This window comes from Hydra vulgaris, chromosome 06 (genome assembly GCF_038396675.1).
Source record: "Hydra vulgaris chromosome 06, alternate assembly HydraT2T_AEP".
In the NCBI taxonomy this organism is placed as follows: Eukaryota; Metazoa; Cnidaria; class Hydrozoa; order Anthoathecata; family Hydridae; genus Hydra; species Hydra vulgaris.
Window position 1 is genome coordinate 51,858,658 of NC_088925.1, and position 72,089 is coordinate 51,930,746.

The 72,089-nt window shown below is 27.3% G+C and overlaps 1 protein-coding gene and 2 long non-coding RNA genes across 6 annotated transcripts; 1 reads left to right on the forward strand and 2 right to left on the reverse strand.

Moving 5' to 3' along the window:
* Positions 1–12,146: 12,146 nt before the first annotated feature.
* LOC136081489 (uncharacterized) lies at positions 12,147–12,917 on the reverse strand. The gene has a single exon (XM_065798808.1). It carries the CDS (start codon positions 12,915–12,917, stop codon positions 12,147–12,149), a length of 771 nt encoding a protein of 256 aa, XP_065654880.1.
* Positions 12,918–36,992: 24,075 nt separating this feature from the next.
* On the reverse strand, positions 36,993–39,059 carry LOC136081071 (uncharacterized). 4 transcript variants are annotated; one of them, XR_010638865.1, is made up of 5 exons: positions 38,676–39,059; positions 38,245–38,336; positions 37,373–37,651; positions 37,188–37,248; positions 36,993–37,033 (listed from the first exon to the last, which is right to left on the reverse strand). It is a non-coding gene; the product is annotated as an uncharacterized LOC136081071 (long non-coding RNA). The 4 variants fall into 4 exon arrangements; XR_010638866.1 differs by lacking the exon at positions 37,188–37,248 and having other exon boundaries at positions 36,995–37,033; XR_010638864.1 differs by having other exon boundaries at positions 37,003–37,248.
* Positions 39,060–39,188: 129 nt separating this feature from the next.
* Positions 39,189–47,541, forward strand: LOC136081072 (uncharacterized). The gene is made up of 2 exons (XR_010638867.1): positions 39,189–39,310; positions 44,788–47,541. It is a non-coding gene; the product is annotated as an uncharacterized LOC136081072 (long non-coding RNA).
* Positions 47,542–72,089: the final 24,548 nt, after the last annotated feature.

Below are 72,089 nucleotides of genomic sequence, written 5' to 3' on the forward strand. Positions count from 1 at the left end.
ATTAATGTGTGGTATACCACTCATAAGCCGCGGTTTTCTAAAAGCAGAAACAACACATTTGGGCTGACATGTTTTATCATTATATAACGCTCATGATTTAGAGATCTTGAGGGCAAGAAATAATTTCTGTGTGTTTTTTATTATTTTTTTTTAAATTTAGTAATTTGCAGCAGTGATAAAAATATCTTTAAACATCGTAAAGTAGGCAAGGTTCTGCAATCAATTTCGTGGGTTTTTCCTAATAAAAATATTTCAGTATTTGAATGTGTTGATATGGCCATTTTAAATTTAAAAAGTTATAAACGCAGCGCAAGTTCAAAAATTTATTGCGCGCTGTGGTTAGAACTCCGCATAGGTCCGGTGATGCAAACTAAAAAAAAATATTTCCTTAAAAATGTACTAAATATGAAATATTCAAACCCTTAGGGAGATCAGGAAATTTAATATTTTTCAAAATTTTATTTAGGAAAATTCTAGTATAGCAACATAGAATGGGAGAATAAGGTGGCAAAGTTGTAGTTTTTCCAACCCCTAAAAATGGACCTGCCTAATGAACAGGCCTCTAAAAGCGGCTAATTCAAAAATAAAGCCAATAATCGACCTATTCAATGTTTCAAAAACAAGTTCAAAGCACTCTCTTAGAAGCAGAAGAATTGTTGAATCGTTCATCAGTACTAATTTATAGATTAGAAAATTGAGATATTTTGATTCATGTTTATAAATTTAAAACATTGGATACAAATATTTTTTTTAAATGTTAGATAACAGTATAAAATAATCTTAGTTTTTTCTAACATTTGCATTTTGTAACATGAATAGTTAATCAAGTATATGAGTTAGGATAATAAGTATTAAAACGTCTTTTTAAAAAATTTGACATTTTTTGTCCCCTTAAAAAAAATTCTACTCTATTTCAAGGCCGAAGATAACATTTTTAGTGTCTGAGATAATTAACTTCCAGACATGGTGGACACTCCAATCATTGATATGTTCATTTTTATGTCAAATAAGGATACTTTGCAAAATTTGTGACGATTGGAGCTTGGAAACAAAAAAAATACTAAACGTTAACCCCCTGCCCATAACGCAAACACAACAGATTTTTTTTTTTAATTTCACTATTATTAACTCAGTTTAAATCCATCTACAAATTTCAAGTTTCATGGAATTATCTCTTAATGTTCCGTTGTTATGACCCACCAAAGTTTATTGTCCCCTCAAATTGAGGGGGATTCAAACTTTGTATGGTCATATTTTTTGAACACTTAGAGATTATTGCATGGAATTTGAAATTTATTGATGAATTAAAACTGAGTTAATAATGGTGAAATTAAAAAAAAAAAAAACTTGTTGTGCTCGCAGGGGGGCTAACAGATAGGGTTTTTTTGTTCTCAAGCTCCAATCATCACATGTTTTTGCAAAGTATCCTTATTTGACATAAAAATGAACGTATCAATGTTTAGAGTATCTCAAACACTTAAAAAGTTTGTCTACAAATGGCCTTGCATTAAGAAATTTTTTTGAATTTCTTTTTTTAAAACTTTTAATATATCCACTTTGTTATGCTATGTGCACATTTAACACTCAAGAAACGCTTGAGAAAATGGTAAATAAAGATTTTTAATAAGGTTAAAATCTTTATTTTCTTCAATATTCTGTAACTTATTGAAAACAAATCAAGGTTATGTGGGAATTGTGCACCAGACCTTTTATGACTCTTATTACGGGTCTGGACTTCCTAGTCTAAATATTAATACTCCAGTTAATGTTTAATGCGCTCAGTAACTTTTTAATAAGCTTAGTTACAATTTTTATAATGAATGTAATTGGCTACAAAAGAATCTCCTAACGTGTAATTGGCTATATATAAAAAGTCTAATTTAATGCGTTTAGTTATAACGATTACGGTTTTTTCTCTTGACGGTTTATTGACATCAAATTTAAATGATCGTTCATAACTCACGTTACACAAAACTTCACTATAAAAAAAACAAGTTTTCCCTCTCGCAGAATCTTAATCTAAATAAAAAATCAAAATAGTCCATTAAGTTTAATAAAAATCGCCGCGCAAAAGAGCTTAATATCTCCTACTTACGTTTTCAAAATATATTTTGCATTGCGTAATTTATGGAGGATCCCAAACACTACGTGGCACGTAGCAACCGGGTGGGCAGCAGGGGCATTTGCTCCCCTCCCCCCCCCCCCAATAATTTTTCAAACTAAATAATTTTGAAAAAATTGACAGGAAAAATGTCTAAAATAGCGATTGTAATTCCGGGATCCCTACCTTTTTTATAATCCCAGAATTGTCTAACATCAATCCCGAGATTCCCTAGAAGATCAAACAAAACAAAGCGTAATGCAAAAATATATAAAAATAATAATAATTTTTGCGTATCAATAAAATAATTTTATTTAGTATAAAATTGTAAAAACTATTGTATTTTCCGTTGTACAATAAATACGATATCGAAAAGAATTGATTTAGAGAAACAAGAGCTTGGCAAACTTGCGATAATATCTTACTATAAACTAATCGTTCGTGAGTGGGTTCGAAAGGAAAAGTAATTATTTTTTGTTATTTATATTTGCTATCTTTAATTTATATTTTTAAAATGGAAATTTATCGATTATTTAGGAATAATTTTGATAATAGTGCTTTTAATAATATTGTAATCTTGTAACGATAAGTAATCTTGAACCTTTCCAAATAAACAAATATATAGCATTAAAAAATCAATCAGATATAGATATTAAATTTTATAATGATGAGAAGGGAATATTAAATATAAATCATTATTCCTATAGTTCGGATATTTCAAGTATTATTGCTGACATAAATTTGACTGCATTCTCTATCCTACACCCAGAGGTGATTTTACTGAGGAGAGTGTGTGTGTGTGTAGGGTGGGTGGGTGTGGGGTGGGGTGTGGGAGGGGAGTAGTTTTACGGGTGTTTGTGGGGTTCTTTGGGGATGGGGGGTGTAACCCCCTCCCCCTAAGTAGGTAATTTTCAAGTTGTAGTCGGTTTGTTTACGAATTTAGTCGGCTAGTCGGCTATTTGATATAATTCAGTCGGTTAAATTTTCGTTTTGAGGAAATTTTTTTTTTTTAAGAAGCTGGTTGATAAATTTTGAGAAAATCGCCTCTGCCTACACCTTAATGTTAGGAGCATCCAAATAAATTTTGACAAATTTAAACAACTTTTGTTTGTGTCAAAATTAACTTTCAAACTATGTCTGACCGAAACATGGTGCCGTGATAAGGAAATTGAAAAAAATTCTAATTTTCAACCTAATAATTATAAAGTTTTTCATCAAATTAGAGACTCTGAAAAAACGGGCGAAAGATTGTTCATTTTTATTCACAACGCTTTGGATTTCAAATTACGCAAATAATATTTTGTTGCTTCGAATGATTTTGAATTGTTATCAATTAAAATTATAAACAAAACTTGAAAAAACGCAGTTGTAATCATCATATATAGACCGCCTTCTGGTAATAAAAAAGCATTTAACAAACAAATTAAAAGCTTAATTAAACTAAAAAGCGAAGAATTATGTGGCAAATGCGTTTACTTTATAGGCGATCTGAATTTAGCTGGGCTTGACAAAAACAAACTTTTTTTAATATCATGTTTGAAAATGGATTCATTCCAACCAATAATATCAGGGGCGGATCCAGGAATAATATTGACTGTAGCAAAAGTAAAACCAGATGACCCCAGCAATAGAGGACCTTTTTTTTTTTTTTACAATGAAAATTTTTTTTTGATAGCTTTCAACATTAATCTAGTGGGTATTGTAATCAAAGTTTAATGGTATGAAAAATAATACAGAGCTATTCTAAAAAAGGAGAGCTGATGAAAAGTATGTGATTTAATACACGCTTATTGCAAGATCATTATTACTATTAATGATATAAACAATATAGCAGTGCTTTTTTTCTAAAAAAAAGGTGTCGGAACTCATCATTAGTATATCACAAAAAATTACGCAAAAAATTAACACTTTTAAGTTTTTTTAAAAGGTGAAGGAATGGCATTTGATGCGTTTGAGGAGAAAAAACGCACTGCAATATTTTAACCGCTAAAACCTGTTTTGTAAGGTTACTAGTAAACAAATTTATCCTTACCTTAATTGTATTCAACATCCTAAACTGTTGGCTAATGATCAATAAAGTAAAGTTCAAATCATGAAAATTTACTAAATTCAAACTATATTTCAACAGTAGGCAACAAAATAATGGTAAAGATAGAACTCAATAAATATAAAGAAAAATACATTTCATAAAAAATGAAAAAAACCTATAAACTTTTTTAACAAAACCTTATAAGATAAATATCAAAATAATTTCCCGTAAATATTCTACCAGTAATAAATAAAAATATCCTGTAAATATTCTATCAGTAATAAATAAAAATATCCTACATATATTCTCTCTCTCTCTTTATATATATATAACTTATATATGTTATAACGTTATATATATTGTTATATAATGTTATAACGTTATATATATATATATATATATATATATATATATATATATATATATATATATATATATATATATATATATATATATATATAAATAATCCATATAACTTATTAGCAAATGTATCTATTCTTCGAAGTTCAATATATTTTTAAACTCCATTTTTCGTGGAAATGCAGTCGCAAATTTAACTACAACAATATTCAAATCAATTTCAATATCTCGATGAATGTGCAACATGGCAATGCCATTTAAACGACCACCCCCCATAGTATTGTGCAAGGAAGTTTTAATTCTTTTTAGAGCTGATAATGATCTTTCGCATGTACATGTTTTGACTGGTAATGTGCAAAGGATTCGAAGTATAGTGGAAATATTGGGAAACGTATGGTCATCACATTTTCGTAGTGAATCTGAAATGGTTTTAGGAGCACTATCAGAGTGATTTTTCCAGTAAACTTCCACATATCCCATTCAGCATAAAAATATCTTGGTTCTGGTAAACCGTTTTGGTATGTACAAAAAAATTCTTTAACTTTTTTTCTCCAATCCTTGTCAGAAATTAATTTTGATGGTATAATGGAAAGATCTAGCAATACTAAATTTTCTAAAGAAAATAAAGAATCTAGCTGTATTAGAATGTGATCAAGAAAAGGAATTGAACAAATTATTTGATAATATTCACTTATATCATCTACTTCATGGTTATCAGGTTGTGTTTGTTGACCACTTGTTCTTGGTTTAGATGGCATTGTATTAGTAGTTGCAGCTATGCTAACAGCTTCTTTATACCATTCTGTGTGTGGAATATCAATAGAGCTCCGAAGAGATTTAAGAGTATTCTTTAAATTTTCCACATCTTTACAAGCTTTTGAGAAATCTGGATCAACTTTTTGCAAAGTTTTTGTCAGTGGTCTTGTATAGCCTAATAACTTCCTAACTATGATTAAGGTGATGATAAACTTAAAAGAACAACATATTGCCACTTATGCAGAAGCATCACCTCTGGATTTGTAGTTCCACGTCACATCTTCTTTGATACAAATATGAGATGCAACAATCGCTAAATATAATTCCATAAAGGCTTCAAGACCAACAATTCTTTCAATCCACCTGGTTCTTCAAACATTGATTGTCTTTTGAAAAGATGATGTCGGGCATAGCTCACTAATTTTTGTAGATAGATCTTCTAACATTTTTGAAGAATTATTTAAAAAATCTCAATCAAAAAGAGACAATTTGAACACGATCCATCATATCTCGAATAGAAGGAATTGCACATGCCTTGGCAACACATAGATTAAGTTGATGGGATAAGCAGTGGACATATGGAACTTTAGGAAAATCTTTTAAAATTAATGCTGCTACACCACAAAGAAGCCCTGCCATGTTACCAGCCCTATCGTAACCTTGCCCACGACAATAAGACATTTCCAGACCAAGCTTATGTATACTTTTCTTGATCTTGGTTGATAAAGAATCTCCATTTAAGCCAGTATTGCAAGAAACAAATTTTAGAAAATCTTTCTATACATTACAGAATTCATCCGCATATCGAACAATTACAGCCATTTGTTCTGTTTGGCTCACAACTTTGCTTTATTCTGTCTGTCAATAGCGATCAAACAACACCTGCGCAAATATCAACCAACTCATTCTGCACTGTTTTTGATCAATAAATATCATTTTTAGGACCATTTTTAAAATTTTCACTTTAGATCTTGTCACCGCATAATGCCATCAGATCTAATAAGCATTGAAAATTACCAGCATTATTACATTGCTCAACCAGATGTTTGGCGTCATCTCTGTGTCCTCTAAGCGGCATATTTTGCCTACAACAAAAAAGAATTCCAAGTGATATTGAAAACAAAATTTGTCGGTTTCTAGAAATATTATCAGATAGAAACTTATTGAGTTGCAAATTAATTAAAATGGCTTTAATACTTTAGACTTCTTAGCCTCAAATGCAGTAGATGTCACATTGGAGATACCTAACAAAAAAGGATCTTTCTGATCGAAAAACACCACTTGAATGCCCAAGACGAAAAACAGAATGCAAAGCAAAAAAATTTGCGTTCTTGTATAATTCAATTGCACAAAGTTTCCTAAGAGTTAGTGCTAGTGTATTTTTTCCAATTAAAGCAATGGAGACAGCAGAGAATAAACAATTGCCATTTTGAGGAGTTCTGGACATAAGATTAAATTTATAAATTTATATGCATACACACAAATATAAATAATATATATATATATATATATATATATATATATATATATATATATTTATATATATATATATATATATATATATATATATATATATATATATATATATATATAATACACACATTTATTGATTACCATATATATAGCATTGCAGTGGCTAAATATAGGGTATTCAGGTTGTGGTACTTTGACTATAAAACAAGAAGTTTTACGAACTTTAGGACTTTTTTACTTTATTGTTTTTATTATAAATCAAGAACTTCTTAAAGAAATTTTTTTAATAAAGCGAATCTAACTAAAAAATATCTGTTCATCCACTGCGCTGCTCATCTAGAAATCAACAAAAACTATAAAAAAAAATATTACCTGACAGGCACCATGGAATACGTTTTTTCGTCTATAAGTTTATCAGCATCACGGCTGTTTCACTCAATATATAAGCGAGCTTGACGTCACAAGAATTTTTGTGTTTTAAAAAAAGAAAAGTATTTCCGCCTAAAAAGTATAAGAATTCACTAACTTTAAAATAATAGTGTTTTTTTTCTATAAATTCTTTCATCTTCAAATTAAAAAAATATATAGGAGAGTTATCGTTCCTTGTTAAATAAATACTTCCATTAAACGGACTAAAATAAGATATTGTTAAAGTATTGCTAATGATTTGGGATCACTTTTCTGTTTTTTTCGATTTTTACGGAAAACCTGTCTTGGGCTAACTAAGATATTCTGACATAGCTACATGTTTGATAGTTGAAATTTGGAGCACTTATTAATAAATGTCTATTCTATCTGATTTTTGGTGCATATTGCTCATTTTTGTAAGAAAAGTTAGTTTTTAATGCATTTCTATTTTTAATTTTATCACTTTGCAATGTAAATCAAATTGTTTTTGTAATATCCACCAAGTTATTGAAAATTCAATTCTTTATAAAAATGAAAATCAAAAAATTATTTTATGTACCTCCAGCTATGTTAAAAAATATGGTATTAAACCTGGCTGGTTTAGCAACAAATTTTTATTGTTTTATGCGTAAATTTTTGTTTACATTTTTTAAACAATCACGTGACCTTAATACCTTTCGACCCAAACAAGAATATGAATTTTATAAAAACAACTTTTTTAGCGAGATAAATTTTGAACTATTAAATTAACAAAGTTAGGCGGTGTTACGTTAAATAAGTAGCCCGTTAAAAAAGTAGACAGATAGCTCTGCGCATGCGATAAGCATGCGCAGATATGATGTTAAGTTTCCATTAGGTAGGGTAAATACGCTAATTAATGGCCATTAACCATTTACTGGCCACTTTTAAAAGCTTTTCTCATAAAAAACTATGATACAACTTGTCCTATATTATTATTTAAAGTCAATGACTTCATTAAAGCTTTGTAAATATCGCAATTCCAGGAAAGTTCTAAGAAGGTTTTAGTCGCTAAAACTAAATGTTAAAAACCTTATAAAAAATGTAACAGTTTTACGTTTTGTTTTCTTAAATTCATACTTTAGAGTCTTTTTTTTGTGCGTTGCAAGTATTTATGCCAGTCCATTCAGGAAGGAAAAGAAAGATAAATATCTTATGTACACTTTGAAACAAAAGTATTTAGTTGATATTTCACATATAATATTTTAACTGAATTAGATTAATCCTTTTCTAATAAACCATTTACTGGCCGGTTAATTAATCCATTTACTGGCCACGGCCAATAAATGGTATCAGGAATAAAATTTTATAGTTTCATATTTTTATATAGGATTTTCTCACACTTAGTTATTATTCATGTGTGAGAAAAGTTAAGTTAAGATATTAACAAAATCCACATTTAAAATAATTTCTGATTTTCTGAGTTCATTCTACTTTTAAAGTTACTTTCTGAGTTAATTCTACTTTTAAAGTTACTTTAAAAGTAAAATGCTCAATCATTTGAAAGTTAGTTTTAAAATTTTTTTTTTTTTTTTTTTTTTTTTTTTTTTTTTTTTTTTTTCTTTCTCTGTTTTAATATAATATAAGATTTTACAACTTCGTAATATAAAATTTCAATAAATAAAATAAGTAAAACAGATAGGGGCTCAAAGAAGATGAGGATGACAGTACGTTATCGCAATCTTTTCATAGAGCCCCTATAACAAGATTTCAAAAAAATATCGTAATATGTTAATGCGTAATAAAATTTCAATAAAATATCGTAATAAAACGCGTAATTCGCTAATAAAATTGATAAGCAACCAACAAAAGTAGAAATAAAACAAAAACAGATTTATGAGAAATTATTCAAAGTATGATTAACCAAAAACATTTCTTATATTTTAAAAATTTCTTTTTTTGTTAAAAACTTGAAGGAACTTAACGAATTTACCGTGCCTTTGAATCCTTTTTGAAAAGTATTCCATACTTTTGGACCTCGATATAGAATGCTGTACTCTGAATATTTGTTTATTATCCGAGGCAGTTTATATGTGTTGGACATATTCGCTCTAAGATTATAGCTATCATTTTTATTTATTTTAAACTTGTTATTAAAGCTTATAGGAGAGATATTGTGATTATAACGATACATGAAAATTAAATGCTGGTAGATATTAATTTCAAACACATTCATCATTTTCATATCTTTCATTAAGGGCTTAGCGTGTTCACGCCTATTTTTTGAGTAAATGATTCTGCAGGCATGTTTTTGTAGACTATAAATTTTTTTAATCTTTGCCGCTTGAGTACTTGCCCATGAAATGTTTGCATAGCTGATGAAGCTATGAATTAGCCCAAAGTAGATTAATTTAAGACTATTTTTATTGACGTAGGAGCGAACTCGATACATCAAACCTATTATTTTGGTGATTTTTGACTGGATATATATTATATGTGGAAGCCAGGATAATTTTTCATCAACAATGATTCCTAAGAATTTTATATTGGATTGCTTATTTACTAGTTTATCATTTAGAGATAGGTTAGGCAACTTGAGAGGAAGATTTTCTTCTTGTGTTTTTTTGTGAAATAGTATATACTTTGTTTTCTCAGCGTTAAGTGAGAGTTTGTTTGCCTTAAACCAGTTGTTTACTTTACACAGTTCAATATTCATGTCTGCATATAATTTCTTGATATCATTGTTGGTGAGAAATAAGTTTGTGTCATCTGCAAACATGACCGAGTTCATTTTTAAAGATGCATTACAAAAGTCATTTATATATATTAGAAAAAGAAGTGGACCAAGAATCGATCCTTGCGGGACTCCACATATGACATTTAATACTCCAGATTGGACATTATTTACATATTGTTTTCTGTTTGTAAGATAGCTTTTAATCCAATAATAACTTTTATTTATTATTCCGTAGTGCCTTAATTTATCTAATAGAATGCAATGGTCCACTGTATCGAATGCTTTTGATAAATCAAGAAACACTCCTAAAGTAAATTTATTATTTTCAAAACCATTAGTTATTTGATTTACTATTTCAATGATTGCATGCTCTGTAGAGAGATTTTTTTGAAAGCCAAACTGATTTGGGTAAAAAAAATTGTTTTTAATGAAGTAATCATAGATTCTATTATAAACTACACGTTCGAAGAGTTTTGAAAATACAGAAAGTATTGATATAGGCCTGTAGTTTGTAATGTCAGAATGATCATTACATTTGTATAATGGAATTACTTTTGCCAATTTAAGTACATCCGGAAATATCCCAGAATTTAATGAGAGCTTAAGTATATGAAACAGGGGTCTATTAAGACTGTGTTTGTTTGCAATAACTATATCACTAGATATCTCATCAAATCCTGGAGCCTTTTTTTTTTTTAAGGAGGCAAAGGCTGCCTCTAATTCTTCATAGCCTAATTCATAATCAAGCATGGTAACGTTATTCGTGTTTTTAAGATAGGTTTTAAAGGATACAGATGTTGGTACAATTTTATTTACAAGATTTGGACCAATATTTGTAAAATATTTATTGAATTCTTCTGAAATTAGTTTTTGACAAAATATATCGTTATTTTCAATAACAATTCGTTTAGGAAGAGAAGGTGAATTTAGTTTTTCTCTTCCCATTAAGAGATTAATGATGGACCATGTTTTTTTGCTATCAAATTTGCATTTGTTAATTTGATTACTGTAATATTTTTTTTTTGCATTTTTAATGAGATCTTGGTAAAAAAATTTATAATTTTTGTAATTTTTTTCATTATCATTGTTTCTATTTTTCAAAAATTTATTGTAAAGTTTTTGCTTTTTTTTTGAGCACTTTAATAACGATTTATCCATCCACGGATTAGCAATTGCTTTTGACTTAATTGTTATTATCTCTTTTGGACAGGTTTCATTAAAGTACTCCAAAAATGTACTTAAAAAGGCATTGTAAGCTTCATTAGTATCTTTACATTTATATACGTTGTTCCATGTTTCTTGTTTTAGTCTACTTGTTAATTTATTAGTGTTACTCAATTTTAAATTTCGTTTTTTTAAATGTATAATTTTTGAATGACAATCAGACATAGATTTAAAGTTTTTTATTTTTATGAATATCGGGAAATGATCGCTAATATCTGTCAAAAATATACCGGTTTCAAATGTCGTTTCTAAATAATTATTGATAAAAATATTGTCTATTGCTGTTGCAGAGGTTTTTGTTACTCGCGTTGGTTTATTAATAGTTGACAAGACATTAAATTTAAAAAGCATATCAAAAAAAGATTTTATTTTTGGAAATTTTGTGTTAGAAAGAGCATCAAGATTTATGTCACCAGTTATATATAATGTCTTATTTTCTTTATTTATTTTCATAATCGTATTTTTGATAAAAGTTTCGAAATTTTTTATTTTTCCACTCGGTGGACGATAAACACATCCAACTAAAATGTTTCGGTATTTTTTATTAATAATTTCAATGAAAAGGCTTTCATAATTATCATTTGAAAAGCATAGTATATTTTTTATCTTGAAAGCATATTTTTCTAAGACATAAATTCCTAATCCTCCTCCTTTTTTCCCATTTCCTCTTGATTGACTTATTAGTTTATAAAATGGTAATATATAATTAGAATTTAATTCAAGAGAACTTTCTGTATCATGCCAAGTCTCTGAAATAGATATGATGTCGAACGTGTAGTTTAAAATATTTAAAAATTCTTTAAGTTTATCAAAATTTTGCTGCATGCTTCTAATGTTTATGTGTAATACAGAAAATGAGCCATCATCTGCTATTACTTTAAATTCAAAAGGATCAATATACGGTGTGTTAATTAAGTTCATTTGAGTTTCTTGAAAAATATTTATATTTTCTTCTGATAGGTTATTTATAAAGTTGTCCTCAAAAAAGTCTAAATTTAAATTGTGAAAATCTAATTTCTGTGGAAAAAGCGCTGCCATTTTTTAAAAATGTATAATTTAAAAATATTTAATATAATTAAAAACGAAAATACTCAAAACGCTTACTCGTTTACGCATGTCGGAATAACATCTGTGTTGCGGGTGTTTTCTCGAAATTCGTGAACAATCAGCTTGTTGTAAACAACTTTTGCAAAATAGCCATTTTGACGATGTATCTTCGCCTGATCAAAAAGTTCCTTTCGAATTTTTCGCGTGGTAAAACTAAAATCTTCGTTTAGAAAGATATTAGTTCCTTTTAATTTTCTTGCTCTTTCCAAAATTGTTTTTTTGTCCTCGTAATCCCGGAGCTTCAAGACAATTGTTCGCTCTCGTTTATCATTAGCTACTCCCACTCGATGAGCCCGATCAATTATAATTTCTTTTTCAATACCAAGATTATCTTTAAATAGTTGCTTTACCTTTTTTTTTGTGATTTCCCAATTCTTTTCTTCATTATTTTCAACGACCCCGTCAATTCTTAAATTGTTTCTTCTGTTACGGTCTTCAATATCAACGCTTTTTAATTTTAACTCAATATTGTCAGAAGATATTTTACCCTGCATTTTTCGTACATTTGATAAATCGTCGTGAACTTTATTAATTTTTTCCTCAACTGCTCTAGCTTTATCGTTAAATACATCGCCAACAAAATTTAATCCAGATTTCATTTCGTCGAGTTCTCGCCGAACTTCTTTAAAACTAGATTGAAAGTTATCAAACCTCTCATTTATGTTCGATAATGCTTCATGAAAAAAAGACAAAATTGTTTCTTTTTGAATATTTAGTAGCTCTCTCATCATAGCAATCGAAACTAACTCCTCTGATTTAGACATATCAACTTTTATTTAACGAATTAAAAAAAATTTCAAAAAATATTTAACTGTAAGAAAACGCGTCTGTTCACCACGATGTTCGCCACGCAAAAAAGATCATTTTAAACTTTAACTTACTTTAAAAGTAGAATGAACTCAGCAAGTTTTAGTTAATTATAATTATAGTTAATTATGTTCTGATAATATTGATTCAATAAAAATACACCATTAAAGTAAATGTATGATTCTCCTTAATGTATTTTATGAATGTATGTTTTTATTTTTTATTTTTAATAGATAACAATATTATATGAAACCATGAAACCAGTTATTTCAACAAGGATAGTGAAAAAACGCATGCTATGGGCTGAGAATAACATGAAACTAGCAGTACATGCAGTTGCATCAGGTATGTCTCAACAGAAAGCAAGTGTGTCATATAAAGTTCCGCAATCGACAAACCATAATCTCTGGAAAGTCCAAAATAGGAGCGAAACCAGGGAAAAAGCCTATGCTAGGTGCCTTGAAGAAAAAGTAATTGATTATACTGGCAATCGTGCCCAAATGGGAATCGGTTTTGGGAAAAAAAGATTTAAGCTAAGCTTGCTAAAAAACATAACATAAGTTTTAAACTGGTCAACCTAGTGAAAAGTGTGGGCAACTACTTAAAAAGAGACACAGTTGTGTTAGTCTTCATTGTCCAGAAGCTACAGCTTCAATACGACACATGTGTATGGATAGGATAAAGGTTTCCAAATATTTTGTATCAGAACTTCTATAGAAGTTCTGATACAAAGTAAGAATTTACAGGACAAACCAGAATGTATGTGGAACATGGATGAAACAGGGATGCAACTAGAGCATAAACCTAGACGTGTTGTTGCCAGGAAAGGCTCAAAATATATTCAGAGTCGAACGAGTGGCAACAAGAAAACAGTTACTGTTATATGTTGTGTAAATGCAGCTGGTCAAGTCATACCACCTCATATAATAGGGAAAGGAAAAACTGTCTGAACTCTTTATGGTTTTGATACCGAAAATGCTCCAAGAGTAGCAACATGGAGTGTGTCTGAAAAGGGCTGGACAAAACGAGGTATTGCAGAGTTATGGTTTGGAAAAACATTTCTTCCAAATATTGGCTCAGTAAGACCACACATTTTAATCCTAGATGGACATGACTCACACAATTTTGTTGAAATGATTGAGCTGGCTATCGTAAACCAAATCGAAATTGTTGAGCTTCCAGCTCACACCAGCAACTGGTTGCAGCCTTGTGACAGAACAGTTTTTAAGTCACTGAAAGCTGCCTATTCTGAGGAATGTCAAACAATGATGAATGACTACCCAGGTGTAGTAGTTTCACATTCTAATTTTTGCGGTTTATTTTCAAAAGCGTGGTAATATACTATGATTGACACAAATATATGCTCAGGATTTAGAGCTTGTGGAATTTATCCCTTTAATCCAGATGCTATTCCTAAAGAGGCATATATCCCAAACATTTTATATAGTAAAATTTTAGATGCTGTCCCAGGTCAAAATGTATGCAACATTTCAACATTAAACAACCTTCCATTATTGTCTGATCTATCAGAAAACAGCTTTGCCATTAACTCGCTGTCTTCTACCAAACCAGAAGAAGAAAATGAGTTTATTGATTTTTTAATTCAAGACAATGCTGTGCAATATTCAAATATTGTTACAGAACACAGCTATGAAAGAATCAAACCGGTACAAAACGATGAATTTATTGATTTTTCTGTTCAAGACAATACTCTGGGTTTGAATATTAATACTGATATATGTCTTGAAGTAGTAAAAGTAATTGAATCAACATTAGATTCAAATGATAAAAAATTTTTTTTTGCAATACATTAGCAGATCTTCCATTTCCATTTGCTAACTCATCTTGTCCATCAGACAAAGATTCAGATGTTCTTATATATCCTTCTTCACAAATTAAACAAACAAACAAAAAACTCAAAAAACTCTAATTTAAAGTTTTTTTGTTGCGACCTCAGAGGAGGCTTATAATGCAAAGCTTGAAGATAGGGCTTCAAAGGTAGCTATTGAAAATAGAAAAGTTGAAAAACAAAAGATTTTGCAAAAAAAAAGCTAGATCTTATATCAAACTTGAAGAAATTGACCAAGGTGAAAAAAGATGATATTTTATAAGAAGGTGAAACAAGATATTTTATAAGAAAATTTTTTTAGGTATTTTTGTTCATGTTAATTTATCTTAATGAGTGTATAAATAATTTAATTGAACAAGTTATCTTGATTTTATAATGTGCTTTTTATTTTTTTTTAATTTTATGATAATAAATCAACAACAATGCCCTATTCAATCAAATACAGCCAACGGCCAATAAATGGTTAAGATGGCCAGTATTTGGTAAAATTGTTTACCTTTAATATCTGGGTTATATATAATTTTATGTTATTTAGAATCACAATAATTTTTACTTAAACTGTCAGAGCTTTTAATTTTCTAAAATTTTACATATGGTATGTAACATATACTTAAGTATTTTTCTGTAACGGGTGTTACTTGTAAAAATGTGGCCAGTAATTGGCGTAAGTACCCTAGGTGAAATCCATCGTTAAATAAGTAGCCTTGTTCCGTTAGGTAAATCTTCCAAGTTACTTCTCTAATTTAAATCTAAAAATCTAAAAAGTCAAAAATTTAATTTGATCGTAACTATTCTGTTGAAGATGTTAGACAATATTTCTCTGAGGAAGGATGAACTACTACAAATCAGAACGTAAATCCTTTTTAAAGTATGCTAAAAAATTCAAACTATGTGGTATGTAAACATTATATTATTGTTTGTTGAATAAATAATTATTACCATTGAATTAAATCTAACTTTTTTTATACTTCAGATGGTAAATTGTATTATGTAACTGCTTTTAAAAAATTACAAGTTCTTATAAACGACTGTGAAAAAATGATAGCGTTTAAAGATGTCCATGATTCTAATCATGGAGCTCATGTTGGTCTCAACAACACTAGAGCAAAGCTAAAAACTTCATTCTATTGGCTAGGTATTATCACAATATTACGTATTTTATTCATGTTTGAGTTTAGTTTTATGTTAAATTTAATTGTTAGGGATGGTTAATGATATTAACAAATGGGTTAAAGAATGTGACAAGTGCCAACGTATGGAGAAAATAAGAACTGTTGCTCCGGAATTAAAACCTATTATGGTTAATGGACTGTGGGATATTTTGGGTATAGATCTAATTGGACCTCTTACACATATAAAACTTGGAAACAAATACATTTTAACTATAACTGATCTTTGGAGTAAATATATTGAAGCTTCTGAAAAGTCAGCCTTTTATGTTTCAAAGTGCCTTACTACTTTATTTTATCGATTTGGTCCTCCAAAGAAAATTCTTTCAGATCAAGGCAGAGAATTTGTAAATAGTTTGAATTAACTTTTGTTCTCTTCATTTCAAATCAAACACTTGATAACCTCTGCTTACCACCCTCAAACTAATGGGCAAGATGAAAAAACAAATCAGACAATTAAGAAATCCCTTTCTAAATTATCCAATGAAACCCAAGACAATTGGGACGAATTGTTAGAAGCTGTTTTATTTGGTCTACGTACATGTGTGCAAAATTCAACAAAATTCACACCCTTTTTTTTAATGTTCGGCAGAGAAGCAAACTTATTTTCAACTTTGTCTCTAAATAATACTGATTTAGATACTAATGAAAATAAAAATTTTGAATATAAGACATCCAATAAGCAAGTTCAATAAAAAATGGATTCTTATAATAAAGTTGTTACAGAAGTAAATAACAATATTATGCAGACCCAGACTATAATGAAAAAATATTATGCTTCAAAACAATTAAAAGAATGCAAATCATTTTCATTTAAAATAGGGGACCAAGTTTTAGTAAGAAATTACAGAAAAATTGGTTGCAAAGGAAGTCGGATGGAGCATGATTGGCTGGGACCTGGAATCATTTCAGAAATAAAACAAACTGGTGCTATTTTAACTGTTAATGGTAAAGTTTGGAGAAAATCTGTTGCTTTATCCAACATCAAGCCTTATTTATCAGAAAAACAAGCATTGTCCACCCTATTGATTTTAAAAGAGCATGATTATTGTCTTAAAATGACTAAACAATTAATTGAAAAAGATGATTTAAAAATAATTTTAAAGAAATCCAGCATGAGAAAGCATTCAACTTCTCTAACTGACGCAAGTATATCAAAAGTTTCAAAGTTCTTGCATTTTTAATTCGAAAAACTTTGGTAGTTATACTATTTCTGGAAAATTTGTTCAGATACTTAATGTTTGAAATTCGCATTGGGTTCTAATAAGTAATGTAACATCTGAAAATGGTTCTAATTTTGTTAAGTATTATGATTCATTGTTTACTGGGTTTAACAAAGCCACTGTTCCATTACAGGTACACAAAGTTGCACGATCTTTGTTAATAAATGAATGTATTTCTTCTTTGAATGTGGAGGTCATAAGATGTCAAAAGCAAGACAATGGAAGTGGTTGTGGGTTTTATGCTATTGCAAATGCTACTGTTTTATGCAATGGTTTTGATCCAAGTTTAATTATCTGGGATAAAAATTGTATGAGGTCTCATTTCCTGCAGTGTATTGAGAGAAAAAAAATGGAGATGTTTCCTTACATTTTATTATCATATGGTAAAAAAGTATGCTCATTATCATTTCAATGTGATGATTTCTGTCACTGTAAAATAAAATAATATTGATGTAGTGTCTCTTTAGATTATATTAGGTGTATATTTTTAGGTGTAAATATACACCTAAAAATATTTAGGTGTATATTTACAATATGCTGACCTAATCATGTGATAATAGCAGTTTTCAGTTATTTATTTTGTTTTAATTAGTAATTTAGAAACTTTGTGTAAAAATAATTTTTTGAAAACCTTAATAAAAGTTAGATATTTAATTTATTAATTTTTGTTTTGTAAGCATGACTTGAAATCTTTTTGTTGCAGATTTTTCGTCATTTTACATATTTTACAATGTTATCTATAAATTTAAACAAATATATATAATTACAAGCTGACTGGGGCAAGTAGAAGTCAAAATGACTTATCATCAAGCCCCTTTGTGAAATACAAAAAAAAAAAAAAATACAATTAAATTTTACATTTTCCAATATTACATAAAAGAGTGAAATTATTAAGTTTAAAAAAAAAAAAAATTGGTTAGAAATTTTAGAAGGTTAAAGAAGAACTTAAAGTTAAAAAAAGAACTTAAAGTTAAAAAAAGAAGAAATTTAAGATAAAGTTAAAATATGAAATAACAAATAAAAAATTACAAATCGGTACATATTCGTATACATATTAAAGACAATAAACAAAAAAACAAAAAAAAAAAATTTAATTCGCTTCATATGCATATACATATTCAATACAATATTAAAATTAAATAAAGTACATAAAAAATTAAAAATACAAAACTATTTCGATTTTTTTTTCAAAAAAATGAGAGAATGTACGTAATGTTTAAATTTAGTAAGTCTTTTTTTACAGTTCTTTTAAATGTAGCAATAGATTTTATTTTTTTCATATTTTCGTCAAGAACCGAATTCCACAAGCGTGGTCCCCGGCATATAGTCGAGAAGTCAGATTTTTTGAGTGATGTTAGTGGGATGTAGTAATTACTCATTGAATGTCTTGTTTCATATTTATGATTAATTCGAGTGAAACTTTTAAAAAAATATTTTGGAATCATTTCATTTTGAAGTTTAAACATAAATAACAAGTTATGGTATATATTTAGTTTGTATACATTTAGAGCATTTATTTCCTTGAGTAACGGCTCGGCACTTTCGTATCTACTTGCGCCCAAAACTAATCTACTTGCTTGCTTTTGTTTTGTATAAATAATTTTTAGGAAAGATAAATGATTGTTTGCCCAGGCAATATTACAATAGTTAATATGACTATGTATAAATGAAAAGTATAAATTTTTTAAACATAAATTATTTAAAAGATGTTTTGCTTGTACATAATCCCCAGGGTCTTTGAAACTTTGTTCTCGACTAGCTTTATTTGGCTTTTCCAATTTAAATTCTCATCGAAAATTATTCCTAGTATTTTCATTGAAAAAACTCTTTTTATTTTAATATTGTTAATTGTTAGTTCAGGTAATTTGAGTGGAAGGTTCTCGGATTTAGATGACTTAGCAAACAAAATATATTTCGTTTTTTCAATATTTAATGAAAGTTTATTTGCTTCAAACCACTCATTAAGATATATTAATTCTGTGTTTACAATATAAAAAATATTTTTTAAATTTGAGTCAGAAAAGAAAACATTTGTGTCATCAGCAAAATCAATATAATTAAGTATTTTTGAAGACAAATAAATATCATTAATATAAATTAAAAACAGCAGGGGTCCAAGTATTGATCCTTGGGGAACTCCGCAATTTATTGATTCAAATGGGGAACATGTTAAGTCATATGGTACTCCTTGTTTACGATTTTTTAAATAACATTGCAGCCACTTTAAATTAGAGTGAACTACTCCATAATTGTGTAGTTTATAAATTAGAATCTTGTGGTTGACAGTATCAAATGCTTTTGATAGATCTAGAAAAATTCCGAGTGTGTAACTGTCGTTATCAAAACCATTTAAAATTTGGTTGGCAAGATCAATTACTGCATGTTCCGTGGAATGGTTGTTGCGAAATCCAAACTGTTTATGATAAAGAATGTTGTTTTTTTCAAGATAAATGTACAGTCTGTTGTGCATAATACGCTCTAGTATTTTGGAAAAACAAGAAAGTATGGAAATTGGTCTGTAGTTAGATTTTATTGAGTCATCACCGCCTTTGTATATCGGAATTATTTTTGCTAATTTGGTCAGGAAAAAATGCCGTTTTTTAGGGAAAGATTAAAAACTTTAAAAAGAGGTTTCTCTATAATATCTGAGACCGCTTTTACAACATCAGGGTTAACTTCATCTAGACCCGCACTTTTATTTGTTTTCAGCATACTAATTGCTAGTCGAAGTTCATCAATTAAAAGCTCCGACTCCTCCATGAAGGAATCAGATTTTTTCAAAAAAAATTTAAATGATTTTTTTCCCTCAGGAATTGCACCGGCAAGCTCTTTTTCTATATTTATAAAAAAGCTATTAAATGTTTCAGCAATTTCTTTATTAACAAAAGCATCTCCTCTATTATCATCTCTTTGCAATCTTTTTGGAAGATTATCACTTTTCACAATTCCCACTCCTGTTATTTCTTTAATTACATTCCATGTTTTCCTTGCATTTCCAAATGTTTTATTAAGTAACGAAGAGTAGTAAATTTTTTTGGATTGCTTTTTTAATTTTTCAAAAGAATTTTTATATTTTTTGTATTTGATTTCATTTTTGTAGTTCTTTTTTTTTAAAAATTTTTGGTAAAGTTTTTGTTTCCTTTTTGACGACTTAATGAGTCCTCTCGTCATCCACGGACTTAACAAATTTTTAGAATTAACAATTTTTTTTATTTTTGGAAAGGCCTTTTCGTATTGTCTTGTAAACATGCGAATAAAAAAATTGTAGCCATCATTAACGTCATTGGAATCAGTTAAAAGTTCCCAGTTTACTTCATGTAAGAGATCACGAAACGTGGCGATTGATTCATTATTTATTTTCCTTACGTATACCGTTTTTGTTTTTATTTTATTCTCAAGGGTTGCAGATTTTATTATCAGAAAAACTGGAAAGTGATCAGTTAAATCTGTTTTAATAATTTTGTTTTAATAATAATGTTGCTAAATACATAAAAATATTTTCTTCACAAAAACTTATTTTAAACAAAAACTAATTTTAAGTGTCTTTGATTGATTCAGTTTTAGATTAGATTTATAAGTAGTGAAGATACAACAAGTAGAGTTACAAGTAGTAGTTATAAGTTAGAGTTAGAACTAGAGTTACAAGTAGTAAAGATGGAACTAGACTAGAGTTAACTCAGTTTTATATGAGAGTTTAATCTAGAGTTTTCTAAATTAGATTTATTATGATAATTTTTTTTTTCTAATTGTTACTTTAGTTTAAATTCTAGATGTATCATCACTCTTAAGTAAAAGTTATAATTAATAAATATAAATTATAAATATAAAAAAGTTAAAAATAATTTTCTAATATTATTTTTCTTATATTTCACTTTAGATTGCCTGATTACATTTCAGGTTTCAAATACTTTTTTAAATTCAAACATTTTTGTCTTTTTTGTTTGTTTCATCTGTCAATTAATTATCTAGTAAATAATTCTACTTATAATAAGAATGAAAACTTTCTTTCTTTTTTTCTTTTTTTTGAGTTTTAGGTACGACAACTTAAGCTCTTAACATAAGTGGTGGAATCTTCTTAAGATTCCATCACTTATGTTAAAAGTATATTTGATAGGTAAACCTCGATCCCTGGTGTTTTATTTGAGGAGGCAAACAACCGACTATCTAGGAGAGGTATATTTAAATGGACACAAGTTTAATAACAATACAAAGTTGAATGTAAATTTATTTTGGAAAATAAATTTTTTAACAATTTAATATGTTATGCGTTTTTTTTTTACATTTCTTATTTTGTTTCCAAGTAATTGTAATCTACATGTTTTAATCGCTTACACATTATCCCACGTAAGCGTGTTTGGACGGTTTAGTTTGGATACTGCTGGTTTATAATTGTAACGTTATGGAAGGTTTAAGATCATATTTAGATCAAAACCTAGAACTTGTTAAATTTCAAACTATTAACTCGTTTTCCAGATCAGAAATGAATTCCTATGTTTATTAAGTGTAATAGATTTTACACTTCTTACACTTATATGAAAATTTTCATCAGCTGAAAATTTATAGATAAGGCTTCTTTTTAAAAAAAATTTTAAATTAAAATAACTCTTGTAGAAGTACTATTACATTAGGAGATAATATTACTTATCCAGGAGGCACCGTGTGGGGTGATATCAGATATCAAAGCCAGATATCAAAATTTAAACATATTATAACATTTATATCACTATCTATAAACATAAGACAATACAAAATAAGATCGCTAATCAAGAGCAGTGCGGCGCTCCTAATCGTATTGTTACGTTAAATATGTTTGCAAATATTAAGTTCTTATAAGATTATTTTTAAAGCCATACTTTTTAATAAGGATTTTATAAAACTGTAATTTAAATCTTAACTTAAAATTTAGAATTACGTTTTGCCTTAAAAATTATGTCTTGATCATTTTATCTATTTTTTTAACGGGATACTTATTTAACGCCAATAGGCGTTAAATAAGTATCCGTAAGTTAACGCATGCGCAAATACAACATTTTGTCTACTTTTTTAACGGGCTACTTATTTAACGTAACAGCGGTTTTTTTTCTCTTGAGGGTAATCAACTAACATCAGATAAGTTTAATCCTATTATATCTTGTTCATCTATATGTCAATAAATATTATTTTATTTGCATTGTATTATATTTTTATTACGAGATTTATTTAGCATTATGTATTCTGTTGAAAGGAAATTATTAGAACAATACATCGAATGGGAAGATTGTTGAGAAGAAGAACTTTGTATTAGTTAGGAGATTAGTTAGCATTGATAAAATGACGTAACCACGTAATTTTAATTTTAATTTCAGTCTTTGATTTAAAAGTATTATTTAGTTTTATAGGCTTTATTATGCCAATTGATTTTGATTTGCCCAGTTTTGAGGATTTTAATAAAATGTGCCAAAATTTAAAACGCTTAAAAAACATATTATAAAAAATTTTAACGCTTCAAAAAACGAAGCATTTTTTAAAATGCAACTGTCACAAGCTCCACAAACACAAAAAAGAAAATTTGCAGATGCAGATTGTTTTTCAATTTTAAATAGGAATAAGGAACTAAACTGTCTAGTTTACCAATTAACTTATAAAGAAGAAACTAATGTGGATCAAATAAATGAATTAAAAATCCAGGTAACTAAGTTGGAAACTGAAATTACGGACTTGAATTCTAAAAACAAGACTTTTAAACACACATTGTAACTCAATAAGTTCTCAATTAAAGGCTATGAGTATTAGGCTAAAACAGGAGGAGCAGTTCCAACTTATTGCAAATAGAAAATCAAAACAGCGCAACGTAAATTTGCATCTGCTCGTGCAAAAAATGTAAGATTGCTGAAAAAAATTAAATTTGAAAAAAATAATGCAAAAATTAGTAATATAAACCAGAATGGTTGCCAAATTTGCAAACATTTTTTAAGCAGTGATAAAGATTTAGCTGTTGTTGATTCTTATTTAGACTATGACAAGATTGGTTCTTCTGAACTGCTCTGTGGATTTACATTAAGTAATCCACAGAATATATCAGTACAAAGGCCAATAGTTAGGAAAAAATATACTTACGTTAAGTTAGGACATGGTAAACCTTATTCTAAGTTAGGTAGGTATGCTGTAGCTAGACGATCTAAACTTGCTTTTATATTTCTTCGATTATTAGCTTGTTCAGATTCAGAATGTGATTTGTGTATGTTGTTTTGTGATTTTATGTCTTGTGAAAAGTCAGTATTTTGTTGTTTTGCAAATAAGTTAGGTTTAGTTACTCAGCTTAGTGTTTCTGAAGCTTCAAGCCTTTAAGGTGAGAAAGTGTGTTGTTTGTTTAGAGCGTGGCGAAAATTCTTTTTATAGAGAAGGTGTCTGTCTTGTTTGTGGTCATCAAATTTAGTTTAAATATTTTAAAACGATATTTTAAAATAATAATAATAAAAAAATAGATCCTTGATTTATAAATTAAAGAATTTTATTCAGTTAAAGTATGTCTGTAATGTTTGTTTAAATTAATTTTTATTATATGTAATATTGCTTTTATATATTGTAGGGCAGTTCTATTTTTATCTTCAGAAGTTCATTCTACCTCAGCAAAACCTCCGCTCAGGTTAAAGAATGGAATATAATTCTAGCATCAAATGGGTGTAAAAATATAGCATATTATTTTAAGAACCTACGCAAAGCAACTGGTATGTTTGTTGTGTTTGATCTGGTATGTTCGTGCAGTTTGTTTGGAATATTTATTGTCAGTTATTATATGTAACATGTATTTTATATATTAGATGCCCATTCGATTATTATCATTAGAAGTTAATTCTACCTCTGTGGTACCACTGCTCTACCTACCTCCACTCTTGTTAACGAATGGAATGTAATTCTCATATAAATTGGTGTAAAAATATAATTTAAGAATTAGTACAAGTTATTGTCACAAGTTATTGAGTCAAGCAACCGTTCTTCTGGTTTAAAATGAAGTATGAGTCTAGTATCAACTGGGTGTACAAAGAAATTTCGTAATTTTGCGAAAATTCAATTTTCTTTACAGGCTTAAAATAAATCTGTTTTTGTTAAATTTAAACGTTTAGGTAAGATTTTTTTTGTTTTTAAAATAGTCCAACAATGTTTACATTTAATAATAAATACCGAAAATATATTCTTTCTGATTTTTTTTGATAAAAAGTAATATCAAATTACTAAAATTTAGCAAAGTTCGTCGTTTGACGCGTTTTATTGGTGTTTTTATTCTTTTTACAGAACAAAATATCTCTAATGTTATATAATTTATAAAGGTTTTAGTAACACCCCTTACGTAAATATTTTCTAAAAATAACAAAAAGCCGTAAAGCTCGCCTGAAACAGCCGTGGCATACAACCTTGCCAAACTATTACTTGCTGCAGCATCTATAAAACCATCGGCTGGCAGAAATTGTTTAGTCTCGCTGGCAGAAACTGTTTAGTTCTTCGGTGTTACATAATTTAATCTGATTTATTAAGGAATGATTGTTTGCTTTTAACGCTTAATCCAGCTCCATTTCTTTCATTATTGAAGTTTTTTAACCGTATATATAGTAATATTAATTCACCCAAGTATAATTTTAGTTTTTTGCTACACTTGCTACAGGTTCTCGGTTGATGAATTTTAGTCTTTATGTAAGACTTCCTTGTTAATAAAATGATGATACTGAATAGGTATTCATTACAATAAATGCACGGGGGTAAGCTTAGAGTTGTTTGAAAGCATGACAAACAGGATTTTGCTCCAGTTGCAACACATATTTTGCCATTTTATTTCACTCCCAGTCAAAATTAAGTAGCTACGCTGCGAAATGTTTGAAATTCTTACAAAAATTTATGAATATGAGAGACAAAACCCTGTAAAATCTCGGGTTTCTTTAGCGAAAGTTTTTTTTTGATTTAGTAAAATTAGTAAAGCAACAACAGCGGCCAAAATTTGATCTAAAATTTTTCTATTATTTTGCATAAAAATATATACATATTTATATACGTGTGTAGAAAATAATAATAAATGTAGTTTGAGTTGACTGTAGCTTCACTTGCTACACCTTGGATCCGCTCCTGGATATATATTACGTATTTTTATATCATTGATTCCAACATAGTCATAATGGCAGATAGTCCGACCAGTTGGGCCGTTTTCACTAGATTCTATCGTTTTTAGACAATTAAAGTCAAAATCTTGAATTTAAGTTGAAAACTGTTTATTTATCGTGCCCAGACTACCAATAAAATTTATTGGTAGTCTGGGCACGATAAATAAACAGTTTTCAACTTAAATTCAAGATTTTGACTTTATTTTAGATTTTGACTTTATTTTAGATTTTTTTGCATTTATTATAAATGCACAGAAATCTAAAATAACAGATGAACAAACAATTGATTATTTCATATTAGACTTAGAATCAAATTTTTTTTTGATAACAATAAGTTTATCAGAAATGTCAGTTTTTTTTTTTTTTGAAATTGGGAGTAGAAAAGCTTTAACCAAGTTTAATTCGGCCAATTTAAGTCGGAGCATAAATTGAAACGCCACTTACCAATGCAGTATTCAAATAGTTTCTCTTTAACACAAATAAATGCATAAATTGACGTTAAGCAAACGTCTTCTTCAGATAAGTTCATTAGTTTTGTTTAAAAAAAATATTCTTTTTGTTATAAACGATTTTTGGTGCCCTCCATATATCAGAGCTTTCAAAGTATTCTTAGAAGTTGATACGAAGCTATCATTCTAGTTATTACAATGACCTTGCTAATCATATTTAGAAAATAGAAAAAGGAAAAAGTTTTATATTTTGTTGGATACATGTTTAGTACTTTTTATTAAATAATATGCTATTCTAAAAATTGGGAAAGTTGAATTAACCAAAAAATACTCTTAATTTTGTTAACTGCAAAAATTGTAGAATAAATAAAAATTTTTTGAATAGTAATTGTTGGACTAAAAAAAATATAATAATTTAAAAAATCAAGGTGACTTTTGTCTGTATTATCTTACTATTTAAAATAGAAGAACTAGCATTAAGAAAGTCAATTAAAAAGTTCATGTAAATATAAGCTGCTAATCAATGGCATAACTGCTTTAAGATATTGAGGTTTATCTTACTTTTCAAAAAGTTGTTTTATAAATTTTATCAAGTTATTTAAAGAAGTGTCTCTCAATCTTCAAGATATTTTAAAACTTTATTTTTGTGTTTGCTCATTGTCCTATACAAAAGAGCTTGTAAACTAAAATCAAGTCTATAATAAAAAGAGAGGAATTTTTCAGAAAAGAAATCAAGAAAGAGTCTTTGAACTCCATAATAATATCATGTAATGTAATGATATAGTAATTGGTTTAGCTACTTGAGGAATTTAATAATTCTACAGATTTTATTTATAAAGTTTTGAAATATTAGGACATTCTTTTGCAATGCTTTTTCCTTTACACAACTTCAACCTAATAAGTCACTTTTTAGCCTCCCTGGAAATTTTTAAAGATTGATAATGCACCTTAAAATAAAAATCGTTACAAAGAAAATCGTTTTTATAAAAACAAACCGCTAAAAAGATAACATTAAAAAAAGTACAAAATAGGATTAAATGAGAAAATACAAAATAGGATTAAATGTTGATGTTAGATAATCTAATAAAAAAGGGCCCCTAAGCTTTTGTTGTGACGTTATCACTATCATCCCTTTTAAGAACATTTTCGCCACTTCCTAAATAGTAATATCAATATTTTTCGATGATAGATCTTACAATCGAGGTTATTTACAAATAGTTAAAAACTAATCTTAAGTAAATACCATGAAAGAGCATTAATAATACAAATAACAATGATAATAATAATGATGATAAATTATAAGAATAATAAGAAAATTATATGATAATAAATCAATATTAATTTTAAAACAAAAATTGAATATAATGCACAGGCAGAAAAGTTACAAATAGTTATGTACTGACAAAACGTAACAACCTACCATGTTACTAAAACAATAACTGCAAAAAAAAATAACAATAGTTTAATAAATATAATAATCTTAATATCAATATTCATATAAATAAAAGTAATATAAATATTTCATTAAAAAATAACAATAAATAAACAAACAAAAACTTTTCAATAAAACTCACAAATAAAAACGTGTCACCCACTTACACATAACATTTAGTCACAAAGAGTACAGAGTTTTCATAATAAATGACAATATTTAAACAAAAAAGTGAATCTTATCAAGCAAACACATATAATCAAAAATATTAAAATTTAAAAAATATTCTTTTTCTTTTCTTCAAAAACGGAGCAATTTTTATATATTTTTCTAATTCTTTTTAATTACTTTCCATTTTCGAATGTTTTTTTTCCTTTTAACTTTGGTTTTATTGTCTTTCCGTTTTCTTATCTCGTTTTTTTCTTAAACTTTTTTTCCTAACGCTTGTCAAACTTTAGCTTTTTTTATTTTCAGGGATTCTCGAATTTTCCGAATATGATTTTCTGGAGCTACTGATAAGGTTTTCGGATTTAACCAGTCAAACGTACCTTGGCATGATTTGGAATACTCAGTAGCACCAGAACTGGCCCATTTTCCTTTTTTACTATTTTTCTGGTGCTTAATACATCTTGATATAACTTTCTTTTTTGTTTCACCAATGTATATAGAGTTGCATGAACATTTTATTTGGTAGACGTCTGGGTTTGTATTAGGAGGAAGTTTTGTTTTATTGTTACAGAATATATTGTTTAAATTTGGAAATGATGTAAATATAACTTTTATGTTTTGTTTTTTAAATTCTTTTCTAAGTTTGGGGCCAACAATTGGTATCCGTGGTAGCTTTATAAATGGTTGGTTGTAAGTTAGTTGATAATTGGTATTTTTTTCATCTATTTTAATATAGTCTCTGGCGATATTAGTTAAATTGTTCTTGTCATGACCGTTTTCAACAAATATTTTTATTAAAAATAAATTTCCTGTTAGAGGTATTTTTGAGAACATATTCTTTTTGCACGGCTTAAAAACCCTTTGAATACGCTAGTGATAATATTAGGATTGATATTTGAATTTTTTTTTTTTTTTTTTTCACCTCCTCAAGGCCGATAAAGCCACAACAGATGAGGAGGCTACTTAATAGTGGTTATAACCCTCTCTCAAATCTATAACTCCGAAACACGAACCTTGACGAACAAGGCTGCTACGCGGAGAAACAAGTTGGTTTAAGTTGAATACTAATTATTGCTTCTTTTCAATGTATTTGAAATTCATAACCTCCATGCATTGTGTTTGTAATATTATTATATAGAAAATTAAGTTGTTTTTGGTGGATTTCGAGTTCAACAGTGTATTTTATGGCAGGATTTTGTTCGTTTAGAATATTTAGAAACATTTGTTGTTGCTTTATGTATATATATTGAATTACATTGACAACATTTGCGCCCACATTCTTTAACTTCTTTTCTTAATACCTGCGGAAGTCTTCGTTGCACTGTAAATATTGTCCGATTAACACCAGAATGATGCTTTGAGTGACAATTACGAATTTCTTCAGCAATACTTACTCCACATAGTTCTTTAATATTTCTTCGTGAAATTTAACCACGTCTTTAGAACTCTTGTCAACGTGATGTTTATGTTATATTCTTTTATTAAGTCTTGCAATAGAAAAAGTCTTCTTTTAATAAGCGTTTCTGATAATCAATTTGATCGAACTCTATGACTTTCAGTCAGCATACTTTCAAACCATCCATGAACTGTTACTGAATCAGTGAATACTGACAAATTCTTTATATTCCACTTAGCAGCTAGGTTTATCCCACGCACCACAGCATCTAATTCAGCAATATTAGTATGCATGACATCATTTATACTTCAAAGACAGGCTGCATCTTCAATTATTACGCCATTGTATTCTATAGCAATCCCATTGCCATGCTGCTTGCATCACACCACAATAATGCTCCATTTTGAATCCCTTCAGCATTCCATTTCCCTCTCACAGAATCACTAACTTCAAATTGGTGCAATATTTCGATTAACCATGACTGAGCTTGATCTCCGATTAGATCATCCCAAGCATCTCCTCGACTATGACGTTTTATAAAACTGCAGGCAATTCTGAGCCAACCTCCAAAAGGAAAGTGACCTTATAAGTTTCCAAATATTAAAAAAGTTTCTGTCGTGTTACTTTTTCATTTTCAATATCTTGTGACTTTAGAATAATGTTTCCACGTTTCCAAAAAAAATTTTTTTTTTCATTTCTTAACAGTTGCAAACCCAACACTCGTGCAGCATCACATTGCTCCGGCTCTTTGGTTACCAATCCATAACGCGCCAAATAATTTACGACATTTTCAACTGATGTCTTTTTCAAATTAACGATTATATTGTCAATGTAGTGGTCAATTGCTACACTAATACCTGCATTGATATTCAACACACTGCTAAGGTTGTGACACTATTTTTGGGGCAGAATTTCTCACTTTTCTCACTTTTTTATCACACGCGTCACTTAAGGCATTATGTGAATTTACATACTGATTAAACTCGCGGAAGCCCAACACAGGTCGTATCTTCCCTCTATTTTCCTGTTGAACTGCCATTAACAGGACAATCCCTTCTGTACTATTTTCTTCTTTGATGCATGGTTTCGACTAGCCATTTTTTACCCATAAGCCCATCTTATCATTAGATTGTTGTATCAACTGGGGTTTTTCTTTGTATTGCGCGACAGAATTCCTCAGTTGTGGTTGACCTTGTTTTCATTTATATTTAGCAGTTCACTTTGTACCATCAATATAAGCATCAAAATTCTTATCCTCTATACTAACAGCTTGTATCTCTGTATAAATTGATGCAAAACCAAATTCAATTTTTCTAGTGTATAAATGCACTCCTCCGCAACGATTAACGACATCCATACCAATAACAGCATCAATACCGATAACAACACTTTTTAGAATCATTGCTGATGTTTTGAGTTTTTTTCCTTCAATGATCAATATTACTGTAACTTCTCCCTCCATTTTCACAAATTCTCTATTAACACCCAACGCCATTAGTTCATTTCTTCAAATACAAACACAGGCTTTCTAAGCCATGTTGCTTGAAATAATAGTTCGAGTAAATCCGCTGTCAACTAGTGCTTTTCCTGCAAAGGTGTTCACCTACACAGTGCATATTGGAAGCGCCGTTAGGTGTATAGGCAAACAGCTGGCGCTGGCAGTTCCCCATTTGTGTTTCCCATAAGTTTACGCAAACTGACTAAGTTGCTTTTATAATGTGAATGCACTGCCTTTAAGAAACTACGGAATGATCAATGAAAGATCGCACATCTTTTGCAGCTCTAACACCAGTTTGATCATTTTCAGCCACACGACAACATCTCCAGATGTATCAAATTTTCCAATCATTTTCGCTTTTTTCTATATATAACAATACAATATTTTTGTATAAAACAAAATTATAAAAACTTAAGTTTTTCAAAAGTATATATATTTTTGATAATATTAGGGACCGATTTAATGTTCGAGGGTCCGTAGCAGCCACTCAAAATATTTTTTATTGAAAAAAATTTTTAAATCCAGTCTTGTATTATTATATAGAACACATTCAAGGGGTGCCAGCAGACATTTTCAAAAAAAAGCTGTTTTTAGAATCGCCCTAATATAAATACACACACACACACACACACACACACACACACACACACACACACACACACACACACACACACATATATATATATACATTTGCTTTATCTTTTAATTATATACCAAATAATGTTTTTATAAGATTTGTGGCTATTAAAACAGCCATTTTTTTGACTTGATTATTGTTTAACATTTTATTATCAAAATTATTAGTTTTTATTATTGGTTTGACAGTACATTGGTTCCTTATTGCATTATATCCAACATTATTTAAAAATGGGTTACCCTTTCTTCCTATGGCTCGTTGTTGGCCAAAGTAATTATCTAATGAATCTTGTCATAGTTATTCAGTTAAAGCATACTGGAACCAGTTTTCAAAAAGTATTTAGCTATATCAATAACTAAATTGACAGTGACATTGACCCCTTTGTATGTTTTCCCAAATATATAAGCCTATGTATGAGTTAAATTCTTGGGTCTTTGATATTTTTTTAAAATTAAATAAGGTTAGACACAATTGTAATTAAAATTAATCTTTTAAATAAAGTAAATATTTAAATATTAACTTTCACCTGCTTTAGAAGAAAAAGTTGATTTCTTTGAGTTGAGCTCTAGAAACATGAGAAACTACTATATACTGTATAAGGAAGGATTTAGCAATGAAAAGCTCTTAACTGGAAGATTTATTGAAGGTAGTGAACCTGTCGATCGAAACAAAAAAGTTTTATTTGGATTAACAGTTAACATCCTAGCCTTTGGCAAACAATCAATAATTTATATTTGATTTGGAACCTTAGAATTTTTCCAATAACTATATGATATTGTAGCTTTACAAAACAATATGTAAAATTACTATATCATATTATACCTTTAGTTTTAATATATTATAAGAAAAGATAAATCTTTAGCTATAATTTGTAAAACTTTTCTCCTCGATTCTTTGTTGAAAATCATTGGAAGAGAATATCTCAAATAGAAAAGCATTTATACTTCTTCGAGAAGTTCCAGAGCAAAATATGTAACATTTAAGATAAGGTAGGCTGGGTTCTAAAAAAACGCTAACGATAAGATAAACTGGCCGGACTATGTATTTTATGACTATGATTCCAACAATAAATAAACCAACTCGAATAATAAAGAGTACTGTCAGTTTAATTAATCAAATTATAATTAATAATTTCAAAAACATAAAAATTAAAACTGTAATATTTATAACAGGCATATCTGACCATTTTAGGGCCGACGACACGACTAAATTTATCAAAACAAAAACCTTTGATAAATGATAAACATTTGTTTATCATTTATCAAGCAGTACTTTTTTTTATCTATCTAATAATAATTATTGAGTTAATATGTTAAACTGATAAAAAACTCAACGGTTACATAAAAATTAAACCAGTCGTAAAGTTTAGAAAAGAACTGCTTTTCATTTGAATTGTTGACTTTTCAACATGTGTTCATTAAGCTTTTTTATTTATTATTTTTTATAATTATTATCATTTTTGGTTTTTGTTACACATTTTAGTTAAAAAAGATCTTTTAATGAGAGTTAGGAATGTTGAAAGTTATATAATTTTTTGATGAAAAAAAATAATTCTGATAGATAAATTACTACAAACTTAAAATTGATTAAAACTTTTTCTGAACTCCAGTAGATTATTAATAACCTGTTTTTTATTTAACTTATTTTTAAATTTTTAGCAACTAAAAAAGTTGTTTGCAAAACAGGTTGGGAAATTAGAATCTGAAATTAAAAAATGTATTAGCCTTGATATATATTGTATGAAGTAAAAAAGGAAAATTGTTTTAACGAAGTATTTAAAAAGTTGAAAAATTATTTTTGATGTTTTTAACTTATAATTTTTTTTTTGTTAAAGTCATTTTGACTGCGTTTGATATGGTATACGTTTATTATTTCAAATAAAATATTGATAGTCGATACGGTTGTCTTTTACATACGTTTTTAAATAAGTTATTTTTTAGATTGTATAGTTTGTCTCTGAAAAATGATAATAAAGTGGATGGTGGCATAATGATAAAATAAATTTGAAAAAAATTGATTAATTGCTTTAACTAAATTTAAGTTTGTGATTGATTAATTGATGGAATCAGGGACATCATTTCAATTAAATAATGTGAGTCAATTTTTTGTTATCCTTAAACTATATTTAAAGAAAATATAAATAGGCAGTTTAAAATATAAATAGGCAGGTAAATCATTACATACACTGACATACTATTCTAAGACTTTTGTCAAACGTTTTATTAAAGTTTTTTATTCATTATAAACAGAATTTAATTTTTTTTTAACTTAAAAGATCATTTTAAATTTTAAAGGGATTTAAGTTTTTCAAAGTGATCAGAATAACAGCCATAAGCAAATTGCTGCTTTTGAAGCTGCAAATACCATTAGAATTGTAATTCTTGATTAAACACAACTTTATTAGACTTATTTCACAAATTTTTTTACCTTGGATATCCAGGTATTTTATGAATTTTACAATAATGAAAACTTTTTTATTTGCATTTATTGAAATTTTCTGTTTATGCCTACACCAAAACCATGGAAAACTAATTATACTGCTCTTGTCAACATGTTAACACCATTTGCGAAATCACCCGCCAGTTCTACGATAACACGTTGCACGTTGATGAAAGTTTTTTGTTTTTTGGTAAACAAACTATTGGCTTAAAGTTTCACATGTTCACATGTTGACAAAAACAGTATTTAGGCCATAATGAAAACAGATTTACTTTTAAGATTTCAATTGTCATTTAAATCTTAAAAAGATGTCTTTTGAACATTTAAAAGACGTCTTTTTGGTATACATTTTTACTTCAATATTACAAGTAACCATTCCAAAATAACATATATATATATATATATATATATATATATATATATATATATATATATATATATATATATATATATATATATATATATATATATATATATATATATGAAGTTTCACCATTGCTGGATCATCAGGAAGAGTTACTAAATCTAAAAAAAAAGTCAATTTATAGAAAAAAATATTTTACAGGAAGTTATAAATTATTATAAAAATTTTTTAATTACTATATTTTTTTGTTAACTTCCTGTAAAATATTTTTTTCTATAAATTGACTTTTTTTTGAGATTTAGTGACTCTTCCTGATGATCCAGCAATGGTGAAACTTCAAGTCGAAGATAAAAGTTAGATAAGTGTTTTTTACTAATTTATTATTGCTCTGTTCTTTAAGAACATTGAGCACTCTATTTGTAAAATACACTAACATAATTTACATATATATATATATATATATATATATATATATATATATATATATATATATATATATATATATATATATATATATATATATATATATATATATATATATATATATATATATATATCGTAAACATAAGTTGTACAAAGTAAACATCAAAAACACAGGCATTTAGCAACTTTGATATGAAATGAATTAAATATAAAAAGATGTAACAATAAAATAAACACATAAAGCTCCGATAAATATATCTCTGTAAATATATATATAATATATATTTACAGAGTTATTGTAATAGTATAGAGATATATTTGAAAAAATATATGCATGGATATATATATATATATATATATATATATATATATATTTATATATGCATATATTTTTTCAAATATATCTCTATACTATTACAATTAAACTAATTTATAATATCCTATAAAATTTTGCATCTTGTTATATGTTTCAATAAGTAATAATTAATCGAACTGTTTCAAGTATTTTTTTTAAAGACAAGGAGCTTGAAACTAAAATTAGACTTGAAAAAAAATTTTTAATTAAAAAAAAAAAATTATTAATTTATAATTAATATATTCTGAACTAGCATTTTAAACTCAGTACTCCTAGCCTAAAGAAAGTTAAGAATGCTGTCATGCGCATTTGCGCATGACAGCGAGTTAAATAAATAATTTACAAATTCGTGGTTTATAAATGTAAAGTGCTGGCTATTAACCCATGCATTAAAAAAATATATACGCAAGTCCATCGCACCACAGGGCTACCAGGGACTTGGCTTTGGTTGTCGTTCAACTTATATATTAATAAATCAAAATAATGTAGTTGTAAGGAAACTCTCAGAAATCTACGAGAAGTCTTACCATCAAGAACTTTTAATTAAAGGTTCTCGATTTTAAGACTTCTCACAGTCTTCTGCGAGTTTCCTTACAACTACATTATTTTGATTTAAAAATTTAAAAAGTATATTTACACAACACACATTAACCTTTTGAGATTTACTGTTTTGTAATATTTTACTGTGTGTAGTTATTAACTTTATTTATTATTATTTTTTCAATTTTTTTAAATTGTAATCAATATTATTTTTCTTTAACATTTAATACATATCAATAAAATTGGTTTTGGTGATTATGAGATCTTTTAGTTTTTTCTTCGGGGCAATAAGATTATGCAGTTCTATATTTTGTGGCATTATTTTGTTGTATAAGTATGGGCCAAGGTATACAATTGAAAATTTTGAGAATTTTCTTTTTTTTATATTAGCAATGTAAAGTGTCCTGTTCCTCGTGTGATATATCTGTTCGCCTTGATTTGAAAAAAGTTATAAGTAAAATAAGTTGGAACAAGTCCGAGTTTATATTTGAGCATAAATAAGATACTTTGGTAGATGTTAATTTGGTAGATATTTAATGCTTTCAAGTTTTTAAGTAAGGGATTGGCAAGAGTGAATTTAATTTTATTATAAATCAATCTTTTCTTTTCTTTTTTTTTAGTCATTTTAGGTGCTCCCAGAAGTCCTTACGTATTAGTAGTAGCAGTAACAAGATTAAATAAATGACGATTCGTAATTTTAATTGACTTAATTTTACAATTTAGAGGAATTGAACATGTTTTCAATGTTTTCTAACAAAAGTTCATTGATTTATGACACAGGAAATTATAGATACATACATACATACACACATACACACACACATACAAACATGCATACATACATACATACAAACAAATATACATACATACATACGTACATACATACATACATACATACATACATACATACATACATACATACATACATACATACATACATACATACATACATACATACATACATACATACATACATACATACATACATACATACATACATACATACATACATACATACATACATACATACATACATACATACATACATACATACATACATACATACATACATACATACATACATACATACATACATACATACATACATACATACATACAGATGAGTATATACATGAATATATGAGATTATATATGATATCAAATATATGAGTGTGCATAAAAAAAACTAGTGAAAAAAATTTGAGTGCTAAGATCTGTAACAGGTATTAAATACAGATTAAAGTTATCTAAGTTTTTTAAAAAAATAAATAAACTTCTACGCTCAGATAATTAGATTATGTGTTTTCAAAAGTATAAACAAATCACGCTCAGCTTGGAAAGTTAAATTTCTTAGAAAATTATAACTTTAAACTTTTAAATATATTCCTTATCATATTTGAGTTATTTACTTATGCAACCAAGATAAGCATATTATATTTTTAGCCATAAAAAGAGTTAAAAATGGTGATTTATATGGAAATATATATAAATAAACAGTCATAAAACTAAAAAAGTTCGTTTCTACGAGCCGTAGCCATTTTTAAAAATTTTCTTTTCTTAAATGTTTACTGAGCTTGCGAATAATTACTTATCCCTTCTAAACGACCGTGTGTCACTACTACACGGTCATTTAGAAGGACCTTCTCGGCTTTTGGGAGATAAAATAACATGAAAAAAATCTGCATTTTATGTTTTTATGATACAATGATATTATTGAAATAAAATACGCTTGAGATGTAATGCAAACACAAAGAGGTTCGATACATAGATAAAACAAACGCCTTAATACAGATATAACTTTTGTTTTTTATGTGGTTTTTAACATATGTTTTTTGAGTAGAGAAACAAAAGACATAGCTTATATACAATAAACCTAAAGTAGAATAAAAAAACACAAAATACAAAATATGATTTATTTAAATCAATACATAATTACAATGAAATATATTAGAAATAAGAAAATGGTTCTAGTGGAGTTAATGTTGAGATGTCCAGGCCCAATCTAATAAAATAAAAAAAACTTTGATTAGAAATAAAATTACACAAAATTTACATATTTCAAATTATTAAACTTAAAATTAACTGTAAATAACACTCTAAAAATTGTTTTATTGCCATTGTAAGATTGGCGTCAAAAAGCGTTACGTCTGCTTTACTTTTTAGCAAACTTCAACCAAATCCTTTTTTTTTGTTAGCACAGCAAGCATAAGAGGTGTTCTGAAAATTTATATTTTAAACTATTTTAAATTGTTATGACGTAGATGGTTTTCATAAGAAATCAAACACAACTAGAAGTACAAGTCCTATAAAAGTATTTTATTATAGTTTCTGAAGATATTACCTTTCATGAAAATCTGAACTATTTACATACTCATTTTCGAGCAGCATTTTTGCTACTTTGATCAAGGTGACGTCTTCTCTTGCATAACATAACTTATGCAAATAATTTAAAGTCTCTATAATAGAGGTAATAAAAAGTACATACTTTTTATTACCTCTATTTTTTGATCGCCATATTTTTGCATAATATATAACCGAATGCAGCCCGAATTATATTGTTTTTAATGTAGATGTTCTTCATCAAAACTTTTACGCATTGTAATGCTCGAATTTCAATAGCCTAAAATATTTACAAATTTAATTAAACAAATTCCAAAAATTACAAAATAACATGAAAATTAAAATCAACAAAACAGTATGTATGTAGTGGCAGACTGGCCAGCCGGTGACCCGTTAAATTAGTTTTAAAAGTATATTTACACTTAGGAAAAAATATAAACATTAATGATCCAGTGAACTCCGGAAAATTATCCACGGGGCACTTAATATTTAATATAGATTCCTATCTGGTAACTAGTTTCCTACTGTAATTTCAAGTTTCGCATACGTAATGTGCTATTAAAAGTTATGTGTCGTTTTAATCAACGGCTTGGTTTTGATTTACAATTCTACCTATCAGAAATTATAATGGCAATGATCTATCAGACAGACACTGATTATGCTTCAAGCTATTATGGTTAGTAAAATGGACAACTATCAAAAATGACTGAAGCTGCAAACCACCATGTACATATTTAGTGTTATGATCATGTTCTCAACTTAATTGTGAAGGAGACAACCAGCTGCAATGTCTTCATTAATATGGAAAAATTTTTGTAAAAAATATATAAATGATGTACCATTTTAAAATTGCGTTAAGATATAGTACTATACCTTGAATAATAACGTCTTTCCATAACTATGAAAATTATTGATATTGGTTTTTTAAACATTGTGCAGCCCGATGATGACCAAGTTGTAATAAACTGTAAATAAAGCATTTTATATTGGATTTTTTATATCTTAATAATTTTAATAATGATTTCTGGATCAAAATTTTTTAGTAAACTGATAAAAAATTAGGCATCAGTCAGCATTAAACTTTTGAAACAATTATAACTTTATAAATTATTATTATGGCCTAAGATATTTATTACAATCATACAAAGTTTTATTTCTTATGCAGTTAAAAACTCTCAATTTAATTTATACTTTTAAATATATTAAAAATAGTATAAATCTTTAACTTTTTTGTTTGAATGACCGTCTTTTAGAGAAAGTATTTAATTTTTATGTATAATTTGATAAATAATCCAATAAAATACCTGAATAACTTTGGCAAAGTATATTCCTTGAGCAATTTATTGGAGTTACTCCGCCAAACTACTTTTACATGAGTTTTTTTTAAAAATTGATGTTTTCCCTCGTTCATGACATCTTGGTCATCATCTTTTTGATTAGTTTTTAAATATTCTTTGTTTGAAATATCTTCACATACTTTGCTTGAAATATTTTCACTGATGAGTCTGGAAAAAAGAATATTTTTGTACGAGTATTTTTCTTTGCTCAGAAGTGTTGGTATTTCCTTAAAAGATTCTAAACTAAAATCTTTCTTTTTTAATCGAATGAATTTCGATAAAAAAAGACTTTTCTTTGAGTACGTTCCTTTTGAAGAACGCAAAAATTCATTATTTTTATGTCAAACATTGAAATAGTTTTGCGAAAACTAAAATTTTAAAAGCTATGATTTTTTTTCAACTTAAAAATTTGACGTCACAAAAAATAGTCCAATATACAGTGACTTCAGTTTTTTTATATAATAACGTAACTTTCAAAAAAAAGAAATAAAATTTAAAACTATGACAACAACAACAATAGCAACAACAATAGCAAAAATAACAATAAAATCTTCAGTAACATTTCAATCTACCTTTACATTTATTCATGTTTTTAATTAAAGGTAAGTCTTTGTCTTCACTGACTTTTGAAAAGTTTTATGCCTAAATGGCATTTATTAAATATAGAATTTTATATATTGGATTTAAAATATACTTTTTGAAAATGGTTTAATTAATTAAGTTTGAAAATAAGTTAAATAAAATAAGAAAATATTACATTTCTTTAAGTTGTTACTAATTTTTTGTTTTGTTTTGTTTTGTTTATAATTAAAAATCAGTCTTATATACTTATTTATAGTTCATTTTCATTTATATAATTTAAAATAAAACGTAAACATTTTAAAATAACGTAAACATTTTAAAAAAAACAACAACAATTTTTTGGTTCTTAAATCAATAATGTCTATTGTATCTATAATGAAATCGCTAACAAAGTATAGTATTTTGATTAATAATCCACAAATGTTGTAATATACAAAAAATATATTGTAATGTCTCATCATTATTTAAAAACCTACTATAAATTTACATTTATAAACAAAATAACGTCCTCACTTAATTCTTAGTTTAGATAACATAAAGATAAAAAGAATCTAAGAAAAATAAAAAAAATGCAAAAAGAAAGTTGTTAATCATAAAGAAACAATTTATTGGCATACAATAAATATGTTGCCAACATATTTATTGTATTGTCAGTTTAGCTAAACGGACAATAAACTGATAAACCACCATAAGGTTGATACACGATTGATACTATATTTAATATATAGTACGTATGAATAAACTAGATAATTCTAGATAGAATTAACTTATATGTTCTTCTTTTTTAGTATTTATAAATAATGTTTAAAGTTTTTATATTTTTCATTAGTTTTACGCTTTCAGTTTTTTGAGTAATAAAAGTTCATAAATTTATGTGTTTAAAATGAGATTTTTTAATGTTTTAAGAGAATTCAGGTTATTCGATTTTGTAAATTAAATATTTTTAAATATTAATTTGTTGAACAGATAAGGACCACAATTTAAAGTTTCCATCTCCTCTATTGTATCTATTTTTGCTATTATGAAATTTTTTGAGAGTGGAACTAGTCTGTAATTTAGCATAAACATCAAAAATGTTAATTTTATAAACATTTAATGCTTTAAAGTGTTTTCAAAGTGTCTCAGCATGTGAAAACTTATATTTATTATAATTATTATAAACAATTCTTGCTGCATGCTTTTGATTTTGATAAAGCGTGACTAATTTGGATTTATGAGTACTCGCCCATTAGTGATCGACCGAAACAGGAAATACGTTGAAACCGAAATAAATTTTTTTTTGGATATACTAGTTCAACACTGACACCGACTATTTGGCAAACATTTTACCAAAACTTAAACCGAAAATTTGCATCGGAGGAAGTGTATGTTTTTTTTTAAGTAGAAAAAAAAAAAATCAAAAAACATTTTAACAATAAAAGCTTAAAAAAATAAGTGTTAAAACAAGAATAAAGGATTTAAATTAATAAATAAATAAAAAAAAACAACATATTTTGAAAAAAAAAAACAACTTCAAAAATGGAAAATATTAAAAAAGAACTAAAATTTCTTCTACTACCAATATTTTATTGTAAGGAAAGTAAAAGAACACTTTAAATTATTTTTGTATATTATTTATATATCGTGTATTTATGTATATAAATAATGTTAAATGTGTTTATTTTTTTGCATTTTTCTCTGTCGATTTAGTTGTTGTTGCTTTTTCTATATCTAGCTATTTACTTTTGTTTATTTAACATATGTAACGTATAGGGTTTAATATTGTATGTAATAGTGTATGTACATATATATATTTTTATTTAAGTTTGCCTTTATTTTGCTTTTCTATATTTGTCTATGAAATTTTTCTCTCTCACTCTTTCCTTCTGAACTTATATCATTTAAATTTATGCTTTCTCGTACATTTTTTTCTCACTCATCTTTTCTCATCCATTCATTCTCTCTTTTTTATGTCTTTGTTAGTCTTACTGTTTTAATATTTTTGTTTTGATTTCTATTTTTTTTAATATTATTGTTCCTATTAGTTTTTTTTCATTACTTGTATTATTATAGTTCACTCTCTTTATTAATTCCTTGTCTTAATATTTTTTTTATTTGTTTATTTTATTAAGGTGTCACCCATTGACTAGTTTTGATTATATTAGTGGCACCTAATTTTGTAAATTATAATCGGTTTTCTAATTTTTATTTTTATGGATAAATAAATTAAATGAATAAAGAATTACTTATCGTTTTATTCATTTTTTATTCACTTTGATGTAAACATACAAAAATGAAACCATTGTATTGCATAGAACTCATTTTCTCTTGAATTCTTTTTTTTCTTTTATATGTTAAGTCTAAACAATATATATATATATATATATATATATACATATATATATATATATATATATATATACATATATATATATATACATATATATATATATATATATATATATATATATATATATATATATATATATACATATATATATATATATATATATATATATATATATATATATATATATATATATATATATATATATATATATATATATATATATATATATATATATATATATATATATATATATATATATATATATATATATATATATATAATTTACCCCTTTTGGTATCAACACACACACACACACACACATACACACACACACGCACACACCCATCCCACCAAAAAATCCTAGATCTGTCACTAGTCTAAAATTTAATTAAGAAATGATAAAATAATTTGTGGAAATTGTCAAAAATAACTATTTATCTAAATTAAATAAAAATTTAAAAAGGGACAAAATGATCGGTTTTCAGTAGACACCAGCGCTTACTTTTTTTGAACTGTCACTAGTCTAAAATTTAATTAAGAAATGATAAAACATTTTGTGGAAATTGTCAAAAATAACTATTTATCTAAATTAAATAAAAATTTAAAAAGGGACAAAATGATAGGTTTTCAGTAGACACCAGCGCTTACTTTTTTTGAACTATAAAGTGCAAGCTATAAAGTGCAAAATTTGAAAGTTGCAAGTCTTTCCGATTCCATCTTATTTTAATTTAATTTTTTTTTCCATATAGTTCACCATAAAACATAAACTAGAGTGAATTATTTAATTAATAAATTTAAAAAACAAGTGTTGGTATACAACATTTTACCGCGTGTTTTCATATATAATGAAACGTAAACAGTTTATTTTTTAATTTTTATAATTATTTAGACATATAGACAGTCCTGTAAAATTGGGTAATTTTACATAAAAGCCATCTAATTAGATGAACTTTTGTAAAAAAAAATATGGTTTTGAATGTTGCAGCTTATTTGAGTTTAGATAAAAAGTTTAAAAAAAAAGCGTTTATCGTTTTAGCTTAAAAACTTAAATTTGATTCAGAAAAAATAAGGTTGAAACTTTTTTCCAGTGAGCAAATCCAGGTTTCGCGTTTTTTATAAAATCCTGACCCGAATGTAATAAATGCTTAGATATCGAATTTATTTTTAATAGCGTATAAGTTATGACAAAATTTGTTATAATATATTAAAAAGAATTATTTAATATAATAAACATAATCTATCGCAAATTATTATAAGAAATTGAGTATAAATGGTTTAAATAAATTTAAATAATTCGGGTCTTAATTTTACAAATAACGCAAAACCTGGATTTGCTTACTGGAAAAAACGATCAAAAAATAAATATCCAGCTGGAAAGTTTTAGTTTTGTTTACGTTTAGTTATTTTTAACAACGCGTTTTTTGTAATTCTACGAAAAATGGCGTATTTAAAGCGGTTTATGAATAGCTACAAGTTAACTTTAAATTTTTTTATTTTTGAGTTTCCTCTTAATTTCTTATAAACTCAAAAAATCAGCTCCACCTTGAAGGAACTTAATACAAAAAATTGCTGGTACCGAGTTTTCCCGGAGTCCCTAAAAAATCGAAGTCCTATCGATTTTTTAGGGACTCTGGGACTTCAGGGTCAAAAAAGAGGAACTCCTTGGACTCCGGACTCCGAAATAATTATTTTTTTTGTCTTAACTGGAGTTTTTACGGATGAAAAAGTCCCTAAAATGCTAGAATAAACTATTTAAAGTTTCTATTATACTGTAAAAAATTATTATCTATTATTGGTTTCATTGCTTTGCTAAAAAAAATAACTATTTCTTTTCGGTTAAATATATTTACAAATACTACTAATATAATTTAGATTAGCGGATTTGTTAACTTTTTTACTTATATACTTTGACTAGCGGATTTTCATACAATGTTAAAAAGCTTTTTTATTTGCGGCCGTGGCGCAGTGGTTAGAGCGCTTGCTTTATATAACAGGAGATCCAGGTTCGAAATGAGCTATGGACAAATTTTCGCGTCACGGTAAGGAAGGAGGTGTGAACTTCCCGGTTAAATGCACTTCCGCGGTGCTCTGTGACAAGACCGTTAGGACTCCTTGGGGCACCTAAAAATAAAAAAAAATAAAGATTTTATTTTTTTAATTCAGTTTAATCATTAAATCATTTAAAATTGATCGAAGACTTGAAATAACTTGAACATGTTATTTCTGTCAATATTATATTTTATATATAGCATCAAATACATATATAAATATATATATATATATATATATATATGTATATATATATATATATATATATATATATATATATATATATATATATATATATATATATATATATATATATATGTATATATATATATATATATACATATATATATATATATATATATATATATATATATATATATATATATATATATATATATATGTATATATATATATATATATATATACATATATATATAGTGCAGTCATCTGAAGAAATGTGTAATTTTGAATATGCGGAATAAATATATTCATTTCTATAGAATACATTTATGTAATATATACTTATATAATAAAGTGGTGATAATATTATAACTATAATAAATTATAATAATAAAAAAACCTTGTCTTCACTTGTCAGCACGCAACCATGTCGAATATCTACGTAAACCGCTGCGAGAAAAGGTGAATTTTCTTGTAAGGCAATTTCCCGATTCATCATTCCCTTCAGAATATCTTTTACTTACTCATTTGAACTTTTTACCATTAAGTTCACAAACTGTATTGAGTTCTAGTCAAAGAGAAACTCACCTGCAGTGATATTCTTCCGCTGAAGGCAAATATCCTTTATTCTGTTGCTGCTGAAGTCATGCACCAACTTTATGTTTACCAAACATATGTTAAGTTTTGAAAAATATTTTATGAATATTCAAATCAAATAACATTTTTAATTTAAATGAAAAAAGATTTACTTCAATTTCATGTTTTAAATAAATCTTTTTTTTAATTAAAAAACTCACTGCTATATCATCCACACTTAAGCCTAAAACGTTAGCTTTATCGATTCCAAACTTATCTAAACATTATTCAATAATCTTTTTAGTGTTTTTGTTTTTCTTTTTTATCAACGGTGCTAAAGTTTTTTTTATTTTTTTTATTTAGGTGCCCCAAGAAATCCTTACGGTCTTATCACAGAACACCGCGGATGAACATTTAATCGGGAGTTCACGCCTCCTTTTAAACCGATACCGCAAAACTTACTCAGGGGTGAACCACGGATCCTATGGTTCTAAGGCAACAGGTTGACAGCAATAACTTCATCATCTATTGAGTATTGGGCATTAATGCCAAGGTATATGTCTTGTTGTCGAATCGACTTTTAAATAGATTAATAGTTTTGGTATTACATTTTTAATTTCTTTGTGATGCTTTATAGCAGGGTTGCAAATTTGAGTTCTCATATTATCTCTGTTAATACAATTACATTCTGTAATTGTAATCTGTTAGTGTAAATCCGAACTGTGCTTGAAAGTTTTATAAAATTAAACCAAATAGCGAAAAGCTATCAATATTTTTAAAGATAAAGACAGCAGTTTGGCTCCGAGGACAGCTAGCTTAATAAGCTAAAGATCCACTGGCTATTGTAGCTAGCGTCATATCGTAATAAAATTGCTGTCTAAAAATTTTTTAATATGTAGCTATCAACTAGCTATAGATTTGTAGATATTTTGTAGCTAGCTACAAAGCTACGAAATGTAGCTAGCGACACATTGCTAAAAAATTGCAATGTTTCAATTATATTCATAATTATAATAGACTCAATGCTAAAAATTGAATTTTAAAAATGTTAAAGATATAAGAAAAAAATAAAATAAGAAAAAAAAAATCGCTTGAAAATTGCTATAAAGCTAGCTAGTCGCTAGCTCATTTCCCACCTGGTAGTGCTTAAGCATAACTCGGCATCTAACAATCAGTGTACACCAAAGGTTTTGTACACCACATGTGCTGTAATTTGCCTAACTCTTGTATTCTGTAAAAGCAATGCATGCTATAGACGATGTATGCCATAAACACGCTGCAAATTTCTGAATAACTTATATGCCGCACAGCTTGCCGTACACAGCGCAATTCAGTACGTTTGAGCTTTCACTGGTTTAAAGTTACGTCTCCGTTGGCTAAATAATTTCAAATTATTAAACTTGTAGAAGTTAATAACGGTTTGTTAGGAAAGGTTTATATGCTGGTACAAAATTTAAAGTCCCGGAGTAAAAACAGGGACTCCTGGACTCCGGACTCCGACTTCGCATCCCTGGTTTTCAGTATGTTTTTCAACCAAATTTTGCTTTTTTGAATATTTTGAAGTGTTTGTGTACAAGAAAGGTCAAGTATTTTTTCTTTCGTGGGCCTCTAATGTTGTAAAAATAAAAGTAAACATAATACGTGCAACATAAATCACTTGAACCAGCTGGTCAAGGGTAATATGATTGAAACAACGGTCATAAGGAAAAAACTCGTAAAAGAAATGAAGATACATAGAAATAATGGTAAATATTCTTCTATAAAATATAATAAACTTAAAGTTAGAGAATTTAGGAAAAAAAAAGCGAGTGCTTAATTACTTTGTCATTTATTTTTAGAATTTTTTTTTTTATTCTTCTTATTTTTTTTGCTTTTTCAGAAAACTAATAATTTAACATTTTATAAAAAATACCCTATTTATAAATGAAGATAATGTTACACTTAACTCAGAATTTAATTCATTACAAAATAAAATAGGATACTTCTAGATAAGCATCCTGACCCGGATAGTAATTTTTATAGTAATAACAAAGTATTTCAAAATATTAATACATTATATTATGACCCTAATTTGAAAACATACTAGAACTAGATGTAAACTAGGATTACCAGACGTCCTCTTTTTACGAAGGAGTTAAATTTGATTTTAAAATCATTAGCCTCAGCAAGACATGGTGTACTAATAAATACATCGAGGCAAATAACAAATTTTAAGCAATTAAATTATAAAGTGGTTTATCAATTTAGAGGATCTGGGAAGAAAGGAGGGGTTTTGTGTATATTTATAAGTAATTCTTTATTATACAAGCTAAAAAAAGAGTTGTGCTCAACTACTAATGGTTGAGAATCACTCTGCGTGGAAATACTAAATAAAACTACAAAAAACATTATCATTCACATTTTATACAGACCACCTTCCGGCTCAATAAAACCACTCTAAAATCATATTAAAAATATAATTAAAAATAAATTAAGCAAAAATAAAAGCATTTATTTTGTAAGTGATTTTAACCTTGTCCTGAAATGAGTCATTTAAATACAAATACAAATAATTTCTTTAGCGTCATATCAGAAAAACTAAATTCCACTAATCAATAAACCCACAAGAATAACTAGAGAAAGCGCAACAGTCATAGATCAAACAGTCACCAATGAATTCAAATCAAAAATAAAAATAGGAATATTTATGCGACATTTCAGATCACTTCCATGTATTTCTTATCTCGTAAAAATGTGATAACATCTATATACAAAAGTTGAAAAAAAATACGCGAAATATAAATGAAACATCCATTGAAAATTTTAATACTCTTCTATCAGATTTAAACTCGATGACCTTCTTGATATTGTTAACACACAGATAAGGTATATGATAATTTATTGATAAATTGCAACAACTTTACAATACGGTTTTTCCTATAGTTACAAAATGTGTGAAAAAAAAGACAAGAAATCCCAGTCAAAAAAAAGCAACGACTATATAATGTTTCTAAAAAAAAACTTTTAATAATGAAGCTAATTACAAAAATTATAAACTTATTTTTAAGATAATTATTAAAAGTCAAAGAAATATTACTATACGAAGCATTTAATAAAATATAAAAATAATCCGAAAAATACTTGGAACAAATTAAGGAAGTAATTGGCACGAAACAAACTGACGGTAATAGTCTTCCTATAAATTTGAAGATTGAAAATAAAACAATTACAAATAAAACATTAATTGCTGAGACACTTAATCAATATTCTGTCAGTGCAGGTTCCACTTTAGCGTCAAAAATAGAAGCTACTGAAGTAAACTTTGAGTCATATATTACTCCTAATAAGACCTTTAAGATGGATAGTTATGAAATTACGGAAAAGGAACCCTTAGATGCAGTGTATTTTTTAAAACTAAACAAAAGTTTAGTTTTAAAGCGGGGTTTGATAATATTAGTAGTAATGTAGTTAAAAACTCGATAAATACTAAGCAATCCCTCTTTTACATATCTTTAATCTCTCTTTAAAACTAGGTATTTATCTGGAGAAACTTAAAATTGCGAGGGTCATACCCATTTCAACAGACATTACTAATTCTGTAAATTACAGACAAATTTGAATTCCCCCTTTACTTCTCTAAAATCTTAGAGCGAATTATGTATAGTCGAATTTTGAATTTTCTAAATATAAATAATATTATATATAATAAACAATTTGGATTTCAACCAGGATATTTAACTGACCATTTCATTATTAATATTGTTCACGATATATTTAAAGAATTTGACGAAAGTAAGTTTACCCTCGGAGTTTTTATAGATCTTAGCAAAGATTTTAATACAGATAATGTATTATAATTTAATATCAAATTCTTATATTTATGTGCAAACTTCATAATAAAGTAACTCCTATAATATTTAACACATTTTTTAATAAAATTAATCACGAGTACTCTGCAAGATTTACAAATTAAAATTATGAGCAACCTAAAATGCACTGTTTGGTTACGAAGTTTTCTATTGCCATCAGAGGACCTAAATAATGGAACACTTTATTAAATAACCAGCTGAAAAATTGTTCATCATTTTCTCTATTCAAACAAAAACTCAAACAAAAACCTTTAACTAGGGTCTTTTACTTTTTTTACTTAAACGAGTAAGTTAATTTTTATCAAAAAGTAAATTACATAAGTAATTTTAAACGTTTTGTGTAAATTTACATTTCTGTATAAGTAATTAATTTTTTTGAAACAACTTTTACTTTATAATATAAGTTTTTTACTTTCAAAATAAGTTATGTTAAAGAAGGTTACATCAAAAAGTAATTTACTTTTACATGTAAAATTAAGTCACATTTACATTTACTTATAAAAGTAACGAATTAAAAAAAAATTATATTAAAACAAAAACTTGCATATGAAAATAAATTACATAAAAGTAATATGTAATTACCAAATGTAAACTAAACTTAGAAATAAAATTATATTTTTCAAGAATGTATTTTTTATTTTAAAAGTAATAACAAATCTTTATTAAAAAAAAATACAAAATAAAATTTAAATTACATAAGCTTACATTTTATATAATTTGTAAAGTAAAATACAAGTAATTTATTCAAAATAAGTAAAGAAATTTACTTATATTCTACAATAATTTTGACAGGATCTTGTACAACAGTAATGCAAAAAAGTAACGTCTAGAATTCAGACTAAGTTGAAACATGGCAGTGAGAATACCCTTGGGAGACTCAGAAAAGGGTTGACTATTTAAAAGAAATAATTAACATAATTTGAAAGACATAATTAACATAATTGTTAATTGTTTTTACAGGTTTTTTGAGTAAAAGTTTTTATTATTGAAAAATTAAGGAGGGAAAGTTTAAACCAGTCCTGGATTATGCGGGCAACAACCCCATGTCCCGCAGATTTAGGAGCTCCGAAATTTTTAAGAAGATGCTTTATTTTTGTATAGTTTTTTCGCCACTTTAATAAGAAAAAAAGTTACCTACTCAAAATTATCCCCAGACCCTGCAAGTTTTATTCCGGCACTAGTTATAAGAACTACGGTATTTTATAGCGAGAAAAATTTAGAACTATTTATGTAAATATCTTTATCTGCGTATAGTATCAGTGGCCTGACTACACCAAGGCCAGTGTAAGCAATATTTACTGTCCCTCAAGCAACTAGGCCCAGGGCCGCGAAGTTTCGGAGCCTCAAGATGTATTTAAAGAATTTTTGTTGTTGTTTCTTTTAGTAAAAGTTATTGTTCCAGAGAAACAGAATTGGGCACCTGAACTAGTATGCCTACTGGTCAAAAATATTTTGCTACGCCACTGTGTTATATACGCAAAACCCGAGCAGTAGCTAAGCAATGATTTATACGTAGATTAAGGAAAAAAACTTGTGGTGATAAGAGCCTGGAAAAAAAATACCCTAAACATTTACCATCCCATTGCTGTTTTCATTTTTTCCAATTCCAATAACTGTCTAAACCATATAGAGTCTGATTACAAAAATAGAAAAGTGGGAAATAAATAATAACAGACAAATGCACATGTATTTGTTTATGTTTCCTTGTTTGACTTTTTCAATTATTAAAGTTCAATCGCAATATAACTATTTTGTCTGAGTTTTTGAATTATGTCTCGATTTTTTGTTTACATACACTGTTTGTATTTACCTAAAAATATTATTTATAAATGTTTTTTTATAAAACGTTTTCAGTTCAACCACGTGCATTGTTTCCACTTTTATTTAGAGCTGATTTTACACTATAAGATGAAGTCCTTTGAGTCCATTTGTCTAAAGTTGAAAACTCTGTAACTCAAAACCAACGGCATTTATGAATGCAGGCCCGGTTCTAACAGTTTTCTATGTGTAGGCGAGATGCAAATTTGCCGCCGCAAAAATTAAAAATGCAATAATTTCCAATTTAAAGGAAAATAGAAAAACACTGAAAATCAAACTTTAATATATTTTTATTTTATTACGAAAAATTACACAAAAACAAAGTAAATAAAAAAACTGAATTTATACAAAAATAAAAAACAAAACAAAATCCATTCATGAAAAAATAAAAAACAAATCGTAATTAAAAGTGAATTTTCCTAGCTTTTAATTCTGCGAAATCTTTAACCAAATCTTCTATGTCCAAATGATCAGCAATTTCTTTCTCGATGGAAATCGTAGCTAGACCAACTAAACGATCTTGACACATTTGTGATTTGAAATAGGATTTTATTATTTTCAGCTTTGAAAAGCTTCTTTCAGCACTAGCAACTGTGACTGGTAACGTTAGTAGTATGCGAAGAGCTATCGAAAGGTTTGGGAATACTTCGACAACATTAGATGTGTAAATACATTTTAATACACTTTTTGGATCGCTATTGGAAGTATCAAGTCGTCTCCAAATAGCTTTAATTTCATACCAAAGTTCGACCCCGTTGATATCAGATTGGCCATCAGACATAAGCGCTAACTGCAAGTCCTTACAGTGTTTCAATAACTCATCATCCGTAAAGTGTTTGCTGCCGATATTGTAAAGAAACCCAAATAAAACATGTATACAAACAAACGCTTTTATTACTATATTATTTATTTGAAAAAATTAGTATGTATTAAAGTTCCCGTGAAATACAACGCCGCCTAAGCAAAAAATTTGTGGACAAATAGGAAATGTTGTAATCTACAAAATCCATAGCTTTAAATTATAAAAATGGAGTGAGTACGTAGAAGAATTTGGAAATTTTAAAAAAAAATAAAATAATTTCTTGTTACAAAAAAAAAATTAAAAAAATTTTTTTTTTTTGGGAAAACACAAAATAAATTAAGAAAATGCCGCTCTAGAAAAGTGCCGCCGTCGGCTGTCGCCGACGTCGCCTACGCTTAAAACCGGGCCTGTATGAATGGGGTCCTTTTCTCCATCAATTTGTATAGCTGTTGACAGCGATTTTGCCAAGTTTCATGTTAGTATCACAATGTATTGTAACTATTTTTACCCTTATTCTTTCCACTATTTATTGGTTTTAAAATATACACAAATATTACGGTTTTTGTAAATTAAGTACTCTTTTGTTTTTAATTTTTAATTTTTTATTTAAATATTACTATATTACAGACTGTTATATATTTTATTTTTATATTTTTCAATAAATACTTTGTATAATATACGTATATAGTAAGGTTCTTGTAAATACGTACTCTTGTAAATACGTTACTCTTGTAAATATTTTAATTTATTTATTTATTTTTTCTTTCTTTTTTTTTTTTTCTTTCGATTTTTCGTGTTTACTTGATCTTTACTCTTAACGTGAATATTGATCTTGAAGTATTTCTTAAACTAATTGTTATTGTTTTTGACATTTATAATTTTCAATACATAATTTGTAAAGTATATATATATATATATTATTCGGTTATTGTAAATACGTACGATTGGGGCTAGGTGATAAGACAAAATAACATCTTCTACTTGCCCCGCCAGTATTTTTATTTATAAACTTTTATACTGTTAAAGTTATTAAACGGCGAAATAAACAAACAAACAAAACAACAATTCACGGTATATTGGACCACTTTTAAAGTGACGTCAAATTTTTTAAGTTTAAAAAAAATTATAGCTTTTAAAGTTTTAGTTTTCGCAAAACTATTTAAATGTTTGACATGAAAATGTACTCTTTAGTCAAAGAAAAGCCTTTTTTATCAAAGTTCATTCGGTTAAAAAAGAAAGATTTTGGTTTAGAATCTTTTAAGGAAATACCAACACTTCTGAGCGAAGAAAAATATTCTTCTAAAAATATTAAATTGGTTTCATGCAGACTCATCCGTGAAAATATTTCAAACAAAGATCATTGAACAACAATTCAAAAAGACAAAGAAGTCCAGAACAAGGACAACAATAAGTTTTTAACAAAAAATCAAACAAAGGTTGTTTGGGGTAATTATTCCATTGTCAAAAATTTTCAGGTATTTCATTGTAATATTTATCAACTTATACATAACGTAAATTATTTTCTTTATAAGACTGTCAAAAAGAGTTAAAGTTTTATTTTTTTGCTTATATTATTTGTATTATCTCTTTCGTGGAGACTTTTTAAGCATAAAGGAATATTTATTGGCTTCAGTAAATACATCTACTATCTTATAGCATATAAAATAGTAGATGTATTTCAGTAAATACATCTACTATATTATGACCTAAAAAGGCATTTTTTAGCGGTTCATTTGAGTTTTGCTCATAGGTTACTTAGTGGATCATTAGTTTCAGCCGCTACAAATGGCAAGCCGATAATTTTCTGTCATTTTAATAGTGGCTAGTTATCGGTGAGCCACTTTTGGCGGCTGCCACTAATGGTCCACTAAGTAACGTATGAGCAAAAATACAGCGGTCTGCTCAAAATGCCTATGTAGGTCCACTGAAAACCCGTTATAGCAAGTTTGCTGGGATATTATGTTTTACAGCAACTTTAAAATGGCACATCACTTGTATATTGTTTACTATATTTTTCAAATTTTATTAAATTATATAGTTAAGAACTTATATATATATATATATATATATATATATATATATATATATATATATATATATATATATATATATATATATATATATACATATATATATAAATTATTAAATTATATAGTTAAGAACTTATATATATATATATATATATATACATATACATAAACATATATATATATATATATATATATATATATATATATATATATATATATATATATATATATATATATATATATATATATATATGTATGTATGTATGTATGTATGTATGTATGTATGTATGTATGTATGTATGTATGTATGTATGTATGTATGTATGTATGTATGTATGTATGTATGTATGTATGTATGTATGTATGTATGTATGTATGTATGTATGTATGTATGTATGTATGTATGTATGTATGTATGTATGTATGTATGTATGTATGTATGTATGTATGTATGTATGTATGTGTGTATGTATGTGTACAGAATGTTTTTTGCCAAGTTTGTAATAATAGTGATAAGAGTACATACATATGTCTCTGAACCTCAAGTATTAAACCTATGTATTACTTTTGTTTAAGTATTATACTTAATGTAAATATTTTATACTATTCTACTATTAGGAGGAATATAATGCTGATATAATAATTTATCCTTTCTCATGTTTCTTTGCACTTTTCCTTATTTAATAACTAAATCACAGTTATTGATATTAAACCGGCAGTTTAATCAATACAAAACACATGCACAGAACACATTTTTACAGAACACATGCGCATGCAAAATTTAGACACATTCATGTGCGTTTCAAAAAAATAGTTTTAAAGCTGCCTTTATACTAAAAAACCAGCAAAGTTTGATTTTTATTTGTTTAGCCAAAAGTCTTTTAAAAAGGTTTTCTCTTAAATATTCGTTTTAAGTTGTTAATTTTTTTACGAGACTACTGCAATTTTTTTATTATTATTTCTTAATTGTCGCAATCGCATTCTTATTTTAGTTTAAAAGTTCTTTTTTACGATTTCACATAGAATTTAAGAATCAACATACGATTTTGTTGATTTTAATTTTTTCTTATTATTTAATGTTTTTAGAATTTTTTTAAATTAAATTTGTAAAAATTTTAGGCTGTTGAACACCTACATCAAAAACAATATAAATCAGGTTGCATTCGGTTATATTATGCTGAAGTAAGGCGATGAAGAAATAGAGGTAATAAAAAGTATGTACAACCGTCTAAAAAAAAGTTCACGCAAAGCAGAGACTTTAAATTATTTTCATAAGTTTTGTTATGCAAGAGAAGACGTCTCCGTAATCAAATTAGCAAAAATGCTACTCGATAATGAAGATGTTTACATCTTCATTTTCGAGCAGCATTTTTGGTACTTTGATGATCTTACATTGCTTCATTTACATTAATAGTTCAGATTTACATGAAAGGTATTATATTAATCTTCAGAAACTATAATAAAATACTTTTATAGGACTTGTACTTCTAGTTGTGTTTGATTTCTTATGGAAACCATCTACGTTATAACAATTTAAAATAATTTAAAATATAAATTTTCAGAACACCCCTCATGCTTGCTGTGCAGACAAAAAAAAAGGATTTAGTTGAAGTTTTGCTAAAAAATAAAGCAGATGTTGGGTATATTAGGGTAATAGGAGCACCTTAAGTGAAAATTGGAATATTTTCAAAAATAACTATGCTGGGTCCAAAGTTTTTGCGAATAAACAATTTTTAGGGATCCCTAATCATGATCCACTTAGATATTTTTGCACCCGAATTTTTTTCTTAAAAAAATTCGGGTGCAGAAATAAAAAAATTCAGATATTTAGATATTTTTGCACCCGAATTTTTTTCTTAAAAAAATTCGGGTACAGAGGTTTTAAAAAAGTAGCAAAGTGCTTATATTACCCAGACCACCTGGTAACATGAGCACTTTAAATAAGCTCAAAACATTAGGTTTGTAAAATAAATACCAACCTGACAATTCAACTTATTTTTGGAATATAATGACTCGTTATTAACAAAACTTATCATTAATAAATCATATTTTAAGCCATTTTTTGTTGAAACAATACTTTTTCCGTACTTTACAATACTTTTTGTTGAAACAATACGTTTTCCGTAACTTTGCTATTTTAGGACTTTAAACACTGCTATTTTAGGACTTTAAACTAGGTAACTTCAATGAAAAACACTTTGAAAAAAATAATTTAAGTAATTTGAGCATGCTAGAATTACACAAAAACGGCAGCTTTAAATAAAATCAAAACTAAATGTTTCTATGCATTGTTTTTCAAGCAAAATGGATTGGATTTTTAGCTAACATATTTTTCTTTATGAAAAAATTAATTTCATTATATTAGCACCAAAATTTTGCGCCATAGATTTATTCATACGTGATGATATTATTTTAACTACGCAAAAAGTTTAACAGCGTTTTAATTAGATGATAGCCGCTAATTGTACTAATTCCTGTTATCACCACATAAAGTCAATTCAAAACATACAAAACAACTTTAGCATCACTGATTATATCTATGAGATCTTTAAGTATGCTCATATTACCGAAGTGCTCATATTAATCTAATCTACCCCAACGCTTTTTGACGCCAATTTTAAAACGGCAATCAATTGTTGTAAAGAAAATACAAAGCAAGTTTATATTTTTTACACTTCATTTTATTTTTTTTACATTTCATTTTATTTTTTTCACTTATTGCCAATCTACCTGCTATTGAAAACGTTTTGGTCTTTTTTATACTTTTGATTTTGTTTATAGGGAGTATAAATTAATTAGTTATGCTTTAATTATGGCTAACGGAAGACGGTAAACATTATATATTTATATTATTTAATTTTTATTTTTAATATATATATATATATATATATATATATATATATATATATATATATATATAATATATATATATATATATATATATATATATATCAAAAGGCAACGTCTTTGAAAATATCTGTAGCTTGTACCTTAATGTGTTCTATTTGATATAATAACACTGGATATAAAATTTTTTAACAAAAAATATTTTTAGGGGTGCCTCAAGGCCTTTGAATATTTACTGGGTCCCTAGTTTTAATAAACAAGAGTTTTTTAAAAGTATGTCTTGTTTGGTCTCAAATGAAGTGAAATTACATTAAAATTTTTAATATAATAATCATTTTATAAAAAAATATTGTTTCAGATTTCACAAAATAGCAATTGAGACTTCTTAACTATATACGAATATGTTGAAATGAGATCATTTGACGCAAAGTTTAAAAGTCTTTAACAACAGCCACTAAACCGAAAAGATTAAAAGTAATTGCAGTTCAGTGCACTTAAAAATTTTAATCATAGTATTTTGGTATTTGCAAAGAAACAGTACATAAATCATTTTTTAATATAAACTAATTTTTTTTCAACTTTGTTGTATAGGGTGGTTTGACGCTTAACCATCCATATGAAAAATATGCATTTTTGCACAATTTTCGATTATAAATTTTTTTTTCGATATTTTATATAAAATGAATATAACTTTTGAAATTTTTATATAATTTTGGTTTATTTGAGATCCAACAAAACATGCTTTTAGATTTTATAATTTTTTGCGTCACCCTTATATAAAATTGAAAAAGTTTTTAAATTCAGTGTTATTTTGTCATATATATGTATATACAAAAGCTGAAATTGTAAACCTAGTGTAATTTTATTACTTATTAAAATTTATTTATTTTTGTTTAGATTGGGTCTCGACGTCACAACATTAACCCCAAGAGCCATTTACTTATTTCTAATATGTCTCATTGTAATATATGAATTTATAGTAAATACATCGTTTTTTATTTTTTTATTTTTTACCAGATACGACAATAGCATGCTACAATGCTATTGTACCTCAAAATAAAGTTATTAACCTTTTTGTTACTCTATTTTGATGTACATTTAATTATAATTTTATATTAAAATTAAATTATTTTCAAAATCAGAATATAGTTATGCTTCTTTTTGAATCCGAGGGTGACGTTTTAAAAAAATAAATTTTTGCTGTTTTTTTCATTTAGAACACCATTTGTGTATTAGCAATATCTATTTTCAATTTTTTTTTCTATGAAAACCGCTATACCCAACTAGGGCTGGGTCGGGATGCTTTTTCTCACCTCGCTTGCTTTTTCAAACTTATATCTTTTTATGTAAATCTTTTGCATTTAGTAGTTTTTTGTGCAGTAAAAATAAAGTTTAACCAGCTTATCTTAATTGAAAAGCATGTCATAGCAAACTTATCGCTAATATATATCGCACCTGTTTTAGTAAAAAGCATGTCATAGCAAATATATTACAAACATATCGCACCCGTTTTAGTAAAAAGCATGCCATAGCAAACATATCGCACCCATTTTAGAAAAAGGTTGTATCTCCAAAATGCAAAAAAAAATTCTTACTCTCCGATACGTCTCTTTTCTATAATGGTTTTCAACACAATGGCATATACACCTATTTTTAAATTCTTAATGACTCATTAATTATAAATAATAGAAGCATAATACTTTAAGATAACATGGACAATATTCCATAGTTTTTACTGTTCAAATGTCTCATTTTTGGCAAAAATGGACATACGTCCCTTTTCTATAACGGGTGCATTATATATTTTGGTTGCTTTGTTCTTTAATTCAAAACATTCAAAAACTATTAATTTGAGATACTTAAACTTTAATGAACGCTTAGCTTAGATTAGAGATCATGTTGATATAAGCTTTAAACAAGTTAAGTGATCTCTGTGAATTGATCAAATTAAGCAATATTAAATTGATCAATAATCTAAATACCCTGATTATCAATATATTTCGATTATGAAATTTGTGCAGCTGTGGCGCAATAGTTAGAGTTCTGGCTCAGAACCAAACGATCTCAAGGTCAACGCTGGCTCCAACACAATAAGCAACATTGTTAAAGAAGGAGACGTGAGCTTCGTACTTAAATGCTCTTCTACAGTGCTCTGTGATAAGACAGTAAGGTTTTCTTGGAGCACCTAATAACTAGAGATGGGAAACGTACCGAACCCAAACCGAACAAATCAAACTAGAACCTTACGACTGAACTAAATCGGACCCGAGCTTTACTTCTTATTGAACCGAATCCAAAATTTGAAATTGTTGGAAAAGAACCGAACCGGACAAACTGTCCTTACCCTAACCAGACCGAAAAGAAATTTATCGTAGTGAAAACTTTGCAATTTGCACTTCAATACCAAACATAACGGGATGTTAGAATTGTAATGTCTATCTCCACATTTAAGACTTTAAGTTAAAATATTTAAAAAAAGAAAAACTTTAGCAGACCGCATAAAAAGGCAGCTTTTCTGTCCAGCTTGACTGAAAAGTATGTTATTCATCCTTTGCACAAGCTATCGCAATTTTGTTTATTAAAAGGTGCGTACTATGGTAGACAAAGTTATTTCTTCTTCAACACCTTAGGCGACAGCTTTAGTGAATGCAGTCATTCAGAGAAAGTTACTGCTTTTATGTTTTGCACACTTCAACTACAGCGTTTTGTTTTTTGAATTTTTGAAGTTACAGTACTTAAAGAATTGCAAGTTATTTAAAATAATTTGTAATGCTTTAACTACTTAAAATTACTTTAATTTATTTTATGTGTTTTGTCATTTTATGTGTTTGGTCATTTTATGTGTTTTGTCATTTTATGTGTTTTTTGTCATTGTCAATATAACTAATTAAACTAATATAAAAAAAAATTGCGTTGATACCAAACCGAATCGATCCCGAACTGCGCTCATGACCGAACCGAACCGAACTTGAACATTAGATATAACCAAACCGAACCCGACCCGAACTTTAAAAGAAGAGTACAATTGCCATCTCTACTAATAACCTTAAAAAAATTAATAAAAAAATCAGATGTTGCTCAATTATTATTCACTACGATTTGTAACAGGATAATACGCCACAGTTCAACAAACATGTTTTTATACTTCATACTTAATTAAAATAAACTGCAAGTTTAGGATATCATTATATTAATTGTCATTGAAGTTTCCAATTCTTGATTTGTCAATATTCATTTAGTATTTGTAGTTTGCCCAACAATGTTCCCTTGACAACTTTGTCCTAAAAAACAATGTTTGAATTAAAAAGTTGTTTTTATTTCTAAAAAGTGTTTTGCAATTATACAAAAATATATCACTTTTAAATTTATTTGCTTTTTTTTTTTTAAGATACTACGTAATAGTTTTAAATTTGTCTTTACTTTGCCCCTTCGTGAACATATATATATATATATATATATATATATATATATATATATATATATATATATATATATATATATATATATATATATATATATATATATATATATATATATATATATATATATATATATATATATATATATATATATAATATATATATATATATATATATATATATATATATATATATATATATATATATATATATATATATATATATATATATATATATATAATAAATGCTTTTAAATTATTTAAGTCAAATAAAGCTGTTGGTGCTGATAATTTCAATGGGAATATTATCATAAGTTGTTTTGACATTTTAAGACATACTTTTCCAAATTTTCAAATGCATTTTTAATCACGAGGAAAGCTCAAGGAGTTTTCCTGGTGATTAAAAATTGCAAAAATTATTCCTATAATTAAAGAAGGAAAAAAAACTAATGCAAAACATCTCCGAATTCCATCCACTCTGTTTTTTCTAATATTATAGAAAGAATTTTGTGCAACAGAAAATACAATCACCTTTTAGCAAACAAATTATTATATAACATGCAACTTGGTTTCAAAAAAAAATAATTCAACAGAGCATGCTATTATTCAGCTTACAAGTATTTAAGTTCTAATTCACTTTCGAAATTTTTTGTTGATTTAGCAATAGTATTTAATACAATTGATTATAAAATTTTTGCTAAAAGTTTGAAATATTATGGTATAACAAGCAATGCTTTAAAATGGTTTAAAAGTTGTTTAGGTAATCGTAAACAATTTGTTTACGCCAATGAAACATTTTCATCAAATTTGTTAAACATTAAATGTGGAGTTCCTCAAGGATTCATATTAGGACCTCTCCTTTTCCTTATTTACACTAATGATCAATACAAAGCCGGATTTAATAACTTTAATGGAAATTTAATGGAAATTTAATTTTCATGTTGATAGTATAATTTTTATACCGCTGAAACAAAAAGTTAAATAAAAAATCAAAAAAGTAAAAAAAGCTCTTTTTTCTGATAAAACCGCACAGTCGATTAATTACTTAGTTTAGTTTTTTGTAAGTGATTAAGCGCCTATCTTTATCTAATTAACTAAGTGTTAATTCCGGTTTATTTAAAAATTAACTATAATGTTATTTGTCAATACAATCATCACTTAGTTATTAAAAACCAATTATTATGTTATTTCTCAATATAATCATCACTCACAAGGGTTGAATTAAGGCATCGCGAATTGCGAGATCTGTGAAAATATCTGGTCTTCAAAGTTTCAGCATATGGAAAACCACGAAATTTACGGAATAGGCGAATAAACTTTAATTTGTTAGTGAAAATGCTTTAAAAAACAAAACAAAACAATAAATTTATGTCTACAAAATTAATAACACTATAGCGTTGTTACTTTTAAAACACTCTTATAAGTTATATTTATAGTTTGTTTGATCAAACAACACATAATCAAGGTATATTAAATAAAAATGATTTAGTTAAGTAATCCCAAACTTTAATTAAAGTAGTAACGCATCTAGAAAAAATACAATGGATACTTAAACAATATTAAAAACCTCAGAAACTTTTACGAATTAGTAACCAGACTAGTCTATGGATAGAGTTACAACACAGACATAGACAATTCTGTATGTTGTAATGGACACAACAAATGTTTAATTTTTTGTCCTTGTTGTGTCTATCAAATTTTTGATGGTGTCCTAAGATTGCTCAGTTAAAAAATAATTTTCACTTCATAAGTCTACAAAGCATAATTTTTTGTCTATTTGGTGTCTATGATTTTGTCTAAATTTACTTGATTTCATAAAACCAGAAATATTGATTTTTGCCAATAAAATCTAAATTACCCAAAAAATCCCTTAGAAACAAAAAAGAAAATATACGATACATTATATTTGAATTTTATTTCATGGTAAAAATGACTTTTATGGTGACAAATTTAAAAATAAAAAAAACGGAATATGACAATAATGTTTACACAAATAGTTGATTTTCCAAAATTTAGATCCAATCATAGTCAGATTCATCAATAAAATGAAAGTAAAAAACATTTTTCTTTTTCACTATTGTTTTATTCACAAACCTAAATAAATTTTAACGCCTATTGGAATCTTCTACTTACTAATCCACATTTTATAAAGGACAACTCCTTGATCACATATTTTTAAAATAATTTTATTGAAGGTGATAAAGATTTTAGTGACTAAGGAAAATTTTTTAAATGATAAACTTACCTTCAACTTTTTTGAAGTAATCCCAAACTGGAGAGGGCATTTTAAAAATAAATTTTCACGCACATTCACTGAGAATTGAAAAACAACTGAACTGAGTAATTAATGAACTTCAATTGAGCACAAAATAGTCCATTTTGAGGTTTTTAAATAGACATTAACTTTTTAATCAACAGCACACGCTGGACAAAAAATTAAAAAATGAACTTCTGTTAGAAAAATTTTATTTTTAATTTTGTGCTCGTTTTCAGTTTTTGAAACGATGCTGCAGTTAAAATTTAATTACTCGTTATAAGTCCAAATTATATATTAAATAGATCTTCTATACCTCATTAAAAAATCGAGATTGTTCATTTAGTGTCCGTTTTTAAAATGATTGTCTAGAAAGACAAACATTTTTTATAGACAATTCATTTTTGATAGTTGTAATTAAAATTGTTGCAATTAGTGCTTTGTCGAAGTCTATTTTTGTCCTTTTATAATAAGGCCATTAGAGATTGTCTGGTTGCTATTACGAATACGTATTCTTATAAACAGTTTTGCATTTCTAAACTGTTACTAACGGTCCGGAAAAAACGCGCATTAATTTTAAAATCAACCAATGAAAACACTGGTAATTTACTTTATAGGAAAATCTATATTAAAAAAAAAGGGGGGGGGGGCTATAAACCTAAATGGTTTTTTTTTTATTTAATCAATTAAATATTAATAAAAGTAAAGATAAAACTAAATGTTTCTAAATATACTTCTTTATAACTAAAAGTTATTAAATTGAAAACCTCCGTTTTTAGTTTTAAGTAAAATTTACTAATAAAATTTACTAAAAAAACTAATTTAAATGAAACTCCTTAACCCCTTTCTTTGATTTAAGCACCTTAGAGTAGTGCTGACATTTACTGTAAATGTCAGCACTACTCTAAGGTGCTTAATACAAAGGAAGGGGTCAAGGAGTTTCATTTAAATTTAAGTTAATGGGTTGAATTAAAAGGTTATGTTTAAGATGCGTAGGTTTATTAATGTTTTGTTGCTCTGGTTACTGAATAGCGTAATGTATGTAGGAGTTACCGCGATAATTTTTTTATTGAAAGTAACCATGGCATTAAAAAACTCCTAAACCAAAGTTTCTATAGTTCACATCTTTTATAATTATTCAATGTGGTCAAAATATTTGAAAATTAACGTTTAAGCTCTTTTAAATGTGTTTTGACCTCAGTGTAGTCGTATAAATAATTACTATTTTGCCTCTAAGAAACTTCAAGATTATCCTAATTATAATAATAAAAATATGGGGTCTTTATTGTTGTCAAAAAATAAAGATAATCATTGCAAGTTAAGTACAGTTCTAAAATGGGAAAAAGAATTTATTTTGAAGTTTGAGTTAGATGTTAATGGCACTGATGTTGTGAGATTGTGATGTTCGTTGTGCAAACAATATGAAGCTCATATTAAAAACATTAAAACATTTTCTATTGCATGGATTCGCCCCGGAACTCCGTCCTTTAAAAAAAACAGTGTAAGAAGTCACTGTAATACAGTTCAACATAAAGAGGCACATCGGATTGATTATCGGAGTAAAATGTATGCAGATGGTTACAAAAAAAGTGTCGTCAAAAAAACTCTTATTGGAAAGGATCAACGAAAAATGGATGAAATAGATCGCGACTCACTCCAAAAGAAATTCAACGCAGTTTATTACTTGGCGAAAAAAGAACGCCCATTTACTGATTTCCCTGATTTATTACACACTAAAAATTAAAGGTAGAAATTTTTAGTTAAGTAGGATATGTGATATACCCTTAGTAAGCTATAATTTTCTACCTTATAAGGTAGAAAATTATACCTTTAAGTTAGAAAATTGTATGACAAATAATTGTTTTTAATATAATTATCTACCTTTTAAGGTAGACAATTATATTAAAATTATATTTACCTTACTAAGGGTATATCACATATCCTACCCTAAGGTAGAAATTTCTACCTTTTTTTTTATTTAGTGTGTAGAGCTATTTAAAAAAATGGTGTTCAAAATTTTGGTGAAAGTTACGCAACTAATAAAGCCACTGGTATTTTTTCGGATTACATTGGTGAAATAGCTAAAGATCTTTTTAAAGAAGAATTTATAAAAGCAAGACATTATTCGATATTAAGTGACGACAGTTGCGATAGTGCTACAATTGATCAGGAGTTAGTGTATGTGTTGTATTTGCGAGAAGGCAGTCCTTGTGTGAAACTTTTGTCAGTTAAAAATCCTGACAATGGTAATGCTAGTGGTTTAGAAAACTGCCTTAAACAATCTTTTAAAAGAGTTGGTATACCTGATATGTCCAAAAAACTTTTAGGGTTAAACGTGGATCTTTGTTAAAGCTAGTTTCTCCATGGCTTCAAGTAATCCATTGTTTCAACCATCGTCTTGAGCTTGCCTTAAAAGATGCTTTTGAAAAAGTTGCTGCATTTCAAAATTGCGAAAACTTCTTGCTAAATTTACATTCTCTTTATGAATAATCTCCAAAACGTTTAAGAGAATTAAAACTTATATCGGAAGCTTGGAAAACATCAATCCCCAAGCCCGCGAAATCGTACGGTACACGTTGGCTTGACCACAAATGGAATGCAATGAATATCGCTTTAGAAAATTATGGAACATATATTTCGCATATATATATATATATGCGAAATATATGTTCCATAATTTTCAAAGTAATATATAATTTTTAAAGTAAAATAAAACTTCAATTTTCTTTAAACAATGGTGTTTGAAGATGACCATATTGGTCATCTTCAAACACCATTGTTTCAAGATGACAAATATGGTATTCATAGTTTCAAACGAAGTCTTTGCATCAGAACGATTAAAAAAAATATTTGTATTGTCAGCATACATAATTGTAGATATTTTTGGGAAGCTTTATGCATATCGTTAATATATATTAAAAACAATAATGGACCTAGGATTGAACCCTGAGGAACTGCACACGTAATACCAAGGGTTCCTGACTTTTCTAGTAATAAAAATTGCTTTCTCTTGGACAAGTAGCTTTGAATCCACTTAAATGTTGAGCCTATTATGCCGTAATATTTTAGCTTGGAAAGTAAAATACTGTGATCAACTGTATCAAAGGCCTTGGAAAGATCAATTAAAACTCCTGATGCCAGTTCATCATTATCAAACAACTTATATTTTGTCAGCAAGTTTAATAATAGCATGTTCAATAGAGCAATTGCTTTGAAATCCAAACTGATTTTTGTATAATAAATTGTTTAATGTAAAGTACTTATTAACTCTATTATAAATTACTCTCTCAAATACTTTTGAAAATACTGGAAGTAGAGAAATAGGTCGGTAGTTAGAAACATTATTGCAACCATCTTTTTTGAGAATGGGATTAATTTTGGCTAATTTAAGTTTGACAGGTAATATACTATTTTCAAATGAAGATGATATTAAATAAAATATTGGTTACCTAATGCTGTCCATAACATAAATAGCTACATTACTGGAAATACCATAATATCCACATGACTTAATGCGTTTAAGTTCAATAATTGCTTTTTTAAATTTATGTTTAGTTATCTTTTCATTATTTATACTAGTGTTAGATTTTTCTTCCAAAAAATTAAATGTTTTATTTAGTTGCGCAATGTTAGAAGCAACAGATGGGCCTACATTTACAAAATATTTGTAAAATTCTTGACATATATTAGTTTCACTTGTTATAATTTTTTTATCGGAAATTAATTTTTGTGGTAAGCAAGTATGATTCTTTTTTTCTCTTCCTGTTAGTTGGTTTATAACAGTCCAAGTCCTTTTTATATCGAATTTATGCTTATCAAGCTGAGCAGATTAGAAAAATATCTTGTTTTTGCTTCATTTATATTATGTTGAAAAAACTTTTTATAATTTTTGTAGATTTTTTCATCATCTTTATTTTTTGATTTTAAAAATTTTACATAAAGTTTTTGTTTTCTTTTTGATGCTTTAATTAAAGTTATTGTCATCCATGGATTCTTATATCCTTTGTTTTTTATTTCTGTAGTTATTTTTGGGCATATATTGTCAAAGATTTTGAAATGTGCTTGAAAAATTTTTCTAACGCAATATTAGGATCTTATGATGAATAAACGTTATCCCATCGTTCTAGATTGTTGCAGTTTGTTTTTAAAATTATTCAGGTTTTTTATAGAAAGATTTCTGAAAGTCAAAAAGCATTTTTTATTGTCAATATTAGATATTACTTCGCGTGCTATACGGAAATACTATTTTAGAAAAACTCAAGAAGCATCTTTGCTGTTTCGATGTATGTCAAAAGGTGAAATATCTTTGCATTTTCTTTTATGCTACGAAGTATGCCAAAGGTATATCCGCAATAAATCTTTATTTCAAAAAAATGTTAAAAAAAAGTAATTAAATTAAAAACCTTTAAAAGAATTCTCTATTATCTTGCGCAGCATCTCTATTATCTTGCACAGCTTGCAATTCATGCGATTATCTTGATTATATAGCATGGCTATATTGCGAATATATACTTGCGAATTTACCTTTGTAAAATTATTTAATCATACAAAGAAGTCCAAGTGTTTGACAAACTATTTAGGCGTAGCGACTCATTAAAATTACTACCATTTATCTATTTATATTTTAGGTCTTTTCAAATATGTTTTTTTTTATTGTTGCTCCATAAGGATCTTCCTGATTTATTCAAATTATAAATCGCAAATAAACAAAATAACAAGACCTATAATTTTTACTATATATGGTAATGTTTTTAAATCGAATGTTCGAATATGCGGCCGTGCGGCCGTGGCGCAGTGGTTAGAACGCTTGCTTTATAAGCAGGAGATCCGGGTTCGAAACGAGCTCTGGACATATTTTCGCGTCACGGTAAGGAAGGAGGCGTGAACTTCCTGGTTAAATGCACTTCCGCGGTGCTCTGTGACAAGACCGTTAGGACTTCTTGGGGCACCTAAAAAAAAAAAAAAAAAAAAAAAAAATATTAAAATTGAGAAACTAGTTTATATTACTTTTGTTCTAATTTTTTTTTAACATTACTCATTCATTGTTCATATGTTTTATCATTACTATTATTACGAATTTGGCTGTTAAAAAAAAAAACTTCAATAAACAAATAATAATAAATTAAAAGATAAATTTTAAAGAAAAACAAAATTTGAATCACCCTCAATTTAAATTAGTAACACCCTCAATTTGAGGGTGTAACTATTTATATGTGATAATGAATTTGAAACGCTAAGATATTGTTCAATGAAGTTCAAAATTTATCAATGAATATTAGTTTAGTTAAGAATACTAAAACAATATTTTACCAATTTGTTGCTCTCACGTTTTGGACAGAAAAAGACAAAAATTTTGCTGTTTTCTCGTTTTGTCACGCAGGAAAATTTTGCTGTTTTCTCGTTTTGTCGCCTACAAAAATTTTGCTGTTTTCTCTGTTTTCTCATCCAGGCTCCTATCACCATAATTTCTTGTAAGCATCCTTATTTGAGATAGAATTACATAAAAGATTCGGGTATTTTTTCCGTGTCTGGAACTTGGCTTCTCTTAAAGACTAAAAAATTCTAGATTCCTCCACATAAAATACTGTCTGGTTGACTTGGATAACGTTCTTATGAATGATTCAAAATATGATTTTGAACACTTGATAAAACGCAGACCGATAAAGTTATTGTTAATATTTGTATTAGTATTGAAAGATAAACTTTTTAATAAAACGCAGACTTAAGAAATATTTTTTAAGTCTGCGTTTATTAAAAAGTAAAAATCTTTCTTTAAATCATTTAAAGGAACACCAATCGTTTGATTAAATTTGTGATTCGTACCTGATTTGGATTCTGGGAAGATAGCATTCTTGCATTTTACCGGATACCTAGAACCAACTATTTTTTGCTGTAGCCACCTAGCCGGAATTTGGTCCAAAAAAGGCGTCTTTTAAACGTTCAAAAGACGTTCTCAACGTCTTAAGAACGTTCAAAAGACTTTGTTTTTAGAACCAAATACCGGCTGGGCAGCACCAGGTACAGTAATTGATATTTTCAACAAAGGGTATAGAATTGTTATAAACGGTTGTAGTTTTAGTTTGCATTGTAAACATGGCGTTTTAACAAATATTGGCTGTTGAAAGTTACCCGCGCACTTAGGTACCCACCTTTTGGTTACTGCCCGGGTAATATTATTAAGTGACGGGTAACCGTCCTTTGATGAGTTTGAAATTAATTTTATTCATTTTTTAAATTTAAAACTGTTATTCGTAGTTTAACAATTTAACAATATTAACTTGGCAGTGTAAAAAATATCTTGAAGATTTTTGGTTAAAATTTTCAATAGTTATTCTTTATCACCATCAGGATATTTGAAAACATTTAATATAACGAAATTTATTTATATATTTTAATATAGCGAAATTTATTTACTTTATTTTAATATCGCGAAATTTATTTATTTTATTTCAATATAACGAAATTTATTTATCTTATTTCAATATAACGAAATTTATTTATTTCATTTTAATATAACGAAATTTATTTATTTTCTTTCAATATAGCGAAATTTTTAACCCGTAATTGGGAATTGAGTAACTTGGACAGTTAAAGTTAAATAAAAATTTAAATACAAGTGAAAAAGTGCAGTTCCAAATAAATGACATAATTATAATGAAAGATTTTTAAGGAATTTTTATACAACAATTTTTATAAAATATATTAATTTTTAAAACGGGCGGGTACCCGGGTACCTGCCAGTTCAATCAAAAGGTACCCGGGCAATCATTTTCACTTTTTTCGACAGCCTAATTGCAAACTAAGAAGGTTTAATAGTTTGCAAGTATATATGTGGTCTTAAAATTATACATTGAAGTTCACAAAAAAGTTTGTATTTTACAGACTAACCTAATAAGTCGCAACGCCATGGGTTATTTAAATAAAGTTTATAAATAATATTCCGTGTTAAACTGTAACAAAATGCGTTTATTTGGTTACAATACTTCGTTACTTTTTACATTTTACTTCTACATTTAACAACGCAGTACTATTACTTTTTTTACTTTTTTTTTTTACTTTTTTTTACTTTATAATAACTTAAAGTTAAAAAAATTTAAAAACTTTTCAGCACCAATTTTATTATTCTTTTCTTTTTAGTTTTATGTTCTGTGTCTAGTTCTGTGTTTTGCACACCCTTTAAGATGTTATTATTTTGGGCAAATAACATTTTCAGCATATTGTTTCATTTAATAAGGTATTTTCTATCGCCTTTTTTTTTAATTTACGGATTTATTTTTTTTACGGACTGTAATAAGGATAGCGCATTTGGTTCCTGATTTGAAAATTTCTCATCACCTATTTTATTATTCTTTTCTTCTTAGCTTTATCCTAGAAAACCAGGTAAATGTAAAAAATGGCTTAAGTATACAGTGACCCAAACTATATTAACTGTTGACATTAATTTTAATTTGTGCGGCCGTGGCGCAGTGGTTAGAACGCTTGCTTTATATGCAGGAGATCCAGGTCCGAAACGAGCTTTGGGCATATTTTCGCGTCACGGTAAGGAAGGAGGCGTGAACTGCATTTAACCTGGTTAAATGCACTTCCGCGGTGCTCTGTGACAAGACCGTTAGGTCTTTCTGGGGCACCTAAATAACAGTATTAAAAAAAAAAAGAAAAAAAAAAGCTTATTAGTAAAGAATAAAAAAATAATCAAACTGTGTCATTTAAATCACTTTCACTGTCAGATACTTGACATTGAGACAATTACGACAATTGATAATTACGAAGGTGCTATTAACTTAATTCTATTTACTATCTAACCATTTTATAAATAAATCTGTCAACCACCAAAAACTGGCAAAAAAGTCGGATGTTCAAGTGTTATTTTTTGAACGTCGATGAAAAAAGTTTTTTTACTACTGTGCTTATCAAATGAAAATTATATAACTCTAAATGTTAATAATATTAAGCATAAAGTTATTATAATTGGATGTGTTGTCCACCATTGGATGTGTTGTCCACCATTGGATGTGTTATTGTTCACCAATAGAAAAAGTTAGCCATTTAAAAATTTTATGAAAAAAATCTATTATAAATATTAACATATAAAACAACTTTTTGGTAAGCAGCTTTTTGACAAAGGAGTTTCCACATAAAACTTTTGCACATTGCACATTAAACTTTTGCGCAGTTTCTATGAGTTTTATTTTTATTACCAAATACATTTTCAATTTCTTTTTTCATCTTCGTCAAATATTCTTTTTGCATTTTTTATACTTTTTTACAAGTTCGAAGCTTCGATCTAAATCTTCAATTTTTTGCTATTTTTATTTGCTTCTTTTCATGTAATAAATTTTGATTCTATGCTTCTTTTCATGTAATAAATTTTGATTCCATGCTTCTTTTCATGTAATAAATTTCGATTCCATGCTTCTTCTTTTTTGTTTTTACGTTACTACACTCTTTTTATGTTTGAATGCATTGCTAAGTTGGAAAGTTGGAGTGGTTTTTAGAATTTACTGTTCGCATTGAGATTATCGTTGGTAAAGATGTTTATATGTTTAAATTTTATTTTTGTCATACACACACACACACTCACTCACACACACACACACACACACACACACACACACACACACACACACACACACACACATATATACATTATACAAAACGATTGTTTTGCTCAAACAGTTCTATTCTGGTCACCTTTGTTGGCAAGTGCACCATTACACCTGCATTATATGTAGACAGCATATATGCTATATGCATATATTTATAAGCTTTATTGTCGTAACTATGTAATATCATAGTTATATACTGGGCATCTCCAATAATTCTGTATTTTAATCGATTAAAAAATTTATAAAAATGTCATAATTCTTTTGAACTTTTCAGTTAAAGAAATCCGTAGAAAACTAATTTTTGAAGAGTCAAGAAAGAACTTAATATTTGGTATAAAATGAACCTCTCTTCTTCCGAATTTTCACAAATGGCATGTCTTCGTTTTAGTAAGCATGCAGAGGTTGACACAAACTTTTGAGTTAGGGCTTCGCATTCACAATGGTGTTGAGGTAGTTTGCTCATCAAAAAATGCAAACGTGCATTTATATCTGTTTTTTTCATACAATGCACAACATCGCATTTATGCTCTTGATAAATCAAATTCAAGTAACAAGAAAAATTTTTAGAGTCATTTGATGATTTAATGATTGATGAAGCACCGTTTACATTGCGTAGTTTATTATTGGTATTATTGCTATTATTAAAATGATTTCCAGCAGATAGTAAGTTTACTTTTTTCATATTTTTTTTGCTTTCTGATTTCGAATAGTATATAGGATATTTTTTAAGCAGCATTTCTCTTTATTACTTAGCTTTCGTGATTTATAGTAGTTTTTCTTTCAAAAAAAAAAATCATTTAATAAAACTTGGCGTACAAAAAAAGTTCCCGTCTAGTTAGTAAATCCGTTATCGCTAACTGTTATTGTTTTTATTCAATGTAATTTAAATTTTTGATTTTATCTTTATACTATTCATTTATTTTTTATTTTGCGGTTTCCAATGAACTTAAAGTTAAAATATAACGAAAATGATGTCAGAAGCAAGAAGATAACATCTTGTCTTACCTAACGTTATTTATGTTTACGTATTTGTAGTAGTAAAAAATGTTACATCTACTGTTATGGAAGTATAAAACAGATGGAAATTCATCAAGCCGCAAACATCAAAGCAATTTCAAGTCGTCTCGGGAGTACGCTTGTAACCCACAATAAATAAAACGAGTTTCACTGGACAAAAAACAACAAAAATTCACTGAAATGATTTCTATTAAAACATTAAAAAAAATTATTCAACGGTACGCTACTAAGTTTTAACCGTTAGTTATTGTAATTATTCAACAAAATGTTTATTAAAACTCGGTAGTTAAATAGAATCACTTTTTTTCAAAAGCATATTTTAGTTAAATCTTCTTTTCTTGCATTAAATCATAACACGAAATTCGATTAAAAAGACAGCTAAGACAATTTTTAAAAAATCAAAAAAAAAGGTTTTCTAAATTACTAAACCCTAAAGTTTCAGTAGTAGTATATCATAACTCCATTCATGCTTGTAATGCTCTATTCATTTAATTAAATAATAATAATAATAATAACAATAATAATAATAATAATAATAATAATAATAATAATAATTGTTAATGTTTTTACTGGCGAACCATCAAAATACCATTTTTAAATTATTATTTTGTTAAATTTGAAAAATTATTAATCATTATTTACGTCAACGTATAAAAATCAAGCGTTTAAGTACAAAAGACGTCTTATTTAGGTCCTGTGCCCACTGGGGAAGCATGTTGCATAGCCTAAAGTCTAAAAATTTACTTACTAATCTTTTCTAAATTTGTTCACTGCTAGCTTCTTATATAAACTCTTACTTTTTTATATACTTTAGTATATTTTTCAAACATTGCGTTAGCAATAAACGTGGTAATATTAAGAAAAAGTAACGATATTTGTTTGTATAATTGTTATCTTACATTTTAATACAATTATAATGTAACAATTCAACGTAAAAATTTTGTAAATATTTTTATTTTTCTATATGTATATATATAATATATAAATGTATGACAATGTAAAGCGGTTCTTGATGATAAGACCTT

Bases quoted from the DNA above. Each gene is read 5' to 3' on its own strand.
- LOC136081489 (XM_065798808.1), bottom strand. From the start codon at position 12,917: ATGTCTAAATCAGAGGAGTTAGTTTCGATTGCTATGATGAGAGAGCTA.